General features: G+C 43.8%; 1 protein-coding gene across 1 annotated transcript; it reads right to left on the bottom strand.

Annotated features, from left to right (window-relative positions):
* Nucleotides 1–28,135: 28,135 nt before the first annotated feature.
* OSTM1 (osteoclastogenesis associated transmembrane protein 1) lies at nt 28,136–45,808 on the bottom strand. Its single transcript, XM_088460453.1, has 6 exons — nt 45,071–45,808; nt 43,567–43,675; nt 35,628–35,722; nt 35,315–35,449; nt 33,215–33,380; nt 28,136–30,124 (listed from the first exon to the last, which is right to left on the bottom strand). The coding sequence occupies exons 1-6, from the start codon at nt 45,413–45,415 to the stop codon at nt 30,069–30,071; spliced, it is 906 nt and encodes a 301-aa protein (XP_088316579.1). The 5' UTR covers nt 45,416–45,808; the 3' UTR covers nt 28,136–30,068.
* Nucleotides 45,809–61,886: the final 16,078 nt, after the last annotated feature.

The raw sequence follows: 61,886 nt of genomic DNA on the forward strand, positions 1-61,886 counted from the left end.
GCTCAACAGCTGAAACGCGTTGGGACACAACCCCCCACACCCCTAAACCCCAACAATTACACCCAGCAAAATAGACACAGATAGCGAGCAGCCGCGGTCACGTGAACACGACCTCCCGGCAGCCACAGGCACGTGAACGAGACCCGGAAGTAAACAGAAGGAGGATGGGTGGCAGCAGCGCTCAGGCCGGAGGAAGGAGACCCGCAGTGGACCCAACAAACGGGCCAAAGGGAGCTACGACCTCCAGAGCCAGGCACCTCCCCAGACGGACACTCCACGGAAAACCAGAAAAAGGCATACCGGAGGAGGTGTCCCATGGTAGGAGAAGACAGCCATTTGAGCCACAGAAACCTGATCATCCCAAAGGTCCCCAGCACCAGGACGAAGAAGTGCACCTACAACTCCAAGAGAGATGGGACGCCGCTCTCCAACGAGAACTAAAGGTACTATCTATAAGTTACTGCATGCAGGAAGAGACATTAACACCTCGCAGGTGTTGAAGCAACCCCCACCCTTACGCACGACACTGATTATACGCCAAGACAATGGAATGAAAACAGTCGCACAAGAAAAATTTGCCTTGACAAATTCTTTTGAGCGAAACGATGCGTCGGTAGTGGCGCATGTTACCTAACTTCATATCTCTCTATAAGATATAAACTATAAGTGTATATATGTTGTTTGTGCACCCGAATCCTGAGTAACGAAAGATAGTGTGCTTAACTGCAGTGATCCAATATGGAGTGAGAATACCGCTCAGACTGAATGCTATATCTGCTGTAATAGGAAGAACTATATTCAAACATCGTTTTTAGGGTGTAATGCAGCACTTAGGGAAACTTTCCTTCAGGTTATCCCTTTGGAGAATATATGAAACACGTGATTTTCAAGCCAATAATCCATAATAAATAATACCACTTACCCTAATCACACCAGCAAACTGAAAGAATTACCCCATGTTGATTTACAACCAGTACATGTACAAAGAATAGAACCAACTTTAAATTAATTGGTGAAAACACATCCTCTAATGTTGTAATACTTAATCCATTCTAAAGTCTACTGAAATAGTTTAAGCAAGGGGGTTTGTGAAAGACTCTTATTTCAGAAATGTAAGTGTGAATCGGTGTTCCTGGGTGAAGCAAAAGATCCCCGCCCTCCACCCAACAGCTCCGAAATCATTAAGATTTCACGGAGCCGGAAGGGGTGGAGGCGTGTATGGGCCGGCGGCGGCTGTACTGGGCCGAAAAGAGACGGGCGTGCCGCGAGGCCAGCCCCCGTGACTTGCGGCATGCCCCCCCTCTACATGGAAGTGCAGGGCGGACTGCCAGGGCTGATATACAGCCCCAGTCCGTCCCTGCATACACCAATCCACCAAGGGAAGAGCGCAGTGAATAAACCTTTTCGTTATTTTTCTCCAAAAAGTCTAGTTACGTCTCTAGTGGTGACGCTTTCCCTCAGTGGGGACAACATGTTGTTAACATATAAGGACTGATGGATGGTGCAAAATACAGGGAGACACTGCAAGCCAACCTGCTTCAGTATGCTAGAAAACTAACCCTTGGGAGAAAGACACAAGTAACACTAGTGTGGCTGAACAACTAAAAGGTGAATGTTCAAAAATGGCCAGGTCAAAGTCCAGATATCAATCCGATTAAGAATCTGTGGCACTATTTACAAATTGCAGTCCACCCAAGCCTTTTCCAACCAATCTTGAGAACCTGGAACACATCTGCAATTAAGAATGGGAAGATCACTCCCAAATAGTGTGCAAATCCACGCCAACAGACTTTTGCAGCAAAAGGTGGTTCCGCCAAATACTAGCCTGCACGGCCACACGGCCGCCTCGATGTTTTGCCAGTGCGCATGTGCACGAGGGAGCCGGCTCCCTCGTGCGCATGCGTGAGACCCGCCATGACCGACAGCGCCGGTCGTAGCAGGTCTCTTTCCAAAGGGGGCGAGCTGTCGATGTTGATTGACAGCTCGCCCCGTTTGGAAGGCGGGCCGGGGGGTGGTAGCCCAAACGGGAACGCCTGCCGTTTGGGGGAGGTCCCACTGACATCACTAGTGATGTCAGTGGAGAGTTTCCGGCTTTGACAGAGCCAGAAGCTCTCCGGGGCTTACAACAAGTGAGACGCTACCCTAGGGTCTCGTCGTAAGCCCTGATGGTCGCGATGGTCTCTGACCATCGCGACCATCACCCGAGCAGTCGTTAGAGCTGTGGGTGTTAACCCACAGCCTAACGACCGCAACAGAGGCGGGCGGTCAGGACGCAAGTGGCCGCCCAGTTTCTGAGCGACCGCTTGCATCCTCCGACCGCCTCTGAATGAGGCCCTGAGTACTTATTACGTAAGCAGCATTTTTCAATTTCTATAAAAATTAAATAAATCTGCAGACAATGATTTGTGAGTTTGAAAATGTACTTTAAGAGCCTACTCTGTAATAATCTGTCTGTCATTTGTAATACAGACAATCCGTTGACATTTTAGGGGACAAAAAACTTTTACAAACCACTGTATAAAATACCTTTTAATTGTGGTCAAAAGAGCAGTCATCTTAAAAGTGCAAGCTGCAGCAAAGATGTTTTTTTTTGTAAAATCACACAGTTCTATAAGCGCAAATACAGCAAGTGCTGTTGGAAAGTGCTTGGATTTGCTGGCCAAGATGGCAGCCTCAGCAGGGAAGCAAAATATAGAACTAGCTGATGAGGAAGGAGTGGTGTGCGATCAGGAAGGAGCTTGCGGAAAAATTAGATATTGTTTTGTAGGTTGATTTTAAAAATGATATGTGATTGAAATTAGTTAAAGGAATATAGATGGTCCATTGAGCATCCCCTGCTTTGCTGAACGGTGCAAAGCCTCTTGCCACAAAAAGGACTTGCTTTTTCCAATACCTCATTGTTTTCCTCTTTTACTTCTAATGGTTTGACTTCTGCCCCTTTCAGTTGCACTTTTGTGGGAAACCCATTCCCACGGCCGGCTCGAGGCATGTTCGACCAGTGTGGTCGAACAGGGGCACCACCCCATAGAGGGCGCACCCCTCCCAACCATCCCGATTTTCAGCGGGACAGTCTCGTTTTTCGGGCACTGCCCCGTTGTTCCACCCGTGTCCCGTTGGTGGTCAGGAGGTTGGGCAGCCCCACCGCCGCAGCTGTGCGGCGGAGCTGGCCCCGGAGAAGAAGAATGGATGCTGTGCGCATGAGTGCGGCATCCATTCATTGCAGTGAGAGGGCTGGGGGCAGCCCAGCTACTAAAGTAGTGCTGGGCTCACTCCCAGCCTGATGATAACGGCACGTATGGGGCGTGACCTATGGTAATCAACCCACGCCCCCTTTTAAGAGAGGAGGGGGCCCGTTTGCAAACTCAGTGCAGACCCCTACCTGTCTCTGGTGGTGCACCGGGTGCAGTTGACTCTGATTCCCTCATGTGCTTCTCTTTACACTTTCTTCTACTCCTTACTCCCCATTAGGGCACCTAACACGTGACTGCCAACTCCCGGCTGCTTATTGTGAGTGCTTTAATCGCTATTGCAGCAATGTAGATAAAACGTGTCCTTATCCTGCACTGTAATGTACTGTAAGTTACTTGTTCACTTATTTGTTTTATGTACTATGTAAGGCGCTGCGGAACACTTGTGGCGCCATATAAATAAAGGATAATAATAATTTAGTGCCAGAATCTACTGCACATGCGCAGGTTACAGCAGTACTATGCATGCGCGAGTCACCGGACAAACGGCCACCGTTTTCCCAGTGAATTTTGCTGCGCTGCAGAGCAGCACTACGGACAGGTAAGTATAAAACTAATGGGTGCAGGGTGTGCGGTGTGGGCCCCCCCTGGACCCAGGGGCCAGTGTGCCCCGCACACCCTGCACCCATTATAGATACGCCCCTGGTTCAAAGAGATTAAAGCTAATTACACACCTTATGAAGGTGCGACCAAGCAATGCGATGTAATGATACATTGCTGCGCCGTACACACTGCATGGTCCGCCTACGATGCCGTGATGTATTGTTACATGCTGCATGTAACACACAGCGTCGGCCGAGGAATCATCTTATGATCTGATGTGCAGCACAGCAGATGGGAGGATGATTTAATAAATGACGTCCAGGAGCGACGGATTGGGCTTACACATTATACAAGTTTTTGGAAGATAGGTCGTATAGTATGTTCCCAGCTTTAGATATGAGAGGGGTGTGTACAATCTCAAATCTAAATTGCAGTGTTAAAATAAAGCTGTCCAGCGTTTGTCGGCTACATGCAAAGGCAGCCAGTATTTACCCTAAATGCAAAAAAAAAATGTATTTGCACCCCTTGCATCGGAATTTGGTTTGTTCCAGATAAAAAGTTACTTGCTATTCTTGCTTTCCTCCCACCTCAGAATCAATTCCATAATGTTCAGATGTGCACACCATGGTGGTTTATGGTAAAAGAAAAATACCACAGCATCACTTTTACAAACTCAGGGCCTGATTTAAAGTGGTACGCTATGCCGATGCTTTCACAGTTCAGCGACTACTTGGCATCTGCGCATACGTCTGAGTCGCACTGTCAAGGCGTCAGAGTACATTACCGTAGCAGCAAGTATTTATCCGCAGGATGATTGAGAGTCTGGGATCATTTGAGAGGTAATGCGGAGGGTCAACTAAAAACACAGTTGTGTCGTTACCGTTTCTTGGGTGTCACATCCTGCATCTGTGATCCCAAACGCAATAAATATGACTCCAGCATCTCAGTTACTGCGGCCATTTTACGCTACCATAGCGTTACTCTGGACTGCTAAGACTGAATGATGTGCAACCAATGTTGCATTTTTGTACACAGATGCCTGGATTTGCAAAGACGCCAGTGGGCATCTCAATACATATCCAGGCGGCTGTGACATTTGCATATTTACTCACAGCAGCTGTATACGGAATCGCAGCTGGGGTGGTAATAGTGTGCATCACTGAATCAGGCCCCAGATCCTATTACATATCTTAAGGTAAGTTTTTAACATGCTACTTTTATTTGTATAATAGTAACCAGCAGAGGGCAGTAGAAGATAACCTATAGAAATGGTAGAACTTGTATTTATCTTATTTAAAAATATTTTTAATTCATTTAAACATGATTTGTTTTATTTATTTTACATTTGACCAAGAAACTAAAAAGTCTTCTAAAAGAGATCAGAATGCAAACATTACTTTTTAAGCAACCAGTTATAAGCAAGTCTTTTATATTATTATCATCATCATTATATATTATTTATAAGGTGCCAAAATACTTGGCAACATCGTACAACAGATAAATTAAGTGTTATAAAAAGTGGTGTGTTATGATTGTCTGACAGTTACCATGTCGACATTCATCATGTCTACAGGCATGATATGTCAACATGATGAATTGTCGACAAACTGTCGCTGGTGGTCTAGTGGCTTCTTACCTTTTCCCAGCGGCTCCAGTGTCTACTTCCAGGTCCAGTGGTCACGTGTGGAGCAGTTCCAGCTGCAACATCTCACAGGCGGCAATGCTGTAAGTCTTAGGGCAGCTTGCTGAGGGTAGCAGCTTGATGTGGTTATGCATTAAGTGGTTAAAATGAAGTGTGCTTTCTGAACAGTTAAATAACATTTATTCTGCATGAACCTCATGAATCTCACTGAATATGGACTTATCATCTGTCTCTTTTCATCCCAGGTATGTGATTGTCCTTGCTGAGTACAACTGCCAGAGCCTGCATTAACCCCCATTCACCATCAGCTGTCTAGGCAATGTATGTTATTGTCCTTGCTGAGTACAACTGCCAGAGCCTGCATTAACCCCCATTCACCATCAGCTGTCTAGGCAATGTATGTGATTGTCCTTGCTGAGTACAACTACCAGAGCCTGCATTAACCCCCATGCACCATCAGCTGTCTAGGCAATGTATGTGATATTATTTGACATCCTGCAAACCACAACTCCTAATCTATAGTTGCATTAATGCAAAATTAGCTGTGTATTTAAAGTATGTGTTTAATTTTGTACATGTTTGTAATTGGTATTGTTTAAATGTCTGAATATTTTTTGACTTGCTAGCCATAGTCATGACCTGTGTTTGGATGGGGATCACTGAAGCATAGTTTATAGTGCCATACTGCCTGTTTACTTAAACTTAGTGCAATATATGTCCACTGATCAATCTGCATTTCAACCAGCTGACCAATTGGCTCAGATGTAAGCTAGTGTCTTAATCAGGCATACTATTTCTTAACATTCAGTCTTAGGGCAGTTTGCTGAGGGTAGCAGCTTGATGTGGTTAAAATCAAGTGTGCTTTCTGAACAGTTAAATAACAGTTGAAAACCATTGAACAACATCGAAGACCAGGTAATTACAAACCCATTACTTAGAAAAGTTTATTTTTTCCAAATACAAAAAAGACAATGTATCAAAAACTTCTTTTTATAATCTCACTCCATGGAATCATCTCTAAGGCTACTACATCCTTTACTCTTCCTGCAGCTCACCCTTCTGTACATATTGTTACCTTATTAATCTACTCTCCACTTATGAACACACATGAGATTTTAACTTCTCTATACACACTGACAATAACATTTACAAACTGTCGCCATAAAAATCTTTTGGACAAATCCAACAATTATATTTATATCTCTCTCCTGCTGCTTCTATTAGCTGGTGACATGTCACCAAATCCAGGCACAACCCACATTCCACACCCACAACGAACTATAAATCCAGCTAACCTCATAAACATTGCGTGCCTCCCTTCACCATCCAAGTCACTAAAATGTGCCTTATTGAATGCACTCTCTGTCTGCAATAAGCTAACATCCATCCACGACCTCTTTATTTCAACCAACCTCAACCTTCTGGCAATAGCAGAAACATGGCTTACACAATCAGACACTGTCTCCCCTGCTGCACTTTCACATCCTAACCTACACTTCTCACACACCTCCAGGCCTGGTAATTGTAAAGGAAGTGGGGTAGGAATATTACTCTCCCAATCTTTCACATACACAGTTCTCCCACAGGTACCTTCACTCATATTTACATCATTTGAAGTACATTCTATCAGGACTTTCACCCCTTTCTCTCTGCGAGTTGCTGTTATCTATCGCCCACCTGGGCCACCTCAACAATTTCTGGAACACTTTTCTGCCTGGCTCCCTCACTTTCTATCCTCAGACATCTCCACCATCATTATGGGTGATTTCAATATCCCCATTGACAGTCCACAATCTCCTCATGCCTCCAAACTACTCTCTTTAACATACTCTCTTGGCCTCTCCCAATGGACTGACTCCTCTACTCATCAGGAGGGCCACTGTCTTGATCTTGTATTCACCAGACTATGCTCAGTTTCTGATTTCACTAATGCTCCTTTCCCTCTCTCAGATCACAACCTTATCACCTGCACACTCTCCTCCATTACATCAACATAATTGAAATTAACCAAACCTAAACCTAAAACCCGTAGAAATATTAATGCCATTAACCTTCAACAACTATCTACCTCTCTACAACAACTTTCACCAATTTCTACATTCACTTCTCCTGAGACTGCTGCACACCTAAACCAGATTCTAGAAAAAGCCCTCGATGAAGTAGCTCCAACTACCCATCACACACCACGTAGAGTTAGACGTCAACCATGGCATTCTAGCTTAACAAGGCATCTACAAAAACTCTCGCGTAAATTTGAACATCAGTGGCGAAATTCTCATACTCCAAGTGACTTCCTCACATATAAGACTATCTACAACTCTTATCGTACTGCTTTGGACACTGCCAAACAAACCTATTTCCAATCTCTAATCTCTGCTCAAGCTTCTAACCCCAAGCGACTTTTTAATACATTTAAACTGCTTCTTACCCCTCCATCACCCAAACCACCTGCTACTATCTGTGCACAAGATATTGCTTCCTATTTTAGGGACAAGATTGATAAGATCCAAAATGAAATGGTAGGCTCTTCCTCAGCTAGTGACCTGCTCAATTCCCTACCTGAACCCTCTGGCACATTCTCTTCATTTGATCTCACAAACGAAGATGACGTATTTATACTCTTCTCATCCTCCTACTCTATTACCTCTCCTCTAGATCCTATACCCTCACAAATCAGTAAAGCTCTGTCTCCTGTGCTTATCCCAACCCTAACTAAAATCTGTAATCTCTCTCTCTCTCTACTGGCAACTTTCCATCACTGTTCAAGCACACAGTGATTACTCCCATTCTGAAAAAACAAAATTCTGACCCTAATACTCTCTCAAATTACTGTCCTATCTACCAGCTCCCATGCCCCTCCAAGCTACTTGACTTTTCTACACCCACCTCACACACTTTCTTAACTCACACAACTTATTGGACCCACTTCAGTCCGGCTTTCGTTCCCAACACTCCACAGAGACAGCATTGACTAAGGTAGTAAATGATCTTGTCACTGCCAAGGCTAAAGGCCATTACTCACTCCTAATTCTTCTAGATCTCTCTGCTGCTTTTGACAGTTGACCACTCTCTTCTTATACAAACACTGTAATCCCTAGGTTTTAAGGACACAGCTCTTTCTTGGTTTTCTTCCTACCTATCTGATCGCTCTTTTACTGTTCGTTTTTCTGACTCTGTCTCCTCTTCGCTACCTCTATCAGTTGGAGTACTGCAAGGCTCTGTCTTAGGTCCTCTGCTATTCTCAATCTATACCACCTCTCTTGGCAAACTAATCAGCTCTTTTGGATTTCAGTACCATCTGCATGCGGATGATACTCAAATCTACCTATCCTCTCCAGATTTATCTCCATCTGTATTGGTCCGTGTCACTGAATGTTTTTCTGCCATTTCATCTTGGATGTCATCTCGCCACCTGAAACTTAATATTTCTAAAACAGAATTAATTATATTTCCACCGGGAAATACAGGTACCAACCTGATCTCTTTATCACTGTTGATACCTCGACCATCCACCCCGCCCCACAAGCTCGCTGCCTTGGTGTCATCCTTGACTCTGAACTGTCCTTTGTTCCCCACATTCAATCTGTCTCAAAATCATGTTACATACATTTAAAAAACATATTAAAAATTCGACGATATCTCACACAAGACACTGCAAAAACTCTAATCCATGCTCTTATTATTTCCCGCATTGACTATTGCAATAGCCTCCTTACTGGTCTTCCCAAAAACAGGCTATAACCATTACAATCCACTATGAATGCAGCTGCAAGGCTTATCTTCCTTGCGAAATGTTCTTCTGCTGCCCCGCTCTGTCAGTCCCTCCATTGGTTGCCGGTTTTCTACCGTATTCAATACAAAATACTTTCACTTACACATAAGGCTATTAACCAAACCACACCAACATACATCTCTTCACTCATCTCAAAATATCTCCCAACTCGACCTCTCCCCTCAGCACAAGATCTGCGTCTCTCATCCCCATGCATTACTTGCTCCCATTCACGGTTACAGGACTTTCTTCGCGCTGCACCCACTCTATGGAATGAACTACCTTGCACAATAAGACTTTCCTCTAATATCCAATTCTTCAAGCATTCCCTGAAAACTCACCTCTTCAGGCAAGCTTATCGGATTCCAGAACCTCCCACATAACCTTCATAGCTTCCATATCTAATTACATCCCCTTTTACAGTCCACACACAATCTCACACATCGTCTTTCTCTCACATCCTCATGACATTTGGTCGACATTCCTGTGTGACTCGATCATGCAGCCAACCAAGAAACTGTATATTGCATTCTGGCTGGACCAAAATGCAATATATAGCACCTATCCTTGTGTATCAATGCCTATTTTCCTATAGATTGTAAGCTTGCGAGCAGGGCCTTCCTACCTATATATCTGTCTGTTATTACCCAGTTTTGTTCTATTAATGCTTACAATTGTAAAGCGCAACGGAATATGCTGCGCTATATAAAAAACTTAATAAATAAATAAGTATTAAACCCTTATCTCTAAACCTAACCTTCCCCCGTCTGGCAGCCTAACCCTAACCCTCCGTTCCGTCCCACAGCATAACCCTAACCTTCCCCCACAGCTGCACCCCACCCTAACCATTGTCATCCTCAGAATGGTTACTTTTCACATGGTGACATTTCAGCTGTCGACATTGTGAACATGTCAACATTCTAAGGATGTCGACATGGTGACTGTTGACATGTTCAACCATGGCAAAATTGTGGTGTCGACATTATGAATTACATGGTTACTGTATATTAAGTACAAAAATTAATCAAAATACATGAACTGTAATAGTATAGCAAGCACAATACAGAACAAACAGAGCTAACCTGGGTATAGAGACTGTGGTCCTGATTCATTAAGGATTACTATTGCAATCGCAGCTCCGTAATCGCACACAGACCTGCTGCAAAAACATGCTAATGAATGCTGTCGCAGTGCCAGCATAGACGCCCACTGCCGCTATCTCACATTCGTAATACCTTGCAGTCCTGCGTATACATAGGTACCATGAGTAACATCGGCCCCTCACACAGAATTACAGCAGGTCTGACCTTACTTAGTAATTGCTAACCTCATTGTACGCAGTGAGTACTCAAGCTGCGTATGCAATCGCAATGACTAATTTATGAACGCCCATGCAACGGCATTCAAGCAGACAGATACACCTGCGTTTTCTGACCACTCCCCCGTCACCACTCCCAAACGCTCACTGCTTGTCAATCACTCTGCGATGGCTATAGGTGGTCTGTGTGATCGCAGTGGTGACTTCACGCACACGCACTGTGATTCATATGCATGCGCAGTACACAACAATCGGCCAACTGCGTATGCTTTAGCAATCGCGATCCTTAATGAATTAGGCCCTGTGGCCGGTATTCTGTACTTGTCTAAGCTGATCTCTAGGTGGGGCTCAGCTCTCTTCTACCACAACTTTTATTTGTTATCATAATAAGTACATTATAACTGTACATTCATCTATATATCTAAAAATGTATGTATGAATATTGTATAACATTTGAACATAGTATTTATATGAATCTGATTGTTCTGTTTATTAATATTGACTATGGGCCTGATTCAGCAAGGAACGCAGGTGCTAATAAGCACGCAATCAGGTGATTGTTTCATTCTGCGCATGCGTGAACCAGCCGCTGTGATCGGGACTGCAATCGCAGTGACAACACAGGACCATCGCACAGTGATTGACAGGAAGTGCTGTTTGTGGGACGTGACTGGTTCTGCGAAACGCAGGCGTTCCCAGTGCGTTCAGATGCTGTTGCAGGGGCATGCATAAATTAGCCACTGCGATGCCGTACGCAGTCTGAGGACTCGTAGCGTGCATGGAAGTTAGCAATTTCTGAGTAAGGTAAGAGCTTCTGCAAGTGTGTGTGAGGCTGCGCTGGTACTCGATGGTTTTGCAGTCTTGCTAAACATTATGGATGCGTGCTAAGTAAAGTGGCCTCCTTGTGTAGTGTTGCGACGGGATAGCATTCGCAATGCATTAGCATACTATCGCATTTGAACTGCGTGCGTAATCGCAATTGCATACGCAGTTGCGATCTGTACTGAATCAGGCCCTTTATACTTTAGGAGCATTCAGTCTATCGATATAATGATATAAAATATATCATTGCGTCTACTAAGCAATGTAGACATAGTCATATGCCAGTTTACCTTTGGCATTAATACCATTGTTGGATTAGTCTTACTTTGTTCATTTCAAATGTTTATCTGATCCGCCATTCAGTGTGTGGCGATTGCATAAACAGGAAATCTAGGGAGGCATTTTGCTGACATTGTGCTGCGAAAGTCCTCTCGTCAATTAACTTGACATCAAATTCTTTGGACCACATATTCTGCACTGATAATGCAGTACTGACAGTGGGCCTGATTCAGACCCGGTTGCAAGCACTGTGCGCTCGCAACCGGGTCGATGGTGGACAAGTGCGCATGCACACAACAGAGCCGGCTGTCGTGCGCAAGCGCGAAACCCGGATAGCGACGGGCACTCCGTCGCTCCAGATCTCTCAACAAAGGGGACGTGCTGTCGATGTTGAGTGACAGCACGCCCCCTTTGATGGGCAGGCCGGGGGAGTGGCTGCCCAAACGGAGGCGTTCCCATGTGAACGCCTCCGTTTGGGGGCAGCCCCACTGGCATCACGAGTGATGTCAGTGGGAGAGATTTCGGCTGTTAGAGCCGAAATCTCTCTGGGGCTTGCGGCAACGAGACCCTACCACAAGGGTCTCGTTGCAAGCCCGATGGTCACCCACAGCAATGCGAGCGACCAGGAGGCCGTTCTAAAAAAAAAAAAAAAAAGACCAGCCCTGATTCAGAGCGAGCGCTCTGTCAGAGCGACCGGCTCTGAATCAGGCCCTGTATTATATGCCAGTGCCCAGGGGCACCAAGAGGTGGTGTACTAATTACACGGGCCCAGGCTTGCTGGAGGAGTCTGGTGGGGGTTCGGGTCCAGTGCTGCCCCCCCCCCTCCCTCCTAGCAGCCCAGTACACGTTGCTGTGTGCTGGGTTGCAGAGAGAGACTGCTCGCGGCTGCTGAGTGCCCCCTCCTGGCTTTGCGCCGGGCAGAGGGTATCACAGCTAAGTGGCGCGGCAACAAAAAATGTTCTTTATCCTTTTATTCTAAGGGGGCCTGGCCATGCCTCCCTTGGTTAGGCCACACCCCCCTTCCACCCGGCCCCACTGCGGCTGTCAGCACCCCTGGCAGTGCCCACTTATTGGCTGAGAATGGTCTGACTCTTAGTCAATCTGCACTATAATGTGCTTGGGACAAGGTATTTTTTTTTATTTTACCAAGACCGGTCACCGCCAAGGATTAGGTGAGTATGAAGTGTGTGAGTGGAAGTGGGAGCGTGTGTAATAAATAATTAAATCAGTCGGTGTGTGAGTCCTGTATTTTTTATATATTTTCTTTGCAATGGAAGCACAAATGCCAGCGGGCCATTACTGTCAGGGCATGCTGGCTCTTGTGGTTCTCCAAGTGCCAGGCAATACTTGTTGCGACCACTAAAAAGAACAATGTTAATTTTATTTTTTACACTATTATCCCCGCCTCCAAAGGTGCGGGAAAGTGCCCAAGGCTGGGTAGATTCTTGGATGGGGGGATCCCCACTTCCAAAGAATTTTCAACCCTGGGCTGAACCATTTGTCTGCTAGTCTGTTAGTGTAATCCCCCCAGCTGGTTCAGCCAGGTGCTGGTTATTGAAAAATGGGGACCCCATATCGGTTTTTCTCACGATTTTCCAGTACAGACCAGGCTCAGAGGTCCGAGGCTGGTTATGATCTTTGGGGGGGAAGCCCACTCATTTATTTTTAATTAACCCTTTATTTAATCCTTTTAACACAAAAGTCTGCACAGATCATACTGATCTATGCATTGCTTCAGGCAAACACGCTGCTGATAGGCAAGTCTATTTATTTTGTGCATTGTGCTGAGATTTTGATCAATTTGACAAAAACACGATTCTTAGAAAATTTGTGATTTATATTTGAGTCCATGTAAATTATACAATGTTTGGTCTGATAGTGTATTATGCCAAATTGCTGTGTTAAGTTGTGTTTTAACTGCGGGGTGCAGTCGAATTGGCCTTTAGTAAATCTCTGATTTGCAAGGTCACACCCAAATCGCAGAAACACCATTTAATTAAAACTAAACATGTAAATATCACATTTTATGGCTATCAAAAATAAAGTCTTTGGTACAGTGAAACATACCTGCTACACTTCTAAAATACTTTTAATAATGTACTGCATATTTTATGTGAGTTATGCCTCACCTCTTCAAGAATAGCCCCAGTTAGCAAGCTTTCCAAGGTGCTATAGAAGTGTTATAGCCAGAAGAAAAGTCCTGGATCTGGTTCTTTGTGAGGAATGTAGCATAGTGGTGTAAAGCTTCTATAGGGAGTGAATTATTAATGCAAAGGTGGAATTGCATGATATATCTTACTCATGGTAAACATTTTTAAAGGAGGCTTCCTACTAAGACCTAACTTTTGCCACCAGGCACCCTATGAAGCGGTCTGCTAACTTAGGACACATATGTTGCATTACCATCTAGTAAATTGTGGTAGTGCAGAGGCTCACTCTATCCACACTCTTGCCGCTGCAATGGGTAATGCTACATGCAGCCGTTATTCTAGAGCTTTGAAGTTTCTTTAATGTATCCAACTAATTGATTAGGTTAGCCATGATGTTTGTGTGTGAACAGGAAGCATCACATCACCTCTGGCCTGCCCTTGTGATTGGTCCTCCTATTCACCCTCCCTGGTGTTTAGCCAGAGCTATAAGAGGAACAGAAGAGTCCCAGGAAAACAGCTCCATGGAGCACCTTTTATTTAGCAGCTTTATTAGAAGAATACATCCAGAACACTGACGTCATACTGCTGATTACCACCTTGTTATGTTGTGTATACATGGTTACTTCACACACGTCATGCACACATACTTATGTATACAAACACGTATGTCACACATACATTACACACACACACACACACTTACCTTTGTGCAGCTGTGGATTGTTGTAGATGGGGACAGGACCAGGCAGCTGTGGATTGTTGTAGATGGGGACAGGACCTGGCCCCATGTCAATAGGTCCCTCGAGGCAAAATGCTGTGATTCGCAGGTCAGTCGGGAGAGGACAGGGCTAAAATTATGAGATTCTAATGGATTTGCATCATATCAGCTCCGTCTCCACCCATTCATCCGTCAATTGCGGCAAAGAGGCACGGCTTAATAAAATGGCGTCCGCTCTCGCATCTTGGAGTTTTCTGGGTACTCAGAAACCCCCTTGCTTGTGCTACTGGGTTCTTCCACATCCTACAGTCTGAACAAATTTAGCTGTCTTATAATTTGTACCCATGGAAGGTTGCAGAAGTGTATTAGCTGACCGTTGTATAAGCCCAGCCAGGTGGTTTCATACACAGATCCAGGGTAACTGAAGAAATGTTATACAATAAGACATTACTATATAGGAGAAGAGCTATGTATTAAAAGACAAAAGTAGCCAGACTCAAACAAACGTAATTGAAGACCTTGGGGTCTATGTACTAATAAGGGGTTGATTTAAGAAGCCTTGGATAGAAATAAAGTGAAAGGAGATAAAGAACTAACCAATCAGCACCTGTAATTTTTCAAAGCTTGTGACATGGCAGTTAGGAGCTGATTGGCTGGTACTTTATCTCCTTCCAAGGCTTAGTAAATAGACCTCTAAGCCTTGGAGAGAAAGTGAATGGAGATAAGGTACCAACCAGTCAGCTCCTAACTATAATTTTAACAGGCGGTGTTTGCAAAAATGACAGGAGCTGATTGGTTGGTACTTTATCTCCATCCACTTTCTCTCTCTCCAAGGCTTACGGTGCCCATACACGGTGCGATATAGCAGCCGATCCGACGGATTGGCATTATAACGGACAGAGTGAGCTCCCGTGGGGTCGTACATCGCACCTCCAGATCTTACTGCAGGTTCATTTGATCTGGGGATGCGATGTACGATCCCATGCAGTGCTATGCGGGTGGGGGAGCCGGCATATCAGACGGTCACCTGATCTCCCTGTGTGTGGGATTCGCCCGGTATGGCGGCCGTCAAATCCCCCATTGCGTCGCAAGGTGCATATCGCAACGTGTATGGGCGACTTTAGTAAATAGACCCCCTTGTCCCTGTGAGTCTTTATTTATTTATGTTTATAAAGACACTATACAACAGTTAATGAGCTAATTGGCTGTACTAAATGATCCAGCTAATGAGATTGTATTAATTAATGTAACACTTGGCTTAGAAGTGCACAGTGAAAAATTGAATACTTGTTTCCCTTATAATACCAGAAACCATATACCACCAAATAAAAGGGTTATTATACCTGTGAGGGGTCAAAGTCTGCAGATCAGAAGCTTATGGTATTATAAGAGATTACAAAATCACTCCATTATGTGAGTGAGTCTGTTTCCAAGCAGAACATAGCAGGGAGCTGCACACTAGGAGCCCCCTGGCATCCTTCCATTGGTCTTATGATAGGTCAGCTGTTAGCGACATCAACTCTGTAAGATCACATGTCAAAACCTTTGCTATATGACTTATGTCTTTGTTCTAGCCAGAAGCCCTTTAGTGACAATCAGCCCATGCTTAAGCCTGGACAGATCTCACAATACAGAATGAATTCGTTTTGGAATCCATGGGTAGCCCTCACTTGTACTAATGAAAGTAACAAGCAAGGCACTTATGCTGCATCTGACATCTCTCAGACCCTCTTTTTCTAACATCCTTGAGATAGGCCAAACAGCAACAGCTGGAGCGCAGAACTCCTTCACAACAAGTGGTTTTTCTTTCTAGACTACATTATGAGAATAAAATGATTGAGAAACGAGTACCTTTTCGAAAAGTATTTGACTTTTTTGACCTTCTGTGAAAGATGGGAGGGAAAACACATCTCAGTTTGTGCAAGTAACAAAATAATATGGAAAGCCAGGTCTAAAAACTATTTACTTCTAAACTCTATGTATGTATAAGAAAAATAAAATGTCAAGGGTATCACAGGACTGTAAGAGCACAGATTACCTACATAATGCCAGGTCCGCCGGCGTATGTCAGACCTTAGATGCACTGAGGGGCAGATCTAGCCTTTTCTTTTATGGAGGCCATTTAATGAATAACCCCGACTCCTTCTCTTTCCTGTCCTGGCACCTCCCCTTTCTGATCCAAACTCCTCCCCTTTACAGGTATTTTTTTTTTAATGTCTGGTGGCCACATGGAGATATATATATATATATATAAGCATGTTATAAACATATGACGAACTTAAAATAAACTATTAACAATAAACTTTTAAAACATTTCACAATGTAGCAGGTAGAAAAAAAATTGGCAGCTGGGTTGAGGAGTTGCAGGCACATCTATTGCACCTAAAACTTCCATATTGACATTAATGGGCTTGGCGCTGCACAAAGAGAGGTTGACAGGATAATTTTCCCCAACTCCCATACTTACTTCCAGTGGCGTAACAAGGGCAGGGAGAGCGGGCACGCACCGTGGGGCCGGCAGTGCGGGGGGGGGGGGGGGGGGAATAGTGCGCCACCAGCCTGCCCTAGTTAGCCAGTGTAGCGCCGACCGCAGTCAGCGTTACACATTTACACAGGACCGGCGCTAGGCTTCCACCGCCGGTCCTGTGCTGCATAGCCGAGCCCCTTCCCTCCCCCTGAGCGCTTGCCCAATAGCGCCAGGAGGAAGGTGGCAGGCAGGCGGGCTCAGGCTGTGCTGACACACATCGCTGCCGGCGATGTGTGTGTTAACCAGCAGCCAATGAGAGTCAGACGACTCTCATTGGCTGCTGCTACTGCACACACATCACCGCCGAGCGGCAGCGATGTGTGAATCAGCAGCCAATGAGAGTCAGACACTCTCATTGGCTGTTTAACACACATCACCGCCAGCGCTTGCGGCGATGTGTGTGTTAAACAGCAGCCAATGAGAGTCAGACTCTCATTGACTGCTGCAGCCGCAGCGCCCACTGCAAGACCCGGCTTCCTTCCGGCTCGTGCAGTGGGTAATGGGAGAGACGTCATGACCTGTATATAGGTCACCTCCCCCTATCCCGCCTCAGTCTTTTGAGTGTCTCTTAGCTAGAGAGAATGTAGGAAGTTTGTTATTTTGTCGATCAGGGCTTATCTCATATGGATTCCCAGTAAATGCGTCTCTGGTAGTTGCGATCTGGAGGAAGGTAGTGCCCTGGGAAGAGGCTGCTCATCAGATAGGCTCCTGGGCACGCCCGAGATGTTCCGGTGTTTACCCCCACTACCGCTGCAGATATCCGGCTGTGAGCTGTCCTTCCCCAAGTGGATTGTGGGCGGAAGTGCCGGGGACGATGAGCGCATGACAACGCTGCTGGGGACGGCTAGCGGCGGGCAGAAGTCCCGATGACACGGTGGTCCTAGCAGCCTTAGTGGCAGGACAGTGTGAGTTCACCCGAGGTCAAGGGGTGAAAGGATTTAAAGATGGCGCCGTGCACCAGACAGCATGGAGTTTCTGTGCCCTTCACTATAACTACTCAGCTGTTGACGGTTGCTGCCTCAAACAATGGATGCCCAACATCTTAGGGAGGGTAAATCATAGTCTGCCATGAAGTATTTCAAAGAAATTAAATTATCGGTAAGTTATAATTTGCTGTTTTCTTCTTCCTACTTCATAGAAACCATTACTCTGAGATATAACAACCAAAGTATAAATATATGGGAGGGAAATAAATAGTCCATAGCAAGAATCATGCTTAAATGACAATTTATTCAAGCCACTGCCCCGCTGAGGACATGACTTCCAAAGTGGGCATCTGACACATCCAAAGCATAATGCCTTGAAAAGGTATGAACAAATGACCAGGTAGCTGCTGCACAGATGTCTTTAACATATACTTCAGCCTTCTTTGCCCATGAAGCCGCCATTGCCTTGTGCCTTCAGATTTTCTGGAGTTTTACGCCCATTTTCTACATATACAAAACGTAATTGTTTGATCCATCTTGCAATTGTCTGTTTCGTGGGTGCCCCACCTTTCCTTGCACTTGTATGCAGGACAAATGTTTAGTCTTCCGAAATTCTTTCACTCCGTCTAGATAGATCTGGTGCGGGGCATTTATGTCTAACATATGCCAGCTTCTCTCCCTTTCACGTTTTGGTTGTGGAAAAAATGAAGGCAAAGTCATTTCTTGGTTTAGATGAAAAGTGGATACCAATTTTGGCAAGAAAAACTTGGATTTGTCCTGGAGGTAAACTTTATCTGGTAGGATATTCAAATAGGGCTCTTCTGCCCATAATGCCTTAAGTTCAGCAATTCTTCTTGCTGAAGTGATAGCGGTTAGGAAGACCAGTTAGTTTTACCAGAATTTCATGTAATGCTTCAAACAGAGTTACCATTTAAGCATTCAATATTAGGTTCAAATCCCACGGGGCGAAGGTCGATCTCACTGCTATTTGTACCTTAATGGTTGAAGTAATTAGACCTTTCTCAAACCCATCATGCAAAAACTGCAGTACTTGAGGTGTAATCAGCCTTCATCGCATCAAATCTTGAGCCAGCTCAATATATAAATGTTTTCCAGATTCTATAATAGATATCTGAAGATACTCTTTCTTGCTAAACTGTACCACTTGTTCAGACACACCCTTCTATCTTAGCAATTCCCATTTAATTTCCACATCGTCAAATGAAGACTTTGAAGTTTCGGATGTAACAACGGCCCTTGGTGTAACAGACCTGGCGTGACTGGTTAAGTCAATGGATCTTCCACTGACATTCTCACTACTGTCGGGAACCACACTTTTTTTGGCCAGAAATGAAGCACTTATCACTTCTACTCGTTCCTCTCTGATCTTTTTTAGCACACCGGGAATCATTGGAAATGGTGGGAACACATATCCCAGTTCGAACTTCCATGGAAGAGAAAATGTGTCTACTCTGCTCGTTTGTGATAGATGGTATCTGGAAAAACACGTAGTCCATTTGTGTTCTGATAAGTCGCCATCAAATCTATCTGTGGATAACCAAACCTTATCACTATACTCTGGAAAACTTGGATATCCAGTTCCCATTCTCCTTGTAGCACTTTGTGTCTGCTGAGAAAATCTACAATGAAGTTGTCCTACCCTGGTACATGAATGGCTGCCAGGGAACGGAGTTTTTTTTCTGCCCATTCTAGAATTGTTGACACTTCTTCCATTAGGACTAGACTTCTGGTCCCACCTTGACGATTCAGATTTGCCACTACTGAAATATTGTCTGAAACTGTCAGGGTTGAACCTAGGATCGGCCACTCTTACTCCGCGCCGGCTTCCCATGACTTCTCATGCGGTCACACGTCTGGTGCGCGGCGGGTGATGCACAGAGTATTCTGCCTTAAGCGCTGCGGACTTCCATGGTCGGCCTTGTGTTTCGGGGATCTGAGTACCCCTCATGGGCGCCGCCATGACAGTATCTCCAACCAATGGTAGCATGGTCTCGGTCAGCCGACGCTGTGCTCCCATCAACTGCTACCCCATGGTATATATCCGGTTCCAGAACTCCAGGAAGTTGCCTGAACAATGTTTGTCGCTTCTAGTGTAAACTAGTAGAGTCCTCGTTCCAGGTTCCCCTGCTCCTTTCGTTGTAAAGTTCCCAAAGCCTCTTTCGAGCAACAGTGTGACCAACATCTCTGCCTGTGTGCCAAATTGCCAGCATCCTGCTGAGCAAACAGTGCGACCAATATCTCTATCTATGTGCCAACTGCCAGTGTCATACTGAGCAGCAGTGCAACTAACATCTCTGCCTCTGTATTAATATAACTATCACCACCTAAGGTAACAGTGCGATTTCGTCTCTGCCTGCATGCTGTCTGTGCGTCCTGCTGCGCAAAAGTGGATCAGTTCATCATTGCCAGAGTGCACCCCAAGTGCCAGCTTTCCGTGCAAAAGTGCGTCAGTTCATCACTGCCGGAGCGCATCCCAGGTGTCAGCTTTCAGCACAAAAGTGAGTCAATATGCCTCTGCTGGTGTTTCAACTCTAGTGCCATCTTTGACTGCAAAAGTGCATCAGAGCACCCCTTCCTGGGTACTACCTTCTAGTGAATTCCCTCTGTATATTTGTGCCTTTGCTTAGGCACTTCCCTTGGGCCATTGATATTTTGAATCTCTATTCCCACAGAGCTTGGATAACTGGTCAAAGGACCACGACCTGGCTGCAGGGTGTAGCTAAGCCCATATCCTGCTTGGAGGGGTCACTGGCGAACACCTTCCTGTAGGTTAGATTCAGCACCATTGACCAGGTATCGCCAACGTCCAAGACCTGTGGATGAGGAGATCATACAGTCAGGTGCATAAATATTGGGACATTGACAGAATTTTCATATTTTGGCCTCTATTCAACACCACAATGGCTTTGAAATGAAACAAACAAGATGTGCTTTAACTGCATACTTTCAGATTTAATTTGAGGGTAATTACATCTAAATCAGGTGAACGGTGTAGGAATTACAACGGTTTCTATATGTACCTCCCACTTTTTAAGGGGCCAAAAGTAATGGGACTATCAACTCACAAGCTATTTCATGGGCAGGTGTGGGCTATTCCCTCCTTATTTCATTATCAATTAAGCAGGTAAAAGGTCTGGAGTTCATTCTAGGTGTGACATTTGGAATCAGTTGCTGTCGACTCTCAATATGAGATCCAAAGAGCTGTCACTATCAGTGAATCAAGCCATCATTAGGCTGAAAAATCAAAACAAGCCCATCAGAGAGATAGCAAAAACATTAGGTGTGGCCAAATCAACTGTTTGGAACATTCTTAAAAAGAAAGAACGCACCGGAGAGCTCAGCAACACCAAAAGACCCGGAAGAACACGGAAAACAACTGTGGTGGATGACAGAAGAATTATTTCCCTGGTGAAGAAAAACCCCTTCACAACAGTTGGCCAAATGAAGAACACTCTCCAGGTGGTAGGTGTATATGTGTCAAAGTCAACAATCAAGAGAAGACTTCACAAGAGTGAATATAGAGGGTTCACCACAAGATGTAAACCATTGGTGAGCCACAAAAACAGGAAGACCAGATTACAGTTTGCCAAACAACATCTAAAAAAGCCATTACAGTTCTGGAACAACATCCTATGGCCAGATGAGACAAAGATCAACTTGTAACAGAGTGATGGGAAGAGAAGAGTATGGAGAAGGAAAGGAACTGCTCATGATCCAAAACATACCAGCTCATCAATGAAGCATGGTGATGGTAGTGTCATGGCGTGGGCATGTATGGCTGTCAATGGTACTAGTTCCCTTGTATTTATTGATGATGTGACTGCTGACAAAAGCAGCAGAATTAATTCTGAAGTGTTTCAGGCAATATTATATGCTCATATTCAGTCAAATGCTTCAGAACTCATTGGACGACGCTTCACAGTGCAGATGGACAATGACCCGAAGCATACTGCAAAAGTAACCAAAGAGTTTTTTAAGGCTAAAAAGTGGAATGTTATGCAATGGCCAAGTCAATCCCCTGACCTGAGGGCCTGTTTCAGAGCTGAACGCTCTGAATCAGGGCCCTCCTCCCTGAAAATGGAGCGGCCTCTTGGACGCTTGCATAGCTGTGGGTTACCACCCACAGCTTATGCAAGCGTCCATGATGATGGTCGCAATGGTCTTGACCATCGGGCTTGCGACGAGACCCTGCGGTAGGGTCTCATTGCCGCAAGCCCTGGAGTGATTTTGGCTCTATCAGAGCCCAAATCTCTCCCACTGACATCACTAGTGATGTCAGTGGGGCCGGCTTCAGACGGTAGGCGTTCCCATGGGAACGCCTCCGTCTGGCAGGCACGCCCACCAAAGGGGGCGTGCTGTCAATCAACATCGACAGCACGCCCCCTTTGGTGAGAGACCCGAAGCGATGGAGAGCCCGTCGCTCGCCGGGTCTCGCGCATGTGCACGACGGAGCTCCCTACGTCGTGCGCATGCGCAGTGGGGGAACATCAACCCGCTTGCGAGCGTACTGCCGCTCACGAGCGGGTCTGAATGACCCCCTGAATCCGATTGAGCATGCATTTCACTTAATGAAGACAAAATTGAAGGGAAAATGCCCCAAGAACAAGCAGGAACTGAAGACATTTGCAGTAGAGGCCTGGCAGAGCATCAACAGGGATGAAACCCAGCGTCTGGTGATGTCTATGCGTTCCAGACTTCAGCCTGTAATTGCCTGCAAAGGATTTGCAACAAAGTATTAAAAAGTGAAAGTTAGATTTAGGATTGTTTAGTTTGTCCCATTACTTTTGGCCCCTTAAAAAGTGGGAGGCACATATAGAAATCATTGTAATTCCTACACTGTTAACCTGATTTGGATGTAATTACCCTCAAATTAAATCTGAAAGTCTGCAGCTAAAGCACATCTTGTTTGTTTCATTTCAAAGCCAATGTGGTGGTGACTAGAGGCCAAAATATGAAAATTCTGTCAATGTCCCAATATTTATGCACCTGACTGTATATCCAGGCCCCTCGCCTACGATTCCTCCCACAACCTCGGACCACAGCTTTCAATACTCCAGTGGCAAGTGTGACACTGCCTTTAGATGTTTCCCTATTAATTGATCTTCGAAACCTTCTATAGCCTTCCAAACCGCTCGCATTTCCTTCTGATTTGAGGACATTAATCTTTCCTTGGCATTCCAGAATCCCTGCAGACTTTGTTTTAATAGCTCTGCTCCCCATTCTGTCAAACTTGCGGCGGTAGTTAGAACCAAATACTGCTTTTTACAATAACGTTCTGGAATTTAATTTTTGTACATATCCACCAACTTAGAGAATCTCTCGTATCTTTATGTAAAATTTATCCGGTAATATAAAAGAAACCCTTTCCTGCTGTACTGAAGCAGGTTCCACTGTAACTTCCCAATAGGCGTATCACTAGACTTAACGGTATGCAGCAGAATACCTGAACTAAGGAAGCCAGTCTTCGTATCTGTGCACATCTTTCTCTTGACAGTGCTATATTGTATTTTCGTGTCTATCTGCACACCCAGAAATTGCATTTGTTGTGACGGGTGTAAATGACTTTTCCTAATTTATTAACCAACCGTGATACAGCAGAAACTTTATGGTTCTGTGCACGGAGACTTTCACTATTTCTGCTGAGCCCCCAGCAATTTTTAGATAGTCTATACATGGCCATACTGCTATACCTTGTGTTCTAAGGCAAGATAGAAGAGCCACCAGCACCTTTGTGAACGTTCTTTGAGACGTAGCCAAACCGAACGGCAGGCAAGTAAATTGGAGAGGTTTTCCTTGAATGCAGAATTTCAAACTTTCGATATTTTCTGCATACCGGAATGTGAAAATAGGCATCCTTTAGATCTATTAATGCTAGGAAATTGTCTGGTCTTATGCCCATCAAAATGGATTTCAAGGTTTCTATATAAAATTTCTTTACTCCGACACATTTGTTCAATTGTCAGAGAACCAAGACTGTCTGGAATCCTCCTGTAGCTCTTTCTACGAGAAATATTGGAGAATAAAACCTCTCTTCTTTTCTGACCGCGGGACAACTCCAACAGCTTTCGAGCTGAGCAATTTTCTTATGCCGTCTTCTAAAACTTTGACCTCCACAGCTGACCCTGGGAACCCTTGATACCACAAATTTGTCTGTTTCTGAGATAATTAAAAATTCTATCCCGTATCCCTGTGATACCACTTCCAGAACCCAACAGTCTCGAACAGATTCCTTCCATTGACTGAATTCCAGAAATCTGCCCCCTACGGGCACGTGTCGGGATCCTGTAGTAGTCATTGTCTCTGATTACCTCTCCTGTAGGATTGGCAAAAGGATTGTCTCGTCATCCCTGAAAAGTATCTGCCACTGTATTGCCGCCCAGGTTTATATCTTCTGGCTTGTTTATAGTGCTGTTTTGCAGATGGCATAGGATACCCACTTTGTTAATCCTGGGGTAATCTTACATATATACCTTCCATCATTTTAAGTAAAATGGTTTCCAATTTATTACCATAAAGTAGGGAACCCTCAAATGGTAAGGAGACCAGCTTATTTTTTTAATGGATATCAGCTGCCCACGAGCGCAGCCATAGAGCTCATCTTGCCATCACTCCGGCAGTCATAGATTTTGCAGAAAACTATCATATCAAGTGAAGCTTCACACAGATATTCAATAGCTTTAGTCTTCATAGCCAGACTCCTATAATTCCTTGAATTTTTTGTCTTCTAAATCAGTCTGCCTACTCACTGCCCATAATTTCAAGGTTCTGGATACTGATGCTACTGCAACACCGGACTTCAGGCACACTACTGCAGAGCTATGCAATTTCTTTAAAGAACTTTTAATTATGCTGTCCTCCTGCAAAGGGATAGTGGTTAAAGAGACAACCTCAGCGACAGCTGCATCAACCTTAGGAATAGTACACCAGGACAAGAATTGTTCATCCCTGATGGAATACATTCTATCAATCCCCAGATGTTTATCAACATTATGCCATTCTTTATCAATAATATCCTTCATAACTGTATGTACTGGAAAATGTCTGCTTCTTTTAATCCCATCTCCGAATATGAAATCTTGTTCATCACCAACTTCCACCGTATCAGTATAATTCATAGATTTATATACATTATTTAATAAACTATTCCCAATATCCAAATTTAATGTTCTAACATCATCTTGAACTTCACCAACGCTTCACTAGATAGATCTTTATAATGTTCAAGAACAAACTCAGGTGAAATTGGTTCATAATCAAAGTCCAAACTAGTTTGGGATCTCGATCTCTTAGCTCCCTGTGATTGCAGAAATTCTTCCTTGGTAACAAAAGATTTTTTTCATCCATTCCAAAATGTCTTGTACTTGTTTAGACTGGCTATCCACATAAGAAGAATCTTTCTGACAATCATTGCAGAACTTCGCATTCTGGATACTAGTAAAAAACTTATCACATGCAGGACAAATACTTGCAAGATGCTTCTTCATAGCTCCAGCTGGAGACACACTGCAGAACAAATACTCTATTACTAACCACCCTAACACTGGTAAAATAACAAAAGTGCCCTCTATGAGGACTTACCTCTTTTGGGTACTTATAGCCTTTTGGGGAGAAAGCTTTTTATCCATTGTTTGAGGCAGCAACAGCAGAGTAGTTATATTGGAGGGCAGAGCAACTACATGCTGTCCTGTGCGCAGCTCCATCTTTAAATCTTTTCACCCCTTAACCTCGGGTAAACGCGCACTGTCCTGCTGCTGAGACGGCCGTGTCATCGAAACTTCAGCCCACAATCCACGTGGGGGAAGGACAACCCGCAGATGGACATCTGCAGCGGTAGTAAACACCAGAACATCTCAGGCGCACTCAGGAGCCTATATGATAAGCCTCTCCCCAGGGTGCTACGCTCCTCCAGATCGCGGCTACCAGAGGCACATTTACTGGGAATCCATATGAGGCAAGACCTGATCGACAAAATAACAAGCTTCCTACACTCTCTCTAGCTAAGAGGCAGGAAAAAGCCTGAGGAGGGATAGGGGGAGGCGACCTATATACCTGAAGTGGGCAGACCCTAAAGGGGGAAAAAATTTCCAGTCTAGTTCTACGGGAAAGGGATGTAATCTCAGAGTAATGGCTGCCATGAAGTAGGAAGAGGAAAGATATTTTTTTATTTAAGAGTTATAAATAGATATGTATATCGCAAAGTGCAGACAAATAGAAAACTGTATATGTCTCAAAGAGGTTTAATGTGCAAAGCCAATAGTCAGGCACATAACGATTAGCTCAAGTTCAATGCAACGGTTTGAAAGCCAGCAATGTAACTATATTGCATTTTAAAATTCCATACTCAAAGCCAGGATACATAATGTAACTACTGTATATATAAATGTAATATTTCTAAAATCATCAGTACAATCTATTAACGTAATACAAACCGCAACAATAATAAAAACCAAAGAAATGTGTAAAAACATTTAGGAATTTTCCCCTTGGAATGGCGATTTAAGGATCTATTTTTGTTTTCTCTCCCTCTCAATTTATGCAAAGGTTAACAATGGAAACAGATTTCTCCAGTGCTCACCTTTTAGCGCCTCATTCCAATGTCCTTATAGACCTCAGGAGTCAGCAGCATTACAGTACTTAAGAAGTGATAAAAAGCTTTCTTTTGAGTCAAGTAATTTATTTTTTATTTCTTTTTTTTTTAAACTGAAGTAAGTAAGTAAGTTAGTAAGCAAAAAGTTTCAGAAAAGACAGAATGTTGATTCAATGTGTTCAATAAAGACACAGTTTGTGGGGGGGTTTTTGTGTGTTTTTTTAATATTCCATATCTATTATATCCACTTCATTTAAAAACATTTTTGACTTATACATTAGACAATGGAATGCAGAGAAATTATTTCTAATGATGGCGCAAACTTTAATTGTATAAAAGATAAAACATTCAAAATGTTGTTATGTTTTAAGTCAATGGTAAATACAGGTAGCTGTGTAGACCTCGGATCTGTAAAATATTGTACACCTCAACTGCCTTAGCACAAGCTAATGTTTATAAACATGATGCACTGCAGTGTCGCTCTGTAACATCGTCTTCATAGCATAACATTACTTCTACCCCTACAATGGTAACAGACTAGGGTTGTGCAAATTTAACAGTCACGTTTTTATCTATCAGTATAAATAAGTGGTCAGTAAAAATCGATCCCCCTCCTGACACTAACAACAACTTATAAATAATAAAAATGTACATGTATCACATCAATGGTCCCTAACATTTTTATTGTAAATGCATCTTATACTTTACATTTTAGCCAAAGACTCACACTGTGTAAAAGTAATGGTGCATACACATGGTCAGATACGATGAACAATTGATCGAGTTTCTGACAGTATTAAAATGAATGAAACAGTCAAAATCTGACTGCAAACACAGATCGATATCTGACGTGCGGGAACGCGCACCGTTAGTCGATGCCCTACATGTCAATGACATGAACGATTGAATGATTTTTATCGTTCATATCTGATAAGAAATCTGACCGTGTGTATGCACCATAACCGATATTGAATGCAGATTTAGATTCATTTTCCAACTCAAAAATGTTCTTTTATTAGAGCAGCTTTAAGGGGTTAAGAAAGATTAAAATATAAACACATATGTGCAGCATAATGTCTTTTAGAAGACCAGGGAATCAAACAAAAAAGGATTTTGCAGTGTTATGGAGGCCAAATAGAATGTAAGTTATTATATATGGTCTAATGCACTACCTACTGTAAATGTTATGGATATTAAGTTACAGAGCACAGCAACCATATAAAAGTATGAAGCTTTAGGCCAAGTGCCTTTATAAAAATGACAGATATTTAAGATACACAATAAGTTTCAGTAGGGAGTGCACTATTCCTGGTCATACACAAAATGTCCTAATGAACACTAAAATGAGGATGAGGATATCAGAGGTACTATTGGTACAGCCAATATTTTATGCATATAAAAATGAAACTTGCTCTTATATATGGATTATAGTGCAGTAACACTAATACAGGTTTCTCGCTAATGCTGGAATTCTCCTGTGACACCACAAATCTTGGTAACCAGCACTGCCACTTGCAGTTGGGAAGGAGGATGAATGCATGTAAATAGAGTATGTAGCATACACCGGACACAGCCCTGCTGCTACTAGTAAATTAAGTTTTTTTTTTATTGTTTTTCCATCTTCAAACAACAGAAAACATGATGACATTACAAACAGCCTGACAAATATACCAATGTGTAACTGATATAAATGGTGAACATTAACGTTTTCAAGTTTTATGACCCAAGTATGTAAATCAGAGTGGTTAGCTAAATGTTATATCTATCCCTACTGCCCGTCAATCACTGACTCGCTCACTCCCATACTAATATATCAGTGCATAGTGTAAGGGAGAGCATGTCAGAGAGAAGATCCTATAGCTATTACTACAAATATCACATTACTTTGTGTAATATGGGCTGCTCTGCTGGATGCACAGGTTAGAGCAGTGTTTCCCAACCTCGGTCCTCAAGGCACACTAACAGTCCAGGTTTTAGTGATATCCATGCTTGAGCACAGATGGTTAAATCAAAATAACTGAGGTACTAATGAAAACACCTGTGCTCAAGTATGGCTATCCTTAAAACCTGGACTGTTAGTGTGCCTTGAGGACCGTGGTTGGGAACCCCTGGGTTAGAGCATGGCATGAGCTTGTCAGCAACCACTGTAATGGACTATGAATTAACAAGATCTGAATGTTCTATATTATATGAGCTTTTAAGCAGATTTGGTCATTATAAAATTTCTCTACATGTCTATTTATCATTGTCTAGCAAAGCTTTTCCAGTTGTGTATACGTTCTGCTGAACTTGATCAGTAGTCATTTTAATATTTATACATTTGGAAGAGAAGGAAAAAAAAAAAAAAAAAAAAAAAAACCACAGGAATAAGACAGGTGGCACTAGGTTTAACATAACTATTTCTTCAGAATACTAGAAAAGCAGAAATTTGTTTCAGTAACACATGTAAAATCTAAGCTGTTTATCAGAATGATTTTAATTGGCTACAAAGCCAGGAACGTAAATTAAAGCAGCTTCACTGGTAAAGCTCTTAACTGCCCAATACTGTAGTAATGACTTTCAGCCCTACTTAGCATGAATGTACTCAAAAAGCCACTGATTACGGAATCAAAGCTGTCATTCTGTAACTTGGCAGATATAAACCAGCTTTTATTAGCATAAATGAAAGATTGCTTTGAACAGCTCTCAATCATATGATTCACCAAATCAAGGTAATGCTTTCATAGTCTGCATGGCAGGCAGCAGCCTAGCCTAATCCAGGGGAGCGGAAATTGGAGCACAATGGATGTCAACACAATACCTTCATCTCTTGCAATGATCTCACTGGCACAATCAACAGAAACACTGCATTGAGTTAAAAATCCCTGTCAGCGAGGTACAAATAAACTGCCACCTCTACCAGCGCCTGTGAGAGAAGATACAAGTCTAGGAATGTACTGGAGGAATAACTTCCTAAATGCACAACATTAGCAAAGAGCACCTATGAATCTCTCCGATGTGGATGTAAGAGACTACACACGCACAAACTGGCAGGTTACAAATAACACTTTTCCTAGAATTTGTGAACAAATATGCACATTAAGTAATGCAGGATCATTTTTAAAAGACAGTTATAAGATCACTTAAATTAATTAATCTCCAGGAAAATAACATTTGTAACATAGTTCTATAGCTTTACAAGGGTGTATGTTGGAGTTAAGCAAAATGTAAAAACTATAATTTCGGGGAGTAATCTATCCAAAACTTACTTCAGAAACAGCAGATGTGTCAACCAAGTACACTAGTGAATATATTATGGCAGACTTTCTGTAAAAAATATATATGTGTTGAGAGGCCATATACATAGAGTTGTAGACATTCATCCTCCTTCAGTCATAAAAGGTCCATTGTGTGCTTAAGAGACTCATGATAAGAGGAACAAAATAACCACGTGCTCTTGCATAGAATGCCTCCAATCCAAGCAGTATGCAGTTTGTGTATCCAGTGCAAGCACTCTTTCCTTCACAGTGTGACCTTCAGTTAGTTTTATCTTGTATGTTTGCCCCACTGGCCGTTGCTTTTAATCTCTTAGCTGAAAAGCAAGAATAATTATTTATTTATGAAAGGGTAAAGAAACAAAAACACTTAGACGAAATATGAACCCAGCAACGAAAAGGACAATATAAATAAATACATATATATAATATTCAATACAAATGATATATAAAAAGAGAACTAAATAAACTAGTTATTAGAATGAATAACATAGATGCATTCATAGGATATTACGTACATAAAGACAATAGGTTATCCAGGGGAGCTGAAATGGTAAAATTGAATTTTCTTTTAATGCTTGATAGGCTCACAAAATAAAAAAGGTCATTGGCTGGGTATCAGATTCCCTCTACGTAGGGATGCGTGCTGGCGCAGCCAGCCTTCCACTTCTCCTTTACGGCAAGACCTAGCTACTGAACATCTTGTCTTAACCACCATAAGAGCCGACAAGACATCAATGACTGTTTTAATAGCAGGTTGAAGGAGATAGTAGGTTAAGTGGTTTTATAAACTGATCATAGCCTTGGTCACCATAAAGATACTGGTTATTACCCACAACTTCATATAAAGTGGGCAAACTAAAAACATTTGAAAGCTAATATTTATCCTTATACCATTGCATATCTCCAAGTACCATTGGTGACTGTGGGTCTGATTCACTACCGTACACAACTGCGTATGCAATAGCGATTAAGCACGCAGTTCAACTGCGATAGTATGCTAAAACATTGAGATCGCAATGCCCTCGCAGCACTACACAAGGACGCCCACTTTACTTAGCACACATACGTACTGTTTAGCAAGACTGCGAAACCATCGGTACAATCGCAGCCTCACGCACACTTACACAAGCCCTGACATTACTCAGAAATTGCTAACTTCATCGCACGCTCTGAGGCCTCAGGCTGCGTATGGCATCGCAGTGGCTAATTTATGCATGCTCCTGCAATGGAGTGCAAACGAACTGGCATGCCTGAGTTTCCCAACCCCCATAACCACCCACGAACAGCACTTCCTGTCAATCATATGATACAAATGCATGTGCAGTGCAAAATAATCGCCCGATTGCGTGCGTAATCGCAGTTGCGTACGGTAGTGAATCAGGCCCCGTGCTCACTACGGGAAAAAAAAATTATCAACCATTTCCTTCAGTGAGCAAACAATTCCTGACTTCCACGTTTGATTATGTGCATAAATAGTGCAGACAGTTCCTCTTTCTAAGATACTTACACATGTCACTCATTTTGCGAATGAATCATCACTGGGCGTGCGCACTGCGGCTCACACTCATGCGCAATGGCTAACAATCGCTAGATCTGCGTAAATATCAGTATTGCGTCCATCTCTGATTCAGGCCCATAGTCCTCCACTCCCCAATGCATATTTTGTAATCTTACTTATCACACATGGCTTTGTTTGGCCAGGGGATCAGTAAATCCCTACTGCTGTCACAATTAACTAGTAAATTGCAAATAAGTGCAACAATCTGATGAAATCAAATGATCTACATCATCATGGTAGAGGTTCTTTGCATCAAGTGATAATGTATCATTTGAACCCGCACTGAGTTCAGTGTCAATATCGGAGGCATTCATCATGCCCGCTTTCCTTAATTATCACTTCCGAAAAGCTGATCTTTCAGCGGAGACAGCTTTTCAGAACAGTGGGCCTGATTCAGAGCAAGACAATATTTGCGGACGGTCGTTCTGAAAAAGGGTCCGGATATTTAAATTAAGCGCTCGCTCTTTGCGGTCTGTTGATGCCTCTATGTCTGAAGACAGTGGGGCAGATGTATAAAGCTGTGGAAAGTGACAGTGGAGAGTGATAAACCACCAACCAATCAGCTCCTGTCACTTTTCAAACACAGCCTGACAGGTAGGAGCTGAGTGGCCGGTGGTTTATCACTCTCCACTTTATCACTTTCCACAGCTTTATACATCTGCCCCACTGTCTTCAAGCTACACATGTGCCGTGTATCATCATGGGTGAGGATGGAGCTCTGTACAAAAGGTAAGTGAGGGGCACAAGTATGTCCTTGCAGGTGGCCTATTGGGTGTTTAATTATATAAATCCATTTAAAAAATAAGCATTCAACTTTATATAAGCGACACGGGGTACTGGCAATTTTCAAGTTAAGTTTGAAGCCAGATATCTCTGGTTCCCATGAGAGTGAGAGACAGAATGCAGGTACCCCCTCCCCACTAGACACAAGCCCCTCTAATTTTCAAGCTCTGACGCGCTCCTGAGCCAGCTGCGGAGCTACAGGCTTCCAACCGCGGAGTGTCTGATCTTCTAATCCAGTTACCAGTAACTCTGAAGCCCAGTATCGCCAATTCTCAGGGGGAGAGACAAGCTGTTTGTACCCCTTGGTAGACACAAGCCCCCTCGAAATTTCAAACCCAGAGCCAGCTGCAGAAGCCCATGGTGAGCGGAGCTACAGGCTTCCTACCGCAGAATGTCTGATCTGCTAACCAGGCTTCTGAATCCCAATTACCGGTAACTTTGAAGCCCAGTATCCAGGCGGGGTTGGAAAGTTCTGGCTCCCCTCTGTACAGTGGAATAATGTGTTACTAAAGGAGTGCGGGAGTGGAATGTATTAGTACACAGGTGAGGTAGGGTAATGTCTAACTATAGCAGTGAGGGAGGGGGTGCATTAGTATAGAGGTGAAGGATTAATGTGTGTGAGTGGTGAGATGGAAATGGAAACAATAAATATCTAAGGTCTACCCGGGTGAAACTTGGGTACATCAGCTAGTTCAGGGGTAGCCTACCCTGGTCCTCGAGAGCTACCAACAGTGCATGTTTTCCAGGTCCCCTCACAGATTCACAAGTGTAATAATTAGCTCCAACTGTGGATCTTTTCAAATGTGTTAGTGAGTAATGAATACACCTGTGCACCAGCTAGGTGGTGTGGAAAAAGTGAAAACACCACATCTTCCAAAATACTGATGTATTAATCGGAGGCGTGGAGGACATATGCCTGTACAAACAAATGAGATGAGGGGCAGAAACCAATCTGAACACAAAATGAACAACAAAAGTTCTTGGTCTTCATTTAAAACATCATATAGTTTTTCTAATTAGAGATAAAATGAAAAATAGGTTGGTACCTCGGATAAGTACTTACGTAATATGAGTTTGCGCTTCTTTTGTTCGGAGTGAAGAAAGGTACTGAGATAGAAGACTACTGGCAGAAAAAGGATGAATGCTGAAACTGCAATCACTGGCACAGTGTCAGTGCAGGGTACTGTACAATTGAAAGTCTTGCTCCAAAGTCTGCGAGTGCTGTTCATCTGTAACAACAACACAGAATGTATGACTTGCTCAGGGGTGTAGTAAACTTTGCTTCATAAATGTATACCTCCTGGAATGAATATGAAAATCTTCAATACAAAAATGTAAATATATTGCAACAGCAAGCACATATGGATCATTAATATCTGGGCTTCTAACAGGTAAGGTCATTTATACTGTGTCTGATCTTTTGGGAAAACAAAAAAAGAGCAGACTAGAACCACACCCATGTACAATAAAAGAGCAGACTAGAACCTCCCCCATGTACAATAGAATAGCAGACTAGAACCTCCCCCATGTACAATAGAATAGCAGACTAGAACCTCCCCCATGTACAATAGAATAGCAGACTAGAACCTCCCCCATGTACAATAGAATAGCAGACTAGAACCTCCCCCATGTACAATAGAATAGCAGACTAGAACCTCCCCCATGTACAATAGAATAGCAGACTAGAACCTCCCCCATGTACAATAGAATAGCAGACTAGAACCTCCCCCATGTACAATAGAATAGCAGACTAGAACCTCCCCCATGTACAATAGAATAGCAGACTAGAACCTCCCCCATGTACAATAGAATAGCAGACTAGAACCTCCCCCATGTACAATAGAATAGCAGACTAGAACCTCCCCCATGTACAATAGAATAGCAGACTAGAACCTCCCCCATGTACAATAGAATAGCAGACTAGAACCTCCCCCATGTACAATAGAATAGCAGACTAGAACCTCCCCCATGTACAATAGAATAGCAGACTAGAACCTCCCCCATGTACAATAGAATAGCAGACTAGAACCTCCCCCATGTACAATAGAATAGCAGACTAGAACCTCCCCCATGTACAATAGAATAGCAGACTAGAACCTCCCCCATGTACAATAGAATAGCAGACTAGAACCTCCCCCATGTACAATAGAATAGCAGACTAGAACCTCCCCCATGTACAATAGAATAGCAGACTAGAACCTCCCCCATGTACAATAGAATAGCAGACTAGAACCTCCCCCATGTACAATAGAATAGCAGACTAGAACCTCCCCCATGTACAATAGAATAGCAGACTAGAACCTCCCCCATGTACAATAGAATAGCAGACTAGAACCTCCCCCATGTACAATAGAATAGCAGACTAGAACCTCCCCCATGTACAATAGAATAGCAGACTAGAACCTCCCCCATGTACAATAGAATAGCAGACTAGAACCTCCCCCATGTACAATAGAATAGCAGACTAGAACCTCCCCCATGTACAATAGAATAGCAGACTAGAACCTTGCCCATGCACCATAGAATAGCAGACTAGAACCTCGCCCATGTACAATAGAATAGCACACTAGAACCTCACCCATGTAAAATAGAATATGACTTATTGTCTTACAAAAATATCTTTGTACGTGTTTGGACCTTTTTAATTGAATGTGCAGTGTATTACAAAAAGTAAAACAACCAAAACATTCAAAGGGACTGCAACATTTTACTTAATTGTGCCCAGCACAGGGGAAAAAAATATAATAAACAGCTTTAGGTTATACCTCCGAGCAGGCTTGAAAACAAACAAAAAGTGTACCCGATACCTTTTGCCAGTTCATATTTTTGGCTTTTTGAGACATGCCCATGATACTAATGTATCAGCTTCAAAAAACAGAATAATTATCCTTTACATTAGATAAATACAAATTTCAAAAAAAAAAAATTTTTTTTTTTTTTACAAAATTCTACTCCTACACTGTGCTAGTATCCAATCCTAACAAAGGCTGCAGATATGCAGAAAGCACACCATGAAAATGCTTTAAAAAATGTATGCCCAACATCATTGTAATGTACCAGACTAATCTAAAACTAGTCAAATTATAATGTTTACGCTTTTCTCAATAAAGCATACATCAACAAGTCATCACACACTAGTAGAAATAACCATACACAAACTTACAGCATCCTCTAAGTCGATGCACAGGGCATTTTTGTGCTCTAACCAAGTGTATAAGTCACTCAGACTGCGGTAGCTGTCATTGCAATTTCGGCATACACTGGAATTATCATCTGCTTTTATTGAAAATGGTGGTATCTGAAATCAGACAACATGTGTGTGTAAAAACAAATAATGTAGCAGTGTTTAATAGATAAACAATGTTATATTAATATATAAAACCATACAAGTCCTGGACATCTTTTTAGATTATTCTAAAAAATATATATAATTCTGAATATATTTATGAGAATAACAAATCAAAGTAAAAGATTACCTGCTTTGTTTTGTTAAAGCACTGGATCAAGTCATCAAATAAATTCATAAATTTGGTGGTGTTGCTTAGTATCTCTGTGTTGTTCTGTAAGCAATCTTGGGAAAATGAAGACTAATTAAATACAATGATTGTATGTGCATAGTTGCAGTTGTAATGGTACAGGAAAGAACATACCTATATGACTGTTTACTCAAAAGGTATAAACAACACACACATAGGGGTCAATCCAGTTAGGTGCGAGTAGGGTCCTGCGAGCCGCTCTCATGGCGAACTCGCACTGCAAATATCATTTGCCGTCCAATTCCAAACTTGCATTGATTTTTCTGAGTAAATTCAAGTTTATTTGTGTACACCCCTCTGAGAAGGTAAAAATGTCAGGACGCAGTGCAGGACTTGTGGTTCACCGCTCCCAATAAATAATCATGCAATTGGAGTGGTAAAACTAGCTTAATTTGGCCAATAAAGACATGTCAGTTTTCAGGTGGATTTCTCTAAATAGCTCAATAATGAGTTAAATGTGGGGCAGGTATGCGGAGGTGTAAACGATGCGGGGCAGGTGCCCCATGCGGAGGTGTAAACGATGCGGGGCAGGTGCCCCATGCGGAGGTGTAAACGATGCGGGGCAGGTGCCCCATGCGGAGGTGTAAACGATGCGGGGCAGGTGCCCCATGCGGAGGTGTAAACGATGCGGGGCAGGTGCCCCATGCGGAGGTGTAAACGATGCGGGGCAGGTATGTGGAGGTGTAAACGATGCGGGGCAGGTATGTGGAGGTGTAAACGATGCGGGGCAGGTATGTGGAGGTGTAAACGATGCGGGGCAGGTATGTGGAGGTGTAAACGATGCGGGGCAGGTATGTGGAGGTGTAAACGATGCGGGGCAGGTATGTGGAGGTGTAAACGATGCGGGGCAGGTATGTGGAGGTGTAAACGATGCGGGGCAGGTATGTGGAGGTGTAAACGATGCGGGGCAGGTATGTGGAGGTGTAAACGATGCAGGGCAGGTGCTGTATGTGGAGGTGTAAATGATGCAGGGCAGGTACTGTATGTGGAGGTGTAAACGATGCAGAGCAGGTATGTGGAGGTGTAAACGATGCAGAGCAGGTATGTGGAGGTGTAAACGATGCAGGGCAGGTGCTGTATGTGGAGGTGTAAATGATGCGGGGCAGGTACTGTATGTGGAGGTGTAAACGATGCAGGGCAGGTATGTGGAGGTGTAAACAATGCGGGGCAGGTGCTGTATGTGGAGGTGTAAACGATGCAGGGCAGGTACTGTATGTGGAGCTGTAAATGATGCCGGACAGATACGTGGAGGTGTTGTATTGATAGGAGATGGGCTTTTGAACTTGCAGATGAGAGGTAAAAGTGTTTATTCCAACTTTTTACAAAGTTTAGTGCAAACTGGCATTTCTAGTTGGGTTTCATGTTTCTTGGGAGCGTGCATTAGGGCAAAAGGTGCAAGTTTCATAAAACAAACTCGCATTTGCAAACTCGCATCTAACTAGACTGATCCCATAGTGTTAGCAGATCATACTCGATTAGCTGCAGTAATATGTAGCAAAATTCTGGCTTCTAAAGGAATTCAGAAAGACAGCCACAACTTGACATAGTATATTTACGATTCTCATTAATTAAGCACTCAGTAGGAGTGGACAATTTCTAAATAGAGGTGGCTAATAGTGCTACAGGTTATGTCATCATCATCATGTGGTGCTTTGTTTTAGGGGCTGGCTCGTCATCTTCTATTAGTAAGATGGATCTAACAGCTCGCACAAAGGCAGGAATATTCATTTTTGACTGACTCTCTTCCTCCCCCTGAGGGGAGTCAGTGTTAGAGATATCAGCATCTTCTGCCTCCACAGATGACACTTCAGAATCTGAGAGCTGCGTGGATTGTGAGGATAACACAGGACGATAGAAGGTTTACTGGGTAGAGGCTTCTCACCGTGCAACATAGTTTGAAAAGCTGTAGAGGTAGCCACCAGACTCTGTACTGAGCTAGAGAATACATCTACCCATGGAGGGAGCACAGATGGTACCTGTATTGCTTGAACCTGTTGTGGCAACCCCGGAGTTGGAATTACGGCCTGCTGTGGTAACCCCACAGGGGAAATCACAGTCTGTACCGCTATGCGGTCCACAATAGTAGCCAGCACCTGAGAAAAGGAAGCCCAGGGGAGCTCTTGTGCAGGAGCTGGGGGTCTGATGAGCCTGGTGGAGTATAACATTTAACACATAACCCATCTTGTATCAAATCCTCCTCACTTAGGCCTGCAGCACATAATTTGCATGATAGCAGTATGGGTGCGGATGCTTGCTTGCTACTCTTGCCTTTGCTAGACATAGCTGTAGAGTAGTATAGCACACAATACGGCACTGGGTATAATGCAATCACTGTGTATGTAGGATACAAGTAGGAATGCAATATACTGGTCCTATCTTAGGCAAATTGCAGGAGCGCACAGCACAAATATGGCAGCGCAGTAACCAACTGTATGTGATAACCCTCACCAATACATTTATTGTAGAGATGTGAGGTTCTGGGAAAACCCCTGAATACACCTGTATGTTAGAGCAAAGTCAGAAATTAAAGGGAAATATATATACTGAGAGTATAGAGCAATATATAGACACAGGCAGCGCTAGCATAAGTCACATACAATGCAGAAATACAATAGAACTGCAGAATGGCACTACAATTAACTACACAGATTCTGTGGTCAGTGACTCAACATATGGTAGGCTATAGTGCTACATAACCTGACTCCAGGGAGAGGTATGTAGGGGGACCGGACCCTGCGTTTCCCTGAGAGAGCTGCAGCTGAGCCTGGAGAAAATGGCCGCCGGAGACCTCTGAGGCGGCTTGGTCAGAGAAGCAGAGCAGTTCAGGAAAGCGAGAGGAGGAATGGCACCCTGAGCTGAGGGGAGGGGCCGCTTTAATGGGGAAACCTGACCGCCCCATGCTGATTTTTAACCACTGCTCCATCTGAACCCTGGTGGTCTAGTGGATCACTTTGGACAAAGCCTGTGTCACTCTGAGCGCCTCCGGTCTGTCCTCTTAGACCGGAGGTATGACTGCCAATCCGCGGGTCACCGCAAGTGATGACCCGCCTTACCTGTCCCCTTGCGTCTGGGCTGCAGTCTGGGTCCGTCTGCGGGATGCCAGCCAAAGCTGGCGTTGTGGCACCCAGAGGGGTGACGGAGCGTCAACGCAGACGTCCTGTGGACAGTCTGCTGCTGCACGATCAGCAGGAAAAGGTAAAATAAACAAAATCATAAAATAAAAAGCTATTTGGGCTGCCTAAGCAGCCCACTTCATAATGGTGCCACGACTCCGGTCGGGCAACGACGAAACTGAGGTGCATATGGCTCGGGGGCGTGGTATAGGGGGTTGGACCAGGGCATCCTGGTAACTGTGTGGTGCCCGGTCCTAAACCGTCACCTACACCCCAAGGTCTCCCTGTGGACCGTGAAGAAGAAAGTGTAGTTATTTTCATAACTGGATGACATTATTAATGGATGGCATACTTTTTAAATATATTTGCTTGTTGTTATTAAAAATAGTTTTTACACCCTTTTCAAAAAATGTGCTTTGTTTGTTTTTTCTTCATTATACATGTTTATTAGAAAAAATACATGAGCATCTGAAACCAAAGTAGTATCTGCTACAGACAGGAGTTGAAGTTATTTATCGTAAGGGTCCACATAACTGAGAGTGTGTCCTATTCTGTACATCATCCTTATCCCATTGGGTTTCCCTTTGGTTTCAACTTCTTGTGGTTCACAAGATTTATCCTATATTATCAGGCAGGGAGTGATCACTGTATGTATGTGAGTCTATGTGGCAGTATTACTCTCTATACATTTCTTTTAATTGTATGAGTAACAAAGAAGAGTTGTGGCAATATATGCAGTAAAAAAAAATTTATGTGAAGGACTGATGTATTTCAGGACACAAGTGTGCGCTGTTATCTAGATCTCTCTTTTGTGTATTCATGGTTAATCTTTTGTGTTTGGGTGAAACACTTTGATATTGAAGAGATCGACCTTGACTGTGCTTTATTCAAGACTTTAGCCTATATTGTATTATATCTCATTTAAGCTCTTTCTATAATGAGCATGCCGCCTTACTTACTGTACTCCACTTACACTTGCCTGCCCCCATTCTGCCACTCCAGGAATTCTAAATGATGCCCAAAACATACCTCCCAATGTAATGATTTCAGCAGGACAGTCCCGCTTTTCGGGCACTGTCCTATCCGCGGGCTGCATAGCATCCGCACTGTGCCAGGAGAGGCTAGGGGCCAGTGTTTCCCCTTTCAAAATGTACAGATTTCCTGGTATTTACCAGTTTTTTTTCTGGTTTTCCAGGAAAAGTCCCTGCAAATTCCCTATAATTGTTTTCTTAAAATGTTGTGGTAATTACATAACAGGATAGCTAATAAAAAATTCAAGACTGAAAAGGTAATTCTATCCTAGTAGTAAAAAAAAAATAATAATCAAAAAGTGGATGCACTATGGCTTCACTTTGCCAACTGCCAGATTTCCCTGTAAACATGCGGCTCCAAACTAGGTTTGACAAGTTGTCTTGAAAAAGGATCTCCAATCCGAAACGCATTGACAGGGAGGTGTTGGAACTCTGCATGCTGTCTGGTGTCTCGCCCGACTTAATTCTCATCATGGAGGAACTAATTGTTTTCTTTGGACTTTTTATATCTAATTTAACAGATCATATGTTCCTCTACTTATTGTATATAATCCCAGCAGGTGTTATTATTTATGTCCTTTAAGCTGCATGCCACTTATGTGACAATTTTATATAATATATAGACACACACATTATATATATATATATATATATATATATATATATATTATATATACACACACACACACACACATCTTACTTGTTGTGTATATATTACACGGTAATTGTCACCACCGCTTGTTCCTAGTGAACCATTTGGTCTGGGTGAAATATCCTATATACAAGCTGGAAAGTAGTTTAAAAAGATACCTTTATGTGAACAGTACAAGAGTGATTTAGGTAAGTTCACTCCAGAGATTTCTATTGAGAATATTGACTACTTAAAAGGTATCTTTAGTGGCCCGCAGTTCGATTATGTGCATGACGAAAGAGATAATTTATGTAAAGTGTTGTACATACAGTTAACACTGAATCGTAACCTATGTGAAGGAAAGAAAATTCAGGAAGCTTCACAGTGGAGGGATATCTAGAAGTTTTTGTCCTAGACTAGCACCTCCATAAAGGTGTGATATGGGTTCAAATCCCGACAGCGGCTGCCCGACAAAGGAGGAAATCCTGATCGTCCTAAAGGTAAGTACAAACTAATCTAATTCTACCGCCTAACCCTCCTTTAGGGTGCCTAACCCTAACCTTCCCCCCCTGTGCCTAACAATAACCAGTGGCAAACGCAGGATTTCTAGAGGGGGGTTTCCAAATGGAATCGGTATGAAATTCCCGGCAGCGCCTGGCCGACAACAGCAGAGTTCCCGGCAGCGGAAGCCCGACAGTGCTGGAAATCCCGATCGTAGATAGGTAAGTTCTAACTAACCTAACCCCCTAACTCTTCTTAGGGGTGCCTAACCCTAACCCCCCCTTCCCCGCTACCTAAACCTAAGTCCCCACGGGCGGTGACTAACCCTAAGTCCTCCCCCGGGGGTGCCTAACCCTCCGTCCCTCCCTCCCCCTAGCCTAACCCTAACCCTCCCTCCCTCCCCCTAGCCTAACCCTAACCCTCCCGGGGGGTGCCTAACCCTAAGTCCCTCCCGGGTGCCCTAATCCTAACCTTCCCCCCCCCCCCCCCGCGGCGCCCGGCATTGGGGAAATGTCAGGCATCTACATCTAGACACCCGGCATTTCATCCCTCGCCGGGATATGACAGTCGGGAAGCCGGCTGCCGGTATTAAGGCAGCCGATTGTATACCTTCCAAATGTGTGATTTTAGAGTGAGTGTGGACAGTCCATGAAGAGGGCATATTTACCACTTATCCAGCTTTAATATGCATCATACAAAGTGTATTGTGTGTCATAATTCCAGCATATACAGGACTAGCGATCACAATAAGTTATTAAATGCGGCAGTAGGGCCATCCTGCTTGAGCTGAATGTTTTTATTTTAGATGTGGGCTCCATTCTAGAGCATGGGAGCAAATCCGGGAGTCTGGGGGAGCAGCAGAAGAACCTAGCACTGTAAATATGTAAATATTGGGCTCTATAGCAGTGCATCCCTAACAGTGCATGTTTTCCAAATCCCCTAATTGGTGCACAGGTGTATTTATTACTGGCTGATACATGTTAAAAGATCCACAGGTGGTGCTATTTATTTAATTTATGATACTGAGAAGAACATGCAGCGCTAGTAAAATTCCATTACATTACTATTTCTATTGTGGTCATAGTGTGGGTTGGGGAGGGGGGTTTCCAGGCAGAAACCCCCCCTGCGTTTGCCTATGATAACCCCCCCTCTAAGTGCCTAAACCTAGCCCCCCCCTTCCCCGCTGCCTAAACCTAAGTCCCCCGGGGGGGTGCCTAACCCTCCCTCCCCCTAGCCTAACCCTAACATCCCGGGGGGTGCCTAACCCTAAGTCCCCCCCGGGAACCCTAAACCTAACCCTTCCCCCGCGGCTGTCCGCTGCGGCACCCGGCATCCGCTCGATCGGGATGCCGGGTGTCGGTCTCCCGACGTCGGTCAAATGACAGCCATCTAGATTTAGACACCTGTCATTCGTCCCTAGTTGGGATTACAGTGTCTGGAAGCCGGCTGTCGGCATTTAGACCGTCAGCTTCCGGACTACATCCCCTCTATAAGGACCTTCCCTCTATTATTAATGTGGTGTTTTATATTGTGGGTGTGGTAACACCTAAGAGGGTTGTTATTTTAGGAAGCTGCTGTTTATTGCACAAGTATTCAGCATTTTCCCTTTATATACTTACTGTTGGGGCCTGTCCAGCAGCCACCAGAGCGCTGGGCAAACACCCAGCATGACAAGAAGGGGGGCGTGATGCGCAGTCACTCCCCCAAAATGATCGCAAGGAAGCGTGGCATTGCACGTCATGAAGCCACGCTCATTCTCTGGTGTTCATTCGACAATACCGACCCCATCCTCCCCAGTGTTGGGAGGCATGCCTAAAGTGCCGATCCAGCACATTGAGGTTATTAACATCTGCCATAAGCATTTAATGCATGTTAGATAATTCCCCATTTCCCTTTGCAGACTAATTTAAAACTAGGAAACCACATTCCCATTAATACACAACCCAAGTTATTCATCTATTCTCTATGGTTGACAAGGATGATGTCAGATAATATTTAAAAAAATATATTTCTTGCATTTTTAGCATTAAATGACACCAAGGGGCTCGATCCAATTAGGTGTGAAGGAGTTGCCGTCGCAACAGCATAGGAATGCCACAAACGGCACTGCAATTTGCCCCCCCCTCGCGGCCCTATCTCATACAGGATTGCACTCTTTTGCTTGCAACCCTATGAGGTTGGGCACAAAGATCTGCAAGTCTGGTGCTACTGCTCTTACTCGCTTGTGCAAGTAATTCGCAACTAATTGGATCAAGACATAAAAATGCTGTCCTTTCAGAGAAAACCTCCGTTCCATAGAACATATCCCTACAAATAACAAATGGTAGACAAGTCTCTCCAGGGCCTAGCTCTGTTACTTGAAGCCGACAGATACGTTGCACTGTGGCTCATGGTCTTAGAGGACTCAACAAACATAGATCTACAAAAGAGCTCCAAAGTACGTATTTTCTTAAAGAATAATCGCAACCTGGGATTTTGATTGTGAGCATGGTCAGCTGCAAAAGAGGGGCTTTATCTGCTATAATGAGGAGCAGTTGTCCAGAAGTGAAAACATCTTTAAATGTCACAAAAAATATCAGTAGAATATTATAAGCAATACTCACTTGCACACTTGGAATTGCTCCACAAGTCATCAAAGAAATCATTAAGGGCGACTATGACCTGCACCCGATCAGATTGCAGTAGTATTGTTGTACAGCTGATTGTGCTGTTCTGCGGATTGTATGAAATCACATAAAACAAAAAATTGAAAGAGGCAATAAAATCTTACGGTGGTAGATCAAAACTATGTAAAGTATATTTAACCGATAGCCAAGTATATTTATTAAGTCAGATGCAACATTAATAAGACACTAAAGTACAGTTTAAAAAAAAAACCTTCAAAAGTATACTTTTATTTTAGGACATCAGTAATGAATAGCACTAGGCAGAGTCACATGCTATAGAGGAAGACAGCAATGTGCCATATGATGCACTGGAAAATTGCAAAACATAAATAGATCATTTTATTACTCATCTTCCACAGTTGTGTTTATTCAATGAAAGCATGTTCTAAGAAAAAAAAAAAAAGCTTTCGAGTTGGGAAATTTCAAATGGTGCAATTGAATATATATATCAATCAGCATTCACACATTAGAAAATTGTAGCTGCTATGTTATAATTCAGGTGTATAATTCCAAATGTATTTGCAGCTATCAGAGACTAATGGTGAGTATATCATATCTAAGATTTTAATTTGATTTACAGAAAAGATAAACTTTCATTTAACATGCTAGGAAAAATTATTAAAATACACTGCTAAGTAAATAGATAGGTGTGGCACCGGGATCGGTATAAAATATAAATGCCGGCGGACGCATGTCCGGCGGTTCGAATCCCGACGCTGGAATACCGGCAGTGAAGATCCCGACAGGTAAATATTTTCTATATTCACTAACCTAACCCCCCCCCCTAATCCTCCCTTAGGGGTGCCTAACCCCCCTGTAAGTTCCTAAACCTAAGCCCCCCTTCCCCACAGCCTAAACCTAAGTCTCCCGGCGTAGGTAAAATGACAGGCGTCTGAATTTCTACGCCTGACATTTGACCCCCTGCCGGTATTAGACAGTCGGGAAGCCAGTGGTCGGCATTTCGACTGCCGGCTATCTGACTGCATCCCGTGGCACCATGCGCGCAGCCGGTAAGGGGTGGGGGGGAAAGGTGGTTTGTGCCCACGTTCATGTGAATAGGAGAGAGTACATAGCAGTCTATGCACAGGGCACACAGAGGCATTGGTGTGAGTGAAGGCACTGCTGCCACTAGTCTGTATAGCGCTGCTGGTCACGTGGCCACTCCTGCAACAGGGCCCCTATGCAAAGCAATACAAAAGCTGGGGCGCAACAGCTAGTTAAATATAAAATGATACATGCTGTATTGGGGGGGGGGTCTACTACTGTATTTCACCAAAATGTGCTCAAGATGCACATTTTACATTCACATAAAGTAATTCAAACAATTTGGGAAATAAGGTTTAGTGGAAAACATGAAAAAAAAAAAAACATATTAAACCGCATGACTGTGACATATGTAATTAAAAGACCTTTTGAAAAATTATTCTGGCCCCCAACACACCTGTAAAGGATTTCCAATCTTGTTCATGGTGACTTTGAGCTGTAAATATTCCTTGTAGCAGTGCTGGCAGAGGCGCACAGGCCATGCCTTGCTCGCCAAGCAGTTGCTGAGGTCAGCACTATTGTTAGCAAATTCATGTAAAAGTGGGAGACAACCAGAAGGGTCCAATACATCAGGTGCCAAAGAATAGGGTGATAGCAGTGAGAGAGAAAGCTGCTCTGCCCACAGCGACTTGGGTATCAAGTCAGAAACCACTGCCCTCTGGGAGTCATCAAAGAGCCCTTGTGAACCCAAGCAAGCCCCACAAAACAGCAAGCACAATAGGGAATCCATGGCATACATCATACAAAGTGGTACAGGCACAATAGCACACGCAGCTCTCTATGTGGTGTGTTACGTACTGCTGCACACTTCTCTATGGAGTCTGTAACTGATACACTCAAACCATCCAGATATTAGTATACTTTTAAACACTATGCAATCTATAATCACTCCATAGTGACTGTTACACACCTCTAGAAGCAATTAACCCTCTCTCAGGGCAGCACATTTCTCATGTACACTAAGAAAATGGTATGCACTTAATGCAGCAGCCTTTCTCAGCCAACACGACAAGAGCTGCAGAGCTCCGCTACACACGGATAGCACACTCACGCAGTTACACACACACTACACACACACCATTAGCTGCTGCCTGTAACCAGCGACGAGTCTCTCAGAGCCAGCACTTCCGTGTTCACAGGGGAGGGGGCGGGGCTTCCCGGGAGGTCACTCTCGTTCCCAGTCACGTGACACATGTCGTAGGCTGCTCGTTCAGTCTCAGTCGATAGTTCTCAATCTCATCACATAAACAGTGCTTGCATGTGACAGTCCCAAGTTTTAATATTAATAATTACTATTGATCACTGCGCAGTACAATTCCTAGTATTCTGTATTTTACTATTTTAAAACTGTACGGTACGGTTCCTGATGTGCAGTGGAAATTCTTTATAGAAACATGATATTGTAACCAAGTTTAATATACATCATGGAGTCCATTTATTATTAATTATCACATTTGCAATGCGATCTGGGCCTGGAGTGCTGTTGGGGCTACCACATATCATATGTGCAGTCCCGCTGACTACGTGCACGGCTACCGTTGCCGGGGGAGAGTTCCTATGGAAACCTCTCCTGGTAAGTTTTGCGATGTGTAGCCCGTTGGCTACAATCGGCTAACACCATGTTCAGATGGCGTTGGCTGCAGGGGTCAATATCCGTGGTAAAACAGTATCACATATCCCATTGAAACCTGTGGGGGCTGTGGCTGTCTGCGGGTATTGAGGGATCACAGCAGGTGTCGGAGATATCTGCTGCGGTCCCTCCTTCATACATAGGGGTGATACTAAATATTTGCGGTTACCCCCAAAAAACAGGGGTGTTTTCAGGGAATAAGCTGCAAATATTTAATGATAAATGGACTCCCATGTTATGATGGGATTTGTAGGAAGAATGCACATCTGAAGCCTGGCATCGAATGGTTGCCAGGCTTCAGACATGAAATCCAGTGATTGCATCACAACCATTCAAAGGTATAACCATTGATGGTTATGCTTTGTGCGTATGCAGAATCAGTCACAGCTTTACATATGTGCACTGCAGCTGAGCTGCGGACACCACTTCCGGGTGTCCACAACTGAAAAAAACTACCAGCCAAGTTGGCAAGTATGTTCTATATGCTACTGCTATGGTATGCAGTTGGGATGCCAACGGTCTAAATGCCAACCGTCGGCATCCAAACTGTCTAATCCCGGCAAGGGTCTAATGACAGGTGTCGAAAACGCCTGTCAATTTACCTACACCGGGAACCAGAAGTCCGGCATCCCGATCGGACAGCCGTGCGGCAGGGGGGGTTAGGTTAGGGGCTCCTGGGGGGGACTTAGGGTTCGGCTAGGGAAAAGTGGGGGTTAGGGTTAGGTATCCCCTGGGGGAGGTTAGGGTTAGGCAACCAACCGGGAGACTTAGGTTTAGGTTGCTGGGAAGTGGGGGTTAGGTTTAGGCACTTACTTGGGGGGGAGGTTAGGGTTAGGCACCCCTAAGGGAGGGTTAGGTTAGTTAGTACTTTCCTTAGCTGCTGTCGGGATCTCCACTGGTGCCGGTCTTCCGGCATCGGGATTTGAACCGCGTCCGGCGGTATTTCATACCAATCCCTACAGTTATACCTTTCATATCCCTATGTTTTAAGCTATATGTTACTCTACCTGGTTCAATAAACCTAAGGACTGGTGAAGCTGTACCATGTGTGAACTAATCTCCACGAGCACCAAACAACTGTACAAAATTGTCAACAACTTACAGTGCGTTGCAAAAGTATTCACCCCTCTTGGCTTTTTACCTTTATTGTTACATTACAACCTGTAATTTATTTATTTTTTTAATCTAAATTTTATGTGATGGATCTGAACAAAATAGTCTAATTTGGTGAAGTGAAATCAGAAAAATATGTATAAAAAAGAATCTTTATAAATAAAATTCTGAACAAACCTGCCAAGAGAGGGCCGCCCTCCAAATCTCACAGACCGGGCAAGGAGAGCATTAATCAGAGAGGCAGCACATAGACCAAAGGTAACCCTGAAGGAGCTGCAGAGTTCCACAGCAGAGACTGGTGTATTTGTGCATGTGGCCACAATAAGCTGTACACTCCATAGAGCTGGGCTTTATGGAAGAGTGGCCAGAAAAAAGCCATTACTTAGTGATAAAAATAAGAAGACACGATTTGAGTTTGCCAAAAGGCATGTGGGCGAATCCCCAAATGTATGGAGGAAGGTGCTCTGGTCAGATGAGACTAAAATTTAACTTTTCGGCCATCAAGGAAAACGCTATGTCTGGCACAAACCCAACACCCCAACAACACCATCCCCACAGTGAAACATGGTGGTGGCAGGCTGGCAGCATCATGCTGTGTGGATGTTTTTCAGCAGCAGGGACTGGGAAACTGATTCGAGTCGAGGGAAAGATGGATGGTGCTAAATACAGGGATATTCTTGAGCAAAACCTGTTCCAGTCTGCCTGTGATTTGAGACTGGGATGGAGATTCACCAGGACAATGACCCGAAGCATACTGCTAAAGCAACACTCAAGTGGATTAAGGGGAAACATTTAAATGTGTTGGAATGGCCAAGTCAAAACCCAGATCTGTGGTCAGACTTGAAGATTGCTGTTCACAAGCGGAAACCATCCAACATGAAGGAGCTGGAGCAGTTTTGCCTTGAGGAATGGGAAAAAATTCCAGGGGCAAGATATAGCAAGCTCATAGAGACTTATCCAAAGAGACTTGCAGCTGTAATTGCCGCAAAAGGTGGCTCGACAAAGTACTGACTTTAGGGGGGTGAATATTTGTGCACGCTGAAGTTTTCTGTTATGTTGTCCTAAATGTTGTTTGATTCACAATATTAAAAAAAACACAACTTCACAGTTGTAAGCATGTTCTGTGAATGAAATGATGCATACCTTCAAACAATCCATTTTAATTCCAGGTTGTGAGGCAACAAAACATGAAAAATGCAAAGGGGGGTGAATACTTTTGCAAGGCACTGTATATACTTTGGCCAAGTGCATTTCCTCCTGGTGGGTAAATTGTCTGGGGGTTGGCTACATCCAGCACCACTGCTGTGCACCGCACTGTTACACAGTTCTGCACATAGGTTAGGGCCCAGCAGTGGCAAATAGATTCCAGATCCCCATACACCTACCAATACTCTGCTAATATAATGAAAACCAGCATAGCCTCTTCAGCATAGGGCCTGCAAAAAAAAGACACTGAATGCACTATGGCCCATCTCATCTTGTGCAGTGGGTGTTAGGCAATAAGAGTTTTGAAAAACAAATGTTTTCATCAATGGCGGTTCTAAAGGCGGGCTACCAGGGCTGTCGCCCGGAGCGCCGGCCCCTAGAGGGTGCCACTGATTCCCCAGAAGAAAAAAAAAAGCGCCGGTCCCCCCCCCCACGCTAGCCGCCACAGGGAGGCTTCATTTGCTGGGCGCACGCTGAGATTTGTTACCAGCAGGCACCCGACTCCCTCTCTGCAGCGGCAGCCGAAAGCCGGAGCTCACTCCAGCTCCGGCTTCCGGCTCCCACAGAGAGCACTATGGGAGGGTTGTCATGGCGTCTCTCCCATAGATCCGTGGAGCCGCGGTCGGACCGGACGGCAGCGGACGAAGGAGCGTGGCTTAAGGTAAGTATTGTGTTTGTATTTTAATTGTATTTTTTTTTTCAGAAGCACCAGCACTGGGGGCAGGACTATATAGGGGGCATTACTACTGGGGGGTATTCTATAGGGGGAATTACTACTGGGGGCACGACTACAGGGGGACATTACTAATGCGGGCATTACTAATGGGCAGTGGCGTAACTATGGATGGTGCAGGGGGTGCGGTTGCTAAGGGGCCCGCCGGCCCAGCGATCACACCCCCTGCACCCTCCATTTTCCGGGCGCCCGCTGAGATTGTGTTACCAGTGGGTGCCCGGCTTCTTCGCTCCCGCCCCCCCCCGGTGCCAGTGGCAGATGGAGGACGGAGCTCACTCCTGAGAGCTCCGGCTTCCGGGCCCCGAATGCACTATGGGAGTGACGTCATGACGTCACTCCCATAGTTCCGAGGAGCGGGCACCGGGGACGGACAGCAGCAGGCACTGGAGCGGGGTTTAAGGTAAGTATTGGTTTTTATTGTGTGTGTATGTTGGTGTGCGGCGGGGGAGCTTACTATTGGGGGCATAATATGGGGGCACTACAGGGGGCATTACAGGGGCCTGCCTTATTACTGGGGGCATAATATGGGGGCACTACAGGGGGCATTACAGGGGCCTGCCTTACTACTGGGGGCATAATATGGGGGCACTACAGGGGGCATTACAGGAGCCTGCCTTACTACTGGGGGCATAATATGAGGGCACTACAGGGGGCATTACAGGGGCCTGCCTTACTACTGGGGGCATAATATGAGGGCACTACAGGGGGCATTACAGGGGCCTGCCTTACTACTCGGGGCATATTATGGGGGTATTACAGAGGCCTTACTACTGGGGGCACTACAGGGGGCATTACAGGGGCCTTTCTACTGGGGGCATCATATGGGGGAATTACAGGAGCCTTACTACTGGAGGCATCATATGGGGGCACTACAGGGGCCTTACTACTGGGGACGTCATATGGGGGCACTACAGGGGCCTTACTACTGGGGGCACTATTGGGAGCATTACAACTGGGGGCACTACAGGTGCCCTTACTACTGGGGGCACTTCAAGGGGCATTACAGGGAGCATTACTACTGGGGGCACTACAGGGGCCCTTACTACTGGTGGGACTGCAGGGGGCATTCCTACTGGGGGCACTACTACAGGGGGCATTACTTTTAGGGGCATTGTACCAGGGGGCATTGTTACCAGGGGCATCACTATAGGGGGTATTATTCCTACTTGGGGCACTGTGTAAGGGGCACCATTACAGTGGGCATTGCATAAGGGGTGCAATTACAGTGGGCATTTAATGTTTTAGGGGAACTACTATGGGCATTGTGTAAGACCGAAGTTAGGGGGGCCCCTTAAAAATGTTGCTATGGGGCCCAAACAGTTCTAGTTATGCCCCTGCTAATGAGGGCACTACTATAGAGGACATTAGTAATGGGGGCATTACTATAGGGAGCATTACTACTGGAGGGACTACTGTAGGGGGCATTACAACTATGGGCACTACTAATGGGGGCATTACTACTGTTGGAACAACTATAGGGACATTACTACTGGAGGGACTACTGTAGGGGGCATTTCTACTGGGGGCACTACTAATGGGGGCATTATAACTGTGGGCACTACTATAGAGGGCATTACTAATGGGGGCACTACTATAGGGGGCATTACTACTGGAGGGACTACTGTAGGGGGAATTACTACTGGGGCACTACTAATGGGGCATTACAACTGTGGGCACTACTATAGGGGACATTACTACTGTGTGCACTGCTATAGGGGGCATTACTACTGGGGGCACTACTAATGGGGGCATTACTACTGTGGGCACTGCTTTTGGGGGCACTACTACTGGGGGTATTACTACTGTGGGCATTACCAATGGGGGCATTACCTTTGCAGGCACTTCTAATGAGGGCACTGCATGGGGGGCACCACTAGAGGGGCCATTGTGTAAGGGGCACCACTGCTGTGGGCATTGTATAAGGGGCACAATTACTGTGGGTCTTGTGTATAAGGGACACTAATTTGGTGCATTGTGTAAAAGGGGCACCACTGTGTGTCATAACATAAATAAGGGACTGCTGTGTGGCGTCATTTGAATTGGGGATAATGTATTATAAAGGGAATTACGGTGTGTGTGGCACAATGTATTATACAGGGCATTACTGCATGTGGCATAATGTGTTATACAGGGCATTACTGCATGTGGCATAATGTGTTATACAAGTTATTACTGCATGTGGCATAATGTGTTATACAGGTTATTACTGCATGTGGCATAATGTGTTATACAGGTTATTACTGCGTGTAGCATAATGTGTTATACAGGGCAATACTGCGTATGGCATAATGTGTTATAGGGGCCATTACTGTGTGTGGCATAATGGGTTATAAAGGGCATTACTGCGTGTGGCATAATGTGTTATAAAGGGCATTACTGCATGTGGCATAATGTGTTATAAAGGGCATTGCTGCGTGTCGGAATAATGTGTTATAAAGGCCATTGCTGTGTGTGGCATAATGTGTTAAAAAGGACATTGCTGTGTGTGGCATAATGTGTTATAATGGGCATTACTGCGTGTCGCATAATGTGTTATAAAGGGCATTGCTGCGTGTAGCATAATGTGTTATAAAGGCCATTGCTGTGTGTGGCATAATGTGTTATAAAGGCCATTACTGTGTGTGGCATAATGTGTTATAAAGGGCATTACTGCATGTGTCCAGAAGGAAACGCCCCCTTTCCACATGCAGAGGAACGCCATCTAAAAAAAGTTATTTTTTTGTTTTGGGGGAGGTGGTTCGCAACTGGGAACTGTTGCCCTGAGCTCCACAATGTCTAGAACCGGCCCTGGTTTTCATCCAGGTGAGCTAAAGGTCCCTGCAAGCAGTCATGCCTAAATTGCTTAAGAAATTGTGTTGCCCAGTACAAATGAAACATGCAAAGGAAAAAAGCAAAGGAATACAGGGGGAGTGGGAGAAAGCAGCTTGGGGGTGGACAAGCGCACATATGGGGAGGAGAGCCTGAGGCACACATTGGGATGGTGTGGCAGATGAACAAATAGGGAGGTGGAGCAGAGGGAGGTCGGCAGAAGCACACGTGGGGACATGGGCAGAGGCGCCGGTTGGGGAGGAGGTACAAAATGGGTACAGGGTAGATGCACATTCTCTATTGGGATGGGGTCAGAGGTACACATGGGAGGCTGAGGCACACATATGAAACTGTAGACAAATACAGAGGTGGAGGCAGAGACACAGAGAGGAGAGCAGAGAGCCATCACTAGTCCTGTATCGATCTTTTCAATTGATGATGGATCAGAATGACTGTATTTAATACAGTAAATTAATGTGGAAAATAATATTGATTACCCTGAGATTGATATTATTTTGATGCATGCACTGTTGGGGAGCTAGTGAGAAAACTGCGTATTCGCAGTAAGAAAAAGAAAGAAAAAGTTGATGCTTGCGCAGTCCAGCCAGAGACGCCCGGGAAGTCAGCCTTGAATGTAGCAGACAGCCACCATAGAGACTGCTGGTACATGGACTAAGTAGCAACAAGGTTTCTCGGCTGTGATGAAAATTGGTTCAAGTGACACAGGCAGTTGGGCCATCTAGGCTATGACAGAGTGCAGAAGCTTCAGCGTGGTATGGTGACTGTGATTTCAAACAACAATCCTGAAAGACCAGCATGTGAAAGCTGTGTGAAGCGCAAGCAAACACGTTGCATCTTTCCTAAGTTTGCATCCAGAGCTTAAGTGCCATATTAGTACATACTGATGTGTGTGGACCAAGAGAGGTTGAATTCATCAGTGGTAGACATTACTTCATGATACTCATCGATGATGCAACAATGATGACACATGTTTATTTCCTGAAAATCAAAAGTAAAGTAAAAAGCAGGGTCAAAGTATACAAGAGTCTTGTTAAAAACCAAACAGGTCAGAAACTGAAAGTTCTAAGATCTGATAATGGTAGAGAATATTAGTGTCACGACCAGGGTTTCTCGGCATAGGGGACAACGGGTATTACCTGTGAGGGCGCTGTGGCGTGGTCCTTCCGGCCTAGGGGCTGGTGTCTGGTGGTGGGTGTTGGCTGTGCAAAGTGTTTCACGGCCACTGTGTCATTCTGGCCGGGGTAAGCCTGGTGATGTTTCCATTCTGCTCTGGTATGGGCGCTGCCATCTTGCCTCTGGTCATGTGACTTAACTGCTCCAGTCCTGGCGTGTCACATACTCTCCCTGACCTATCATGATTCTGCACTGGGTACTTAAGGGAGTTCAGAGCTTTCCATAGTTGCCAGTGCAACGTGTTTCACAGCATATGCTGTGAGAGAGTTCCTGTGCTCCTGTAAACCTGCATGTTTGAGTGCTCGCCTGTGCTCCTTCTACTTACCCATTCCCTGCCAAAGGACCTGTGTGTACAGTTAACCCTGAACCTACACTGCCTCCATTTACCTAGCTCTCTGTTCCTACACTGAGCCATCTCAGTACAACTCTCCACTTAATTCATCAGCTGCTGCTATTCTACTCCATTACCTCTCCAGATTTCATCTCACCAGTTTCAATCAGTACTCTTATCCTGTCTCCAGCCTTGCAGTGATCATTTGGATTACAAAGACTTTAGTTTTGCGGAGAGTCCCCTACCTCTGCTTTGCAGCTGCTCTAACAATTTGAGCAATTTATTCACTCACAAGTGTTTTTTTTATTTTGGTGTACTAAAAAATAACAGTTGTCCTGTTTTGTACTCTCCGAAATATGGTCTTAAGCTGGGTACACACTAGACGATATGTCAACCGATCCCGCGGATTACGCGGGCAATGTGTACCCACTATGGTCCTGATTCAGAGGCGCTCGCTATTTGCGAGCATTCACTCTGAATCAGGGTGGATTTTTTTATTAAAAAATCTGCCTCCAGGCCACTCGCATAGCTGTGGGTGACCACTCACAGCTTGTGCGGCAGCCTGGTGATGGTCGCGATTATCGAGACCATCGGGCTTGCAACGAGACCCTTGTGGTAGGGTCTCGTCCACCGCAAGCCCCAGTGAACTTCCTGCTCATGTGTGATGTCAGTAGGGCCGCCCACAAACGACAGGCGTTCCTTCGGGAACGCCTCCATTTGTGCAGCCACCCCCCCCGACCCGCCTACAAAACGGGGCGAGCTGTCGATCAACATCGACAGCCGCCCTGTTTTGCTGCGAGTCCCGAGTGAGTGAAGTTCTCACTCGCTCCAAGGTTCACGCACGGGCAGTGTGCACGCCACACATGCGCACTGCCCGACCATCGACCCGCTTGCGAGCGCTATGCGCTCGTGAGCGGGTCTGAATCAAGCCCTATGAGCGAACATGCACGTTCCCATGGGTCATCCATCGGGGGCTGCTCCATCGACCTGCGTGAAGGGCCGATGGAATGACCCAGATGCTGACGCCGGCATTGTGGATGGAGTCGTGCCCAACATATATCGGGTGGTTGGGTGTCACATCGCTGGGTACAAGTGTGTACGCAATTCTCAATACACAATTCTGGGAACAATGATATTTTCACTCTCTATCTCACACTGTGTTGCTTCTCACTTTCACCTAGTACAGGAACCAGGGACAGGGGGTTTTTAAGGTGTACTGCCCACTCAGAATGCAGCCCAGTATCTGACCGCCGTTATGTCACACAGCACCGCTAATGGGAAGAGGAGCGCTGAACACAGTCAAGGTATGTGTGGAACCTGGGCTGGAGAGACATGGGGGTTGTGCTCGAGACTCAAAAACACTGGGATAGGGGAATACTGGTGTGTTTGAGAAATTTGGAAGGAAGGGTGTACTGGATGTGGAGAGACAAGGAGGGTAGGTCTACTGGTATCAACAGCCAGAGAGGCACAGTGATGGGGGGGGACTGGTGCCAGAGAGACACAGTGGTGGTGCTTGTACACTGCAGAGACAGAGAGAGGGATGAGGCTAGTGGTGCAGTGACTGACAGGAATGAAGCTAAGAGATACATGGGGATGTTGCTGAAGACACTGGAATGGGTCTTTTCACTGGAATATGCGCAGATCTACCAGACATGAATCTTGTACTTCCCTGATTATTTCAGTAAAAGTACTTTGTGTGTACAGAAGATGTGTGGAAAGGTCTTAAATATATAGTGGATTATGGTGAGTTATTATTAATATTATTATTATTATCCTTTATTTATATGTTCCGCAGTGCCTTACATAGTACATAAAACTAATAAGTGAACAAGAAACAAGTAACTTACAATACATTACAGTGCAGGACAAGGACACGACTTATATTCATAGCTGCAATAGCGATTAAAGCACTCACAATAAGCAGCCGGGAGTTGGCAGTCACGTGTTAGGTGCCCTTATGGGGAGTAAGGAGTAGAAGAAAGTATAAAGAGAAGCACATGAAGGAAGAGGTCCCTGTTCGTGAGAGCTTACATTCTAAAGGAGTTCAATGCAACTTGGCTCTAATTAGCTTGCAAGCAGATTTGTACGTATCTCTGTGGTGCTCTCAGTCATTCTCACACGTTTGTTGATACACGTAATCATATCAGTGTGCACTTACAGCAGCCTATACTTGGTACAAAAAGATACATCTCAGAGCAGGCTTGAGTGGCCCATACCGACGTCGGGAGACCGGCGCCCAGCATAACGATCGAGCGGATGCCGGGCGCTGCAGCGGACAGTCGCAGGGGGGGAGGGTTAGGTTTAGGGCTCCTGGGGGGGACTTAGGGTTAGGCACCCCCCCCGGGAGGTTAGGGTTAGGCTAGGGGGAGGGAGGGTTAGGGTTAGGCACCCCCGGAGGAGACTTAGGTTTAGGCAGCGGGGAAGGGGGTTTAGGTTTAGGCACTTAAAGGGGGGTTAGGGTTAGGCACAGGGGGGGGAGGTTAGGGTTATGCACCATAAAGGAGGTTTAGGGGGTAGAATTAGATTAGTTAGTACTTACCTTTAGGACGATCTGGATTTCCTCCTTTGTCGGCCGGCGGTATCACATATCACACCCTTTTTGCTTGGTTATCTCTATAAACCATACTAAAAGGGATGGATGCTAACATACCAATTGCATTATTTAGCATAATGGGATGGCTTGGAGGTCCAGCAACGCAAGGAGTACCTGGTGAAAGAAAGAATGCATGACTTGAATGGATGTGAGACATCCAAATGACACTTATATTCACACTTATGACTCTCTTTTTGGCTATGTAAACCCCACTGCATTGTAAAGCTTCACAGCTATTTTCTTAAATAATGTGATTTGGATAGGGTATCTATCCCATCCAGTAACCATTGCACCCAAGGGATTATTAGGTTTTTATTTCAGGCTTCTCTCAGGAAATATTCTCTAAAAACATTAAAACAAATCTGTTGGTGAACTAAAGGAGAAATCTATGAAAAAATTTATGATTTTTTTAATCATCTACTGTATTGTGTTGCAGCCAGCAGAAGCTTAGTACGCACATAGCACCCGCTAGTTTTGCTAGTTCAAGGAGACTGATCCACAAAGAAATCCTGGAGAATTATTTTGCTGAATGTAGTAATACAGTACACACACTTTGCAAGTAGAAACACATTTATAAATATAAAAAAAATAGCATTTGTAAATGTTTACAACAGCAGTAATTCCCTCTTTTTATCACTAGAGGGCAGCACTCTCTTTCCAGTTGAAGTATTGAGCAGATGTAGAATTTACAGTTTATAGCCAGCGAATACCGCATGCTACAAACGTGCCGCTCACCTGTTCCTTCCATGCATATTGTCTAATGGAATGTCGCATTGTCTGCTTAGCCCATTTACAGAACTCCTCACAAAGCTTCAGTCAATCTCTCCGTGACCTGACAGCATTGTATTAACAGGTGGATGGTAATGTCTACAACACAAAATACCTCCAGAACAGAAGAAACCAAGTACATAATAATATACTATGAACCAAGAACAAAAAAAACAGCATCATGTCAATGGGTGCATTTACTTTATATTACGTATTATGTTTTACAGAATTTCCATTCACTGTACGTTGTGCAGAAAATACAGAGATTTTACAGTGATTCGTGTAGGATTCCGTTCCTCCTTTGGCAATAACGATCAAAAGTCGCAGAAAAAAAAGAAAAAAATATTATCCCTGTCTTGTTTTATTTTAGCCCATAACTAAAGGCCCCCATACATCAGCAATTGATTGCAGCAATCGTGCAATTTGCAATCGATTGTGTATAAAAATCATTCCCTTTTTCAATCGATTGTGGCAATTCTGCAATCTGCAATCGATTGAAATAGGGAAATATTTTTATACACAATCGATTGCAAATTGCGCGATTGCTGCAATCAATTGCTCATGTATGGGGGTCTTATTGCCTTACCTTATATATGACACACTGCACCCATGAGGCAAAGATGATCATACGAAAGACATTAAAAAAAATTGTGCCCAAAGACGTCTGTAACTTGACGCAGAATTTTTGTAGTAGATTTATTTGCACATATTGTGGACGGATGGATGGATAATGATTAGACATTTTCTGTGTTCTATAAGACTAGTTACTTTTTGCCTACGAGAAAACAAATCACGATTATAACAGCATACTTATATTTTAATAGTAACACTTTCAAACTATTTATTTGCAAAGGTTATTTCTTCATTGCCTCCTTCTATAATAAGTAAAATGACCTTTTTAATGGTAATGACGTTCACCTCATATATTTGCATAGTATTTTTTTACCATGGACCTTCCTCAGATCTGTCTGTAATGACAGATGGATAGATGACAGCTAGCACTTTATGGAACAGAAAGCCGGTGTGATTGGGGGTCCTCACATGTATATATAGACTGACTAACCTCTCCCCACATTTACTCGGCATTTTATGCCTGAGCCATTATCATATCATCCAGCTATGTGTTCTTCCTAAATAGAAAGATATTAATTAAAAGACATACATGATTAAAAAGTAATGAGTTGAATAAAAAATTATCTCGACTCATTTTCTGATTATGTTAATTGTTAAAAACCCTTCAATCACGCAGTTGCAGTCAATGGGATTTAATGTGAAATTAGTGGGCTCTTGATAGCTTACAGACCAGAATAATTCTCCTTGCTATAGCCATCAATCCTAATAACAAGTGTCGCAGAAAGGCGAAATTGGATGTGATTTCACTGCGCACTCATTCAGTACAAGTACTTAGGGCTTATCCTGCATCCACATCTTCATGTAATGAGTGCCCTTCCCCGGACTTGCTGCCTGTGCGGCTCTTTACAAAGCTCAACTTCTCCTATCAATATATTTCAAATGTTTTTGTGTTTATTTACTTATGTTCCTGTTGCACTGATTCATGCCTTACACTGACTGCCCCTGATTTTCTGCAGCTACAATGACAGAGGAGAGGTGTCTGTCATACTTTGTCCTAGGAGCCTTTCCCCTGCCCAGAGAATAACTTGCAGGTGCAGGTGAGGAAATGAAATGCCATTGTGAAATCGCCTGGATTGTCTTTCCTTTCTGACATGCTTTATAGTGTAGTGAAATAAGGTGCAACCTCTGTAATCCTCTTTCCACACTCATCCATTATGCAGGTGGAGTGATTTCATAGTAAGAGGTGGTGTCACTACAGAGTGCATTCATTACCAGAGGCAGGTACATTACTGCCTCACCTCACAGGATGGACTGTTTGTTATACACCAGTAATCACTTACTGCACAGCTTTTTTCTGTACATTTGGTGCATTGCATAATATGTTGTGATTTATAACACACCAGGTAAGATTAGATCAATATTGGAAAATGGATTCATGTTTGATACATACAGTATGAATGATCCGTTTCTCTCCCACCTGAAAGCATAGCCAAGAGTGTGTGACAATAAACAGTAGAGAAGGCACAGCTTGGCAGGGAAGGGGTTAGGATGGCACTAAGGTAAACCTCTTATCTGTACAAGAGAATAAAACATTGTGTCTGTATTGTGTCTCCTATTTGCATGCACTAGCTGCTGAAGATCATTTCAATAAATAACAGTGACAGAGAGCACGCATTTAGTAGGGGCTGTCGCCAGCATTTAAAAGCCAATAGAGTTTATAATTCTACTCTATCATTTCTTATTGATTAGAGTAATCAAGATAAAAAGCTAGCTGGGCTGAGTGAAGCTCAGCATATGATTAAACATAAGAGTCAGTTAATTCTGGAGCAGGGGGATTGGTGGCTGCCCTGAAGAGTTCATTTGCATGAAATGTTGAGCCTTGTAACAAGAGGACAAAAATCACTAATTAGGAGCGCAGAGTGTCTCCTGCTCATCCAGCAGCTTTCAAGAACAAGCTGAGGAAAAAAGCAAACCCCTCATGGTTATGTAAATCTGGAGCAGGGCAATATATCTCTAGGATGTATCCTCTGCACAGTGCTATCAGGTCTGCATGCAGTATGCGCTGCACTGTGCTATCAGGTCTGTATGCAGTATGCGCTGCACTGTGCTATCAGGTCTGTATGCAGTATGCTCTGCACTGTGTTATCAGGTCTGCATGCAGTATGCGCTGCACTGTGCTATCAGGTCTGTATGCAGTATGTGCTGCACTGTGCTATCGGGTCTGTATACATTGTATATATATATATACTGTATACAGACCCGATAGCACAGTGCAGCACATACTGCATACAGACCAGACAGCACAGTGCAGAGCATACTGCATACAGACCTAATAGCATAGCATATATATATGTATATATATATATATATGTGTGTGTACAGTCTAATTTATATATATATATATATATATATGTATATATATATATATATATATATACACATATATACTAGCAACCTTCCCCAGCTTCCCATGAAGCAATTTTGAACTTGCGGTGATAGTCTTTTTCATCAGAGGTCTTATAAGATTGCCTTGTAGATGACATTAGTCGTTTTGACTCCTGACGTCAACACCAAAAGATTTAGTTTAGAAATGACAAGCAAAAGGGCCACGTAAAGTTGTCCATGAGAAAAACAGTCTCCATTTAGGTCAACTCCATACATGTTAAGTGTCTGTCCCTGTGATTTATCTATTGTCATGCCAAAGCAGACGCTGACCTGGAATTGTTGGACTCGTTTGAAATGAAAGAATCATTTTTCAAATAAATGAAATAGGAATGGTAAATATTAAAGGGAAAAGCTGAAATTTTGTATCAGTAAACAGGGCTTACATATTTTTTTCTGAAGAAACCGCATAATATGTATCAATCTCTACATGGTATAAAATAAAGTCCAACGTTGTGATAAATCTTTAACGGTTTAGGCAGCGTAAATCAAGAAAGCGTTTATTCATGAACTTGTTTCACTAAAATCGTCTCTGCTCGGCTCCCCTTTGTCATACATTAATGTGTCATACACCTAAACCTTCCTCCACAAATGCTCTATAGAACAGACATCGCTAACAATATCCGCAGATTGGACTGCATATACAGATGGCTTTAGGTATTTGGGAATATTCTCAATGCTGATTTATATATTATACACAAGCAGACAACATTAGGAAGGGAAGGGGATGAGATTTTTGTGTCAGCGGGAAAGTAGAAGAAAATTAAATTCTTTATATTATTAATTTTTTTGTCTTTTTTTTTAATGAAGCACAAAATAGAATATTCTCAAATCAATTTAAAAATAGCTTACTTACAGTATCTAGAAAGTAAAACGCAAATCCTCATTACACTATTCTAAGGGGTATATATAATAAAGTGAGAGATTTTAGAAGTGGAGATGTTGCCCACAGCAACCAATAAGATTCTGCTTAACATTTAACTAGCGCCTTCTAGAATATAATAGCTAGAATCTGATTGGTTGCTATGGGCAACATCTCTACTTCTAAAAACTCTCACTTTAGTAAATTTACCAATAAGTCTAAACCAGTAAAAACAAAAAAACTTCCATTCTACTATTGTTTTTTTATTTTATTTAGTCTTTGTAGTGGTGGTTGTGATGTTGGGGAGAGGATTGCTGATAACACATCAGTTGCTAGTAACATGTTTTTTATATTGATTCTGCCAGCCAGAAGGGGAGGTGGTAACCTGTTTTCCAGTATGGCCCCCAGACCTAATCTGGATACCAACCCATAGACATTGCCACCTAGGGTAGTAACACTTTCTTGGAAGCCACTGTTTTAATACTTCCACTATGCACTAAATATAAACTTCCTCCTCAAGTCACCGCACCTATCCTACCTCCAACTCTGAGGTGCTGATTCAGCCCAGAACAGGCACATGCATTTTAGTCTTCCAGCCTAGAAGATCTGAGGCAAAAGTAAGATATTTCTTGGAGAAGCCAATAGATTTAGTTTTCCCCAACATCTTAGTATTATCCTGCAAATGCCATGAGACCAGCTAGTGCCAACACATTAATACATTCACTTCAGGATTTTAGAATTAAACTGGATGACATTGGGCATTTTATGTGGCATTGGGGGGCAGACTTATATGCAGAGTATCTTATTTAGAGGGATTATAGGTAATGTTAGATACACTCTCTTAGAAAGTATATCTAAGAAAAGTAATAAGATAGACAGAGGGTATCGTTGTGTATATGACCCTTTGGGTGGAATTTGATTGATTTTGCGGCCCGCATCTCCCGTCTAAAGTGACAGGAG

Source organism: Taudactylus pleione, unplaced genomic scaffold, assembly GCF_031769625.1.
Source record: "Taudactylus pleione unplaced genomic scaffold, aTauple2 ptg000046l, whole genome shotgun sequence".
In the NCBI taxonomy this organism is placed as follows: domain Eukaryota; kingdom Metazoa; phylum Chordata; class Amphibia; order Anura; family Myobatrachidae; genus Taudactylus; species Taudactylus pleione.

What these genes read in the sequence shown, in the direction of transcription:
- OSTM1 (XM_088460453.1), bottom strand. Translation starts at nt 45,415, where the DNA reads ATGATGTATGCCATGGATTCCCTATTGTGCTTGCTGTTTTGTGGGGCT. An exon ending in GCTTTAACAAAACAAAGCAG is followed by an intron (nt 35,450 to 35,627) that starts GTAATCTTTTAC and finishes GTCTGATTTCAG; the next exon opens with ATACCACCATTTTCAATAAA. An exon ending in GCATCGACTTAGAGGATGCT is followed by an intron (nt 33,381 to 35,314) that starts GTAAGTTTGTGT and finishes TTGTTGTTACAG; the next exon opens with ATGAACAGCACTCGCAGACT.